The sequence below is a fragment of the Erithacus rubecula genome, assembly GCF_903797595.1.
Source record: "Erithacus rubecula genome assembly, chromosome: 2".
Taxonomy (NCBI): Eukaryota; Metazoa; Chordata; class Aves; order Passeriformes; family Muscicapidae; genus Erithacus; species Erithacus rubecula.
The window spans coordinates 53,263,849-53,327,731 of record NC_136685.1 but is presented as its reverse complement, the minus strand read 5'-3'; the positions used below and the strand labels follow the sequence as shown (position 1 = coordinate 53,327,731).

The 63,883-nt window shown below is 39.4% G+C and overlaps 1 protein-coding gene across 1 annotated transcript; it reads left to right on the top strand.

The window, feature by feature from the left end:
• Positions 1 to 15,344: 15,344 nt before the first annotated feature.
• Positions 15,345 to 62,757, top strand: MOXD1 (monooxygenase DBH like 1). Its single transcript, XM_079297576.1, has 12 exons — positions 15,345 to 15,711; positions 27,104 to 27,250; positions 28,660 to 28,827; positions 29,167 to 29,250; positions 45,202 to 45,381; positions 47,655 to 47,757; positions 50,266 to 50,432; positions 51,772 to 51,963; positions 54,583 to 54,642; positions 56,387 to 56,529; positions 58,978 to 59,146; positions 61,835 to 62,757. The coding sequence occupies exons 1-12, from the start codon at positions 15,421 to 15,423 to the stop codon at positions 61,997 to 61,999; spliced, it is 1,869 nt and encodes a 622-aa protein (XP_079153702.1). The 5' UTR covers positions 15,345 to 15,420; the 3' UTR covers positions 62,000 to 62,757.
• The last annotated feature ends 1,126 nt before the right edge of the window (positions 62,758 to 63,883 follow it).

Here is a 63,883-nt window from a genome sequence, read left to right as displayed (position 1 = left end):
GTACTTAAGTGGGAAGCATGTAGCTTTCCTTTTCAGTTTGCAATTAAGTCCAGAGTTGTTGTGGAGTGAGGACTAATTATCCTCTGATGAGGTGCCCACCTGCAGAGCCATTCTAGATACTATTGCAATAGAAGGGTTGCAAGAATAAATATCTGAAAGCAATCAGTTTCTACGCATTTTTTGCCTTTGTAGGGGTCTCTGACAGTGCCCCTGATGCTGCCGAGGTTTCTGTAGCTCAAGAATGCAGATAACAAAGCGTTTACTCAGCTTTGTGTATCCTGATACATTACATCCTTCTAGGGTAAAGGAAGTCATGTTTGCATAATACTAAAGAACTCCACAAACACAGGAATAACTAGAAAAGGTAGCAAAATCTTCATTTTTTGGAGGAAGAGAGTTACAAATGATGCTGTAACTTGTTTCTTAATGCAACTCATTCTCACCTTTTCCTGTTGGCTGTATTGAATGTCTAGTCTTGAACACAGCCACAGTGATTTGGTTTCTTTCTATCTTAAGTATCACTGTCTCAAGTATCAGAAAGGTACTCAGGGTAAGGGAATGCATCACACTTGTGGGTATGGTGCAGGTACAAAGGAGGGCCACAAAATGGCTGGGGCACCTCTTTTTTGAGGTCTGAGAGAGTTGAGTTTTTTCAGCCTAGAGCAGAGAACATTCCAGAGAGACTTAATTGTGGCCTTCCTGTACTTGAAGTACTCTTAAGAGAAATGGAGAGGGACTTTTTACAAGGATGTGTAGTGATAGGACAAGGGGGAATGGTTTTAAACTGAAAATGGGTAGGTTTAGATTAGATACAAGGAAGAAATTATTTACAATAAGGGTGGTGAAATGCTGGCATAGGTTGCCTAGAACAATGGTGGGTGACCCAGCCCTGGAAACATTCAACACCAGGCTGAACTGGGCTCTGAATAATCTGATCTAGTTGAAGATGTCACTGCACATTTCAGGAGGCCTGGACTAGGCAACTTTTAAAGAATCCTTCCAATCCAAGCTTTTCTATTATTTTGTATTTGCAAGAATATCCTAAGAAGAAACATTCAGAAGAAAAGTAAAAATAAACACAAAGAAAATTGGAAATCGCTGGCAGCACTGTTCACCCTTCCTTCCCCCTTCAAAATTCATTCTGGACTGAGTTGTAACTTTATTTAATGTTCAAGTAGAAAATGCTTGGTCTTTTGGCAGTTTGAAGTCTGAAGAGGCAATAAGGGTGGGACAGAGTAGGCACACTGCGTAATCCAGGCAGTATAAATTATAATCTACCTTCCCACCTTTACTCATAAAAGCTGCTGGAGCTCACTGTAGCTGCCAAGTTTGCATTTTAGAAGGAAGAGCTCTGAGACCCACAGGGAGTTCCTCAGCAGCAGCTTCAGCTGCGCCCAAGTCCTGCAGGCTGGATGGACCTTTATATAAAGAAGGTAAGCAGGGACAAGGAGACAATCTTTTCTCCTCTGAAGGAGAATATCAGCCAGCAACCTGGGGAGAGGATAAATAAGTATACTCCCTGCCATTTGCACTTCTTTTGCTCCCTTCCCACTCACCCCCTCTCCCCTTCTCAACCTCTCCTCTCACAGGCACAGATGTTCTCAATGCAGAGGAAACTGAAACCCCTCAATTGGGTCCTTCATATCTTGTCTTCAAGAACTTCTCTGCCACAGTATTACTGAAACAGGGACATGCCTCATTGTCTAATATGCTATGCTGTTCTCCAACAGCTTTTCTTCAACTAGATAAAGAGTAACTATTATCTTAGAGACCAGCCACGGTGTTGTCAGGGCGGACTAGGCTGAAGAAGTTTGGGGAATCAGAAATGCTTATTAAAAAGTAGGCTTATACTATTTTTGTAAGATGACAAAAACTAGTTGAGACTTTATCGTGTATCAGCCATAGTTTTGATGTCTTCAGCAAATCATTATTTAAAATAATCAAAGAACTTTAAACAGAGAAACAAAGTAAACCATTTGTCCCTGGTTTGTATTGTGTCTGTTAGTTTACAAACTAGCCTGTAAGTTCCCAAACAGGTACTGCAAGGCTTGAAACTCTGGGGGAGAGGAGATGTCTGCAGCAGTGAGCCTCTATCCTCCATCTACTGTAGCCCCTCAGTGTCATCCCTGGAAAAGGGCAATCTGGCACATGATCTCACCAGGCAGAGGCATCTCTTTAATAAGCGAAATAATCAGATCTTAACATTGTGTCAATTCAGCCAAATGGGAAGTTATTTCTTTTTAAAAGCTACACTTCATGACTTTTCCTGATCTTGCCTGTTGTGCTGGCAACTTTTCCACTGCTCCAGCTTTTGCCTGGCAGCCTATACAGCTCTGCTTTAAAGCTCTGCCTACCCCACTGTGCTGGCTTTCTTCCTGCAGGTAAGGTTAGTTAGGTTGGCTACATGATTGCTGTACAAGTCAGTAGTTTAGGCTGGGAACAAAGATTTTGTTCACTCACTGTTGAAGGCTTTCAGTGATGAAGCAATTTGGCATCATCAATTCAGAAACTTCCATTAACTTCTCAACCAGTTATAGCCCTGATCTTAGCATACTCTTCCCAGTAAAGAGAAAAATTCAGATTATTTATTCTGGCAGACACTGGAGTGACATTTTTTTGTTGTTTAATCCCTGCAGTTCTAACTTTATGATGGAACTGCACCTGAAAAAAGGCAAGTGCCTGGTGAGCCAAGCATTTCCTTGCAAGTCAACCCTCTTGTCATCTCCTCTCCCTGCCCCCAGTCCCAAATTTACTTCTGAACATTGCCAGGACTGTAGAAGTTTGACCTCAAGTTTCCTTCCACTCAGACATAAGATATCCATAAACACTTAAACTGCAACTCCTCTGCATTTTAGGTAGAAATTATTTCTCAAAACAAAAGAGTTAAAATTTTGAGGTTTATGATTCATCCAATTGCAAACACAGCCCTACAAAAAAAAAAAAAAAAAAAGAAAAAAAGAAAAAAAGACTAAAGGGATATTTTGTAAACCATGCACATAGACTAGAAGAGTTCTTAGAACCCAGAAATATTACAAAAAGACCACAAGACTAAATGAAAGTAAGAAAAATATTTGAGAGGAGAAGATGAGGTAGGAGAGACAGAAAAGGATCTTTCTATAGCTTGTGCAACAGAGAAGGGCAGAAACAAATGTTAACAACTGTAGGTCTGAGAAACTGGAGGTGACTGTGGAGGGATGTACTGAACAACACTGCAACATTGTTCTGGGCAATAAATGGTGGCTGTCACCCTGTACAGATGTCTCAAATTTTGGAAATTACTCTTCTATGAATAGCCTTCTGAAGCTGGCCTTCTCTACAACCAGAAAAACCATCTTTGCTGTGGTTGTTTTACAGCTTTGGGAGGGGAAAAACAGGAGCTGTTCTGCATGTTGTGTTTCATTTGATTCCTGAGCATTCGGTAGTTTGGTGGAGTCATTTTGGCTATGATTCTAGGGAAGTGGTCAATTCCCTGAATTTTTATTCGCTTGCCAGTTATTTTCTTGTTTTCTGGGAGGGCTGCATTTGGGGTAAAAATGCAAAAAGGGCTGAAGCAGAAGCAGGGATGCATTAGGAAGGTTTGCAAAAGGATTAAGAAGACCAAAGTAATGGCATGGTAGTAATATGAAGAAATTGAGATATGTTGCCATAATTCAGTTTGGCTGTGCATGAGTTGTTAGGAGACAAATGTATGTCAGTCTCAAAAACTTAAACACATAACAAGTCAAATATTTTATTAAATTGCATTCAAATATTCAAGAATATTTTTGCCTTGATTATATCCTTGAGGTTGCAAAATCAGAGGGTGTTGTATTTTAATTACTTTTTGTTCTTTATTACTTTTATGCCTCATCCCTGCCATTCTGCCAGGAAAGTGCTATGAAATATGAGGTGTTTGTTATGCAGGTTTTTCATTTGTGCTTTTCAACATGATTCCTTTGCATCAAAATCATATCTCCAATATTCCTGTTCCATTCTGTTGGGATGATTCTAAGAAGATCACTGCCCCAAGCTGTGTTCTCTGCTTGTATGCAGCAATTCCAATCCCAAAGGAATGTGAGGACATGACTCTTCAAGACTGATATAATTTGAAAGGTGTGTACAAAATACTATGGAAGAGGTAGTAAAATCTTATGTTAATCTGACTTGTAGCTCTTTGATGCTAATATTGAATATTTTCATCTAGCAGCTAAACTTTTTTTTTTTTTTTTTTTTTTTTTTTAAGCACAAATTTGGGCTGGCCTTCAGAAATTCTTTCTAGAGGGAAAAGAGAGGAGGTTCCTTAGCAAAGTGCTGTCTTTCCTTATTAGGTTTTGCCATGTAGGTCCACAGAGGATCTTTTAATGAAGTCTGAAACAAGTCTGACCAAAACCATTTAAGGAAGATAAAAAGTACATTTTCAAATGCTTTACCAGGAAACCACTTGTTTGATAAAATTTTCTTTATCTGACTGATAAAGAAAAACAGACATGTAAGTAAATAAATCAAAATAAGAAAAGAGAATGTGAATTGTTTAAAAAATCATTTAACCCACTTCTAACACAAGCTCTTTTTAGGAGTTGCTTGTTTTGTTTTTTCTACTTGTGCAGGGTTGCAAAATTTTCCATGGATACTCATTACAGAATACTTCCCACTGTGCTCAGTAGTGCCTAATGACTATTACTCATTATGGTGCTAATAGTACTGATTTGCTTCTAATGGGTGCCAAGGTAACTTGAGTGTTTATTCTGTGAAAGATGCTGAGGGCAAGGGGATGAAGAAGACTTAACAGGATGGCACAGGACTGGGACTAGTCTGGGCTGCTGCATGGGAATCATCTTGGATAAGAACAAGTATATGACAACTGCACCTCTGCTTCTGAGGTAGTGATGGAGAAATCATTTATTTAAAAATCCAACAAACCAAGAGTGTCTGCTTTAAACTCAGGCAGCAGCCTAGCAGTGGAGTCTGAAGCCTAAGATGCTGTGGCATCCCTGCTTAGGCTGTCTTCTCCATCAGAGGCTCAGAACAACCTGGACAAGCGCCACACCAATCACTCTATTGGCAGCTTTGTTTCTCACCAGATGTAAGAGCAAGGTATGTTGACAGAGCAAGATCTGCCCAAGATCTCCAGATGTTATCTGGAAAACCCTCAAAAACTTTTTTTTTAAGTATTAGTCCAGATGCAGGTTTTCTGGAAGAATAAACAGGTGACTGCAGATATCCCTTGAGCTGGCAACAATGTTCTTCGCAGAGAAAGCTCTGACAAGAGGCTGTGAGCAATAAACTAGTAATTTGCAGGGAAGTCTGGGTTTGGACTGCAACCTCACATCCTACCACAGATAACAAGAGTATGGTGCTAAAATAACACAGATGCTGCTGAAAATGCTGAGGAGTCAGACTCTAGTCTATACTTAGCACTGTGAAATTGCAATACAGCATCAACAAACTAAAATTCATCACATGTACTCCTATTTAATTGAAAACTGAGAGTTTGGCTATTGCAATGTCAGGCTTGTAAGAATACAGAGAGATGAATGATGCTAAACAACAAAAAAAAGTCATTATGATTTAAAGTCTGAAATGCCACTACTTTCTGAAAATGACACGTGTATCTAGGTTGGAAAGAAGAGGTCAACAACAGCATTGGTATCAAATGAGCCTTCTGAGGTTGTGACCACAAATGGATGTTACTGTCAAACCATCCAGCTTCCAGAGAGTCTGGGAAAGATACTGAATTCACTTTTTTCCGTGAGGAGCTCTGTTTCTAAAGCAGAACCATTATAGGTCCAGATATGTGACCTCCAGAGTGTTATGCTGCCAGAAGAAAATGTTGATCTCACTATGATGGTATTTTTTGCCTGCTGATTGAAGGAAAAGGGAAAAAAAGGAAAGGAAAAAAAGCTTATTTTCCTGATAGAGTAGTGTATGAAAACATCACTTGTCTTCAAAATGCTGTATCATAAATAAATAATGGGCTGGGGAAGAATTTTTTGTTTACAAGGTGCTTCACAGACTCCATTGTCACACAGCAATGACCAAGCTGCTTGAAATCTTGGCACTAGCACAGAGCATTTAAGGCAAAAATCCCCCAATCCTTTGCAAAATTGCAGTATGGGGATGCCTCTGACATCCCTGTGGAGGGACATTTGAGAAGGATGTTGGTGCACATGTATTCACATATCTGGGTTGCACAAAAGCCACTTCTCGTATTTTCACTGTTAATGGTTTGTATGTGAAATTGCTGCCAAAGTCTTCTCTGAATACACCAGAGCCACTGGCTTTGCCAAAGGAGTGCTCCTCTTAATTTACAGCTCGTAGACTAGATCTGACCCTACAATCCTACAGGAACAGGGGAGAGCTGTTTTTTCCTATCTTTAAGTTGGTTTTTTTTATCACAGAAATCTTTTCTCTTTGGCAGTGGGAAAAGACAATCCCTACTCTGGTGTTTCTGTAGAGGAGTATGAGTGGAACAGGGAGACTCCCTTTCTTTTTGTCAACCTCTCTGCTTTCCTCCACCCTAATCACAAGATAATCACACAATCTGAGCTGGAGTAAATTTAGGAATCAATTCATCAGTCTTGATCCTCATATTCAAAGTAAGTGTTTACATAAACAAAATTAACATTTAAGATATTTTGTGGGGGTTTTGCCAAATTTTCATATTAAAAAGCTGCAGCTAGTTCAAAGCAAATTTGGTTGCCTGAAGAGGGAGTTTCTTATTTCCACAGCCCATCAGTGTTTTGTCAAAATGGGATTATCTGTGTATTTTGTTGATATCATGACTTGTGGTTAGTACAAAAGGAATTAAAGCTTTGGTTAAAACAGGGAGATGCTTCTGCATGATGTTTGTTCTCCCCTCTTACCCATGCACTTTAGCACGGAGACATATGATGAGTTATAGAGCAAGCAAGGAACAAACTGGTATCACCTGCAGAAAGTGTTAACTACAGCTCCTTCCAGGAGTCCCCACAAATAGTCCAGAGTTCAGCTGGTTCAGTCACATGTCCAAAGGCTGCTTATATAAGTCTGAGTTTCAGTCTCATGGGTATATTAACCAACCTGTCATCACCAAAAATTGAAATAACATGCATTCATGTTTTGGATTGGTATTGTGTGCTCCAAGCAATGATTTGTTCAGTTATGTTTGGAATACCCCCACTTTGGTGAAGTGAACCCTAATTTGAAAAATTTTGTGCCTAGGAATGTTAGACAGCTGTAAGTCTGTATTGTAGTGCTCATGCAAGAAAATCAGACAACTGGTTTTCTCCTGAGGTTTAGAAGAAAAAATCTGCTGTAATCTGGAGTCCAACTTTCTCAAAAACTCTAGAAATCTGTCTATCATGCCTACTGTTTTTCTGCAGGACTTGCATAGTGTCTTTGAAAATATGTCAATGGTTTGTAAAATAATATGCATTGGTAACACTGTATCCTCAACATAGCTGTTTTATAAAAGAATAAGAACACAAATGTGTAAATAATCCTTTGAAAGTAATTTAAATACCCAAACTGAGCATCAAACTGCCTTTTCAGTGTGTGGATCCTGGCAGAGGGGACACAGTGCAGTAATATTTGTATTTTTCCCTGGTGGCAGAGCCAGTTCTGCTTTGTCTTGTTGCTTCACACTGGAAGTTCCTGCTCAGTAGATTTTTTACTAAGGGTTAATACCAAGGGTCAACCTCTTTCAGAATCACAGCTTTCAGGTTATTACTTTTTCTATTATATACCTGTGGCTTCATTTTTCTTTACACCTGATCTTGTAGTCCTGGATTTTTTTATTCCTTCAAGGCTGTTTTATCCCTGGGTATTATTGATCCATTGATGACAATATCAATAGGTGATTTCATTTGTTAATTTTAGGGATTTTAATTTCATTGCTTTTTGTCATATTCTTTTCATAGTAAAAGTGTTTGCCATTCTAGGCTGTAAACTTGACAAAAACATCGATGACCATGACAAGCAACCCAACAAATTTAGGAGAAAGGTCCAGACACTTTCATGACGGCCACATTGAACATCATCCCTTGGATATCTTACATTAAACTTACTTTCGAATCAGCAGGCAAGAATCTCATCCCTCAACCTGTGCACACTTTATAGGCACACACTTTATTTATGAACTCCATATTTCAACAGTTTTCTTTGCTTCAATACAAGTCATCTTGTGTAAGTGCCTGGGGGCAGGGATGGGAGTGTAATATATGCAGGAGCAAAATGTATTGAATCAGTTCAAGGTAAAAAAAATTCATTGAAATGCTTAAAAGTTTTAGGGATGGGCATTTTTTCCCCCTGAAAAATGTCTTCCTTCTCAAAAGAAAGGTTACTTCTGTTTGCATTAGGAATTTGCCAGTGACTTCAATTACAATAGGTTTGGGTTCAATATTTTGCTGTGTTGAAAAATTCTAGAGACATTTTCGTTAGATGGAATAACTGCAAGCTAATCTTAATTTGTGGAAAACACAAATGTTACTGTGGCTGTCTGGGGGAGGGAGAGATTTGGCACCCTTTTACTGCTGCATTTTTGTTTTTTGTGTGCATTTATAGCCTTGACTGGCTGTGCAGGCTCTTTGCACAGAGGTCAGGGCATGGGGATGCTCTCCTTTTCTGCAGAGCAACACATGCCCCCAAAGGCACCAAGTTCCTCCTTCTGCTCTCCTTCTGTTTTGTGTTTATTCTGCTAATTCTAGCATTATAAATAAGAGGGGGAGACTAAACCCAGAGATCAGTTATGCTCTCTGAATCCATCTGTCCAATCAGGAAAAAAAGTAGAGATTGATCATTGAGATTTAGAATACTGGATGCATATCGAGCTGATATTGATATATCTATTATGTAATGCCAAAAAACATTTAAACTGTCTATGTCCTGTATGACAGATAGATGGACAGACAGCTAGAATTGTAATCACTTAGCAAAGATACATATGAAGCATAAGCAACCATTTTAAAATGTTACTTATCCTTAAAAGTACATCTGTTAAAAGCTATTCCTCTTCATAGAACACCAGCACCAGAGCAGATACACTCAGATTTTACTGAAAAGTAAAAAAACTGAAACAGGTTAAATTCAAATAAAATGGAAGTAATTCTTCCCCACACCTGAGGAGACATGACTGTGTAGAAATGCCATTGCTGAGGTATCCCCTTGTGGGACTTCCTATGAACCAGTGCCCAGAACTACACTGCAGCTAAGTGCCTCCTTTTGCAGAGGTGCTCATAAAAGAGGGGAAAAGACAACAACCACAACCAAGGGAAACAAGAAACTCTCTGCTGTAAAGCCTTCTGGCTTTTCCAACTGGTCTAATAAAACTCTTGCCCTCCAGTTTTCTCTCCCAAGAAAAGTAAGAAGTTTTTGTGAACTTGAGTGCAGGTATTTGGAAATTTGGCAAGATCTACAGAAACCAGCCTGCTGATGAGGAAAAGAAAGCTAAATCATTCTGCTTTTGCCCTGAGCACAGGGCTGGATAAATATTCTTTTTCTAACAATGATTTTATTTTTTGTCTCCTCAGGCAAGTAATTTAAAACATCAACAGACATGAGTCCAAACTCATCATAAGAATAGCTGAAAGCATACTAGTCTTTATTTATATTAGTGTGGGATTAACAGAACTTTTGAAATGTAGATTATACATAGCACAGCAGAGCTGCAAAACTATCCTAACTTGAGCCAAAGTCAGGCTGAGTCAAGAAAGAAAGGTAGAAATGGTTTACCTCTGTACTCACTAGTCCCAAAATTTGCTTCCAGCTCTGGTGATTAATGTGTATTACTTCATAAGAAGAATTTACATCTCCTTAATATACCTATCTGAAAGCAAAACCAACCATGTCTTCTTCTCTACTTCTCCCTGAAAAAGAAAAGAAAAATTCAGTACAAGGATGTAAAATTCATGGAATGAGAATTAAAAATTTCTAAAAACCTTCACACAGTTACTCTGTTTACAGTGATCACTTAAATTGTAGACATTTTTTCCTTTGAAATGTAAAAAATATTCAAGTATTTGGGAAATGGAGTGGGGGAAGAAAGAGTGGAATAAAGCTTTAGAAACCAATACACAACTGCTACATTTATATGGCTATATTGCTATTCTCCCCAGTGTATCTTTAATCAACATTAATAAAATAAGCAGTGTTTTGTCCCCTTACCTTGGTTAAGGTGGTTAAGGCAAAAAACAAAATTTGAAGGTTTTTTCCTTTAGGATATGTACTTTAAAACATGTTTAAGAGCAACCAGGTTATCATGTGTGCCCAAGGAAATGTCTGATGCTTACAGAGGCATGGGTGGAATGTGTCCACCTTACTCTTCTTGAAGCAATGGACTCAGATCAAGACAGAAAAGTTTTCAAACTCCTTTTACTTGTGCTGACAGCAGAGTTCCCTAGGAACCCATCCTGCTGGCTTAGCATTCCAAAGACAACATCCAGTTCAACCCAAAACTTTTCCTGCTCTCAGTTCCTTATCCACATCGAGCACAAACTGGATTGTCAGTGAAGCTGGTTTTATTCTGCATAGGCATTACCCCACTCTAAAGGTTCCAGCTGGATCTGCAAGATTCTTCTCTAACCATTTTGCATTGCATTGATGTCAAAATCTGTATTTGTAGAGGTCATTTCAATGATAAAAATAATTACATTAAAAGGGTGAATAAAAGGTGATTAATTTACATTTCACAGGTGAGAGCAGAATTCTTGTTGCCCTCCTTTAGAAAGATGGTGTAGCTACTGGCTATCTACTTTACAAAAAGTTTATATAAGACTTTGCATTAATTATTAGCATAAAATCACTGTTCAGTATTCATTAATTTCCTGCATGGAAGCTAAATTGCATAAGAGAAAAGCCAGTAGGCAACCAACTCAAAGCATGACACAGAGTATAGGGTACATTAGAAACAGGCTGAAACCAGACCTCTGAGAAATCCTGCTGCCTGCAAATGGACAGGACATACAGCCCTTGCTGGGCTGCTCTCTAGCAAGAACACCTCAATGCCAGAATGCACCAGCAGGGATAAACCAGGTGTTAGGTCACTACCCATGATCAAGCCAAATCTTCATAATTAATTGACTCCTTAAGGAACAGTAGAGAAGCACACACTTGAAAAACAGGATGCCATCCAGAGGGACTTGGACTAGTTTAAGTGGGCTCAAGGGAATCTCATGTGGTTTAGCAATTCCAAGTGCAGGGTGCTGTATCTGGCTCGAGGCAGTACCAGATACCAACACAGTTTGGGGGATGAACAGACCTGCCCTGCTGAGAAGGACTTGGGGTGCTGGTGGATGAGAGGCTGGACACGACCCAGCAATGTGCACTTGGATCCCAGAGAGCCATTTGTATCCTGGGCTGTCTCAAAAGCAGCCTGGCCAGCAGGGCAAGGGAGGGGATTCTCCTCCCTGGTGATTCCCCACCTGCAGGGCTGCATCCAGCTCTGGGGGCCCAGGCACAGGAAGGACATGAACCTGCTGGAGTGAGTCCAGAGGAGGCCACCAAGATGATTCAAGGGATGGAGAACCTCTCCTCTGAGGAAAAAGCTGAGGGAATTGGGACTGTTCAGTCTGGAAAAGAGACAGCTTAAGGACCACCTAATTTTGGCCTTCCAGTACCTCAAGGGAACCCACAAGGAAGAAGAGAGATCTCTTACAAGGACACATAGTCACAAGAAAAGGGAGAATGGCTTAAATTTGAAATAGTAAGTTTAGATTAAGGAAAAAATTCTTCCCTGTGAAGGTGGTGAGGCACTAAAACAGCTTTCCCAGAGAAGCTGAGGATGCCCCATCTGTGATAGTGTTCCAGACCAGGCTGGATGGGGCTTTGAGCAACCTGATCCAGTGGAAGGTGTCACTGCCCTTGGCAGGGAAGTTGGAACTAGCCAATCTTTAACACAGACCATTCTATGACTCTACTGCTTTTTCTACATCAGAACTTCTGTATGTGAACCATGCAATGCAATGGTGTGAGGGAGCAGTGGACAAGCTGATATTTAGTAATGGTAGTAAGAGTTTTCTAAAAAAAAAACACTTGCTGATTTTCTCTGGTCTTGGTTAGGTGACTACCTTCCTCCAGAAGAGAAGTAGTGAAATTCTCTCAGTTCAGAGAGACTGTCTCCCTGTGCTCCTGCCAGCAGCATTACTTATAGGCCAAGATCAGATTTAGACTGATTTAGACTGTGTTTTCTTCATATATTTGGTCTCCTAATGATGCCAAAAAAAATCTGGTGAAGTTGTCAAAGTCTCTTAATGTGAGTTTTGGGAATTGTACAGTTCTGCCCACAAAGTGCCTCTTCTACTAGGAAAGTTTTATTGCATGAGTATTGTTCTTGGGATTATAAATAGCAGCTAGTTGAAAAAGGTTGGTTTTGTCACAGTATTTGTAGATCAAATGTGCAGCTCTGTAAAACTGTTTGGATGATTTATTTTAATGGAAAAATATTTGCTGGAAATTGGAAAGCAATAGGACTGCTATTCCTGCACTTCTAACATGGCCATCACAATGGAGTGAGCAGTGCTGCTGAGTGTGGTATATTGCTGGAAGAAAGGATAACATCACCTCCAGGTTTTGGCAGAAAGTCACAAGGATTTGGGATTACAGACTTCAGAGCTGCAGAGAAGCAACGGACTTGAGTTCTGCAAGACAAAATTATTTGATCCCATAGGAAATTTCAAGAATTCAACTATTGTTTTGATTTTACACTCAACCTCCAAAATGCCAATTTTCTCCTCATAGGCAAAGTAAAGCTCAGGAGCAATCTGCTGCTAGTTCCAGAGCCAAGGAATAGGGATGCCCTGGCCATGGGCTCTGCTGGCACAAGACTCCCATGCTGGGCTGGGGGGAACTGTCTCCCCTCCACAGCCACTGCAGCTCACCAGAAATAGCACAGCTGTTTCCCATGAGTGTAACCACTTCTACAACAAAACTCTGGCTGTCTTGCCTGAGATACTGCAGTGTGTCCAAGGCACTAGATAGTCCTGCTGCTTCAGCTTTTGGCTGAATGACTGGGAAGATCCCAGCCAACCACAAGTTTGTGTGTGTTGGAGTTTTCTTTCTGTGCCTGTTTGCAGTGAGAGAGCAGGGAGCTAGACATGCAGGAGTCAGGTTGTTGTATGGGTGGGTGTGCAGCTGCTCCTGAGAGCCTCTGTAGTGCACACCTGTCTCCAGCTTTGCCTCCCTCATGGCATCTGCATCCAGGCTACTTGGGAAACCCCACTTCTGTCTGCTGTGCTGTGCAGGATAGACCATTATCCCTCCCTTAACTACAAAACCCCATGTTGTGTACAGGCTCCTAAAATGTCATCAGCACCATCCTTAGCAAACTGAGACATGCTTCACTACCTCAACGTGAGTGTTTTGCACTCTTTTGCACAAATGCTTATACAATGCATGCTCTGGGAAGCATTAATTGGACTTCAGAGACTATGCTTGTGCTTTAAAAACAGCAATTTTGTACTAGATGTGTAATTCATGCTTTGAGGGGTTTGTCATCTCCATGTGATTGAAACTAAGGCTTTCTGTCATCTATGAATATAATGCACAGTCTTCCTTGAAAATCGGGAAAAAACATACATTTAAGAAACATTCTTCATTCCTTCATCACCCTTGCTCTCAGAAAAGCTAAATGTGCACTTTTGGAGCTGTTCTAAGGATCCCTCTTTTAGCACACAGTTTTACAGAGGCTGAGTGTCCCTAGTTAGGTGCTGAGGTCACACCTTTGGCCTTGACAGGGCCTATCACACACTTGCGATTTCTCCTTAAATTAATCCATATCCACTTGTAGGTGTTAACAATTTTGTAGAAGAGAATCTAAACACTCAGCATCTCACAATTTTCTGTTTTGCCAGTAATCTGAGTCTGTACCTTTGAAGTTACTGCTATAATAGGAAGAAAGGTCACACTAATCTATTCCCTCTAAAGATTGCTTTCATTTCACCAGTATCTAATTATTTTTTTCTCTCATTTCTTATGATGCCTTAGGTAAATGTAATTTTTGGTGCTTTCCTTTTATATGCATTTTCTTTTCCAGAAGTTGTTTTGTATTTTGATATGTCCCTCACATCACAGTGGGTGGTTGTGATCTGGAAACTCCAGTGACACTTGTGAAATATTGTCATGCAAAAGCCAAAAACAGAAAGCATTATTTTCCTTCATGTACTAGTTTGATTGGTTTTTACTGAATTAATATGCCATTTTGGTTGTGTAGCAGGTTATTTCTCTTTCATTTAAATGTGAAGAAAAACCATTTCCAACAGCATAACTTCTTTTTAAAACCAATTTCATACAGCTCAGAGCTTTCAAGGGTCAATATGACTTTTTGTGGGCCCTAACTTCCCCGTTTGGGGTGCCATGCTATTTTTTGTTTCCATCCAGGTTTGCAGAGGGCTGGGGAGCTTTCCTCCAGAAAGAGCATCCTTCTGCTCGTTGCTCTCGCCCCCACCATGGTGGTGCAGCTGCGAGCAGGGGAAGAGAAGGGAAGGGAAGGGAAGGGAAGGGAAGGGAAGGGAAGGGAAGGGAAGGGAAGGGAAGGGAAGGGAAGGGAAGGGAAGGGAAGGGAAGGGAAGGGAGGGGAAGGGAAGGGAAGGGAAGGGAAGGGAAGGGAAGGGAAGGGAAGGGAAGGGAAGGGAAGGGAAGGGAGGGGAAGGGAAGGGAAGGGAAGGGAAGGGAAGGGAAGGGAAGGGAAGGGAAGGGAAGGGAAGGGAAGGGAAGGGAAGGGAAGGGAAGGGAAGGGAAGGGAAGGGAAGGGAAGGCAGCTCCTGCTGCGGGAATGTCGGGCACCGCACGGTCGGGCACGGCTGCTGGGGTGGCAAGGGATGCCAGTACGGTTCTGAGATGCGCTTTTGTAGCCGTCTCAGTGAGAACCACTGGAGGGGTCCTCGTTTTCCGTTTATAAGGCAAAAGGAGCTCTCCCGACGGGGGATCTCCTGCTTAGCTCCGTCCGTCCGCCGCACCGTGCGCTCGCACTCAGTGTGGAGGCGGTGGAGAGTGGGAAGCGCTCCTGTGCCTCCGGGCTTCCTCCCGTGGAATTCTTCCACCGGAGTTAGAGTTGCCGGGGGTCCGGGCAGGTCTCCCGTCCACCGCTTTCCCTCCACTTGCCCGGTGAGGATGAGGAATTGGGGTCGCTAACGCGAGCTGCGCTCCGAGCATCTCGGCGAGCAGCCCCCGCGGCGAGGCACGGCAGGTGCTGCGGGCCCGGCCCGGCCCGGCGGGGGCTCGGGGGAGCCGGGGGAGCCGGGCCGGGGCGGCAGCGAACAAAGCGCTGCCGAGCGAGCGCTGCCCCGACGGGGCCGGCGCGGTGCCGCCCGCAGCGGGGGCGGGGTGACCGGGGCACCGGCCCCCCTTCCCCACACACACACACACACAGACACACACCCGCACAGACACACAGACACAGACACAGACACACATCCCCCGCACACGCACACCGCGCCCGGGCACACGCAGCAGCGGGTGCGCGGCGAGAGGATGCGGCTGCTGCGCCCCTGGGCGCTGGTGCTGGGCGGGCTCCTGTGTGCCTGTGCCGGTGCCGGTGCCGGTGCCGGTGCCGGTCCGGCGCTGCGGAGCTACCCGCACAGCGCGGTGCTGGACGGCGCGGGCGCGTTCCGCCTGCGCTGGGGCCGCCGCGGCAGCGCCCTCGCCCTGCGCCTGGAGGTGCGCACCGGCGGCTACGTGGGCTTCGGGCTCTCGGCCAGCGGCGGCATGGCCTCCGCCGACATCGTGGTGGGGGGCGTGGAGGGGGGCCAGCCCTACCTGCAGGTAAGCTGCCCTCATGCCTGTTCCTTCCCCTCGACCGCCGACACGGGTCCTCTTTGTCCGCCCACCTTTCCCTCGCTGTCCTCTCTCCGGACGCCCTTTCCCTGCCCCACGTTTCTTCTGCAGCCTTCTTGCCCTGCATCCCTGTACCTCTTCACTTCTTCCTTCCACCCTTCGGGTTACCCCTATTCTTCTGCGTTCCTATCCCCTGGAGGAGATACTTCTTTGCGATCCGCTCCCTGCCAACCTTCCCTCTAAACTTCTACATGGATTTCGTTAAAGGTGTCGGGTTTCTTCCCTCTATCCAGAAGATGGAACAGCCGTATTCTTTCTCCTTTGGGCACTCTCCTGCCTGCCCGCTGAGCCCAGACCCGCGGAGGAGAGGGGTGGGAGGGCACAGTCTCTCCCAGGGAGGTGTGGTACCTTTCCCCTCACCTTGCCAGCAGCTGGCGGAGCTTGGCCGTCCAGGTGCCGCCTGAACTTGCTCTTTCTAATCCCCCTGGCATGAGGGCAGCTTCCCACCGGCTTCCAAGCCCGCTGACATCCCCTTCCGCTGGCGCACAGCCGGCGCTGCTCCTGTTCTTGGTGTTCCTCTTCTCCCCACATAGAAGTGTTCTGACCCAGATGCTGGAAAAGGCTTGCAGAGTAACTGCTGGGAGGACTCCTGGTACATATCCTTGGTCTGGTAAAGCAACCAGAGGTGCCCAGCTCTATTGGCATAACTCTTTGGGGTGTTTCTGTAGTAGTCTAGATATTGTCAAGGCTACATCTGGGACAGGAGTGTGGAACAGAGTCCTTGCTGCTGCTTACAGCAAGGCTGTAAGCCTCCCAAGCCTGGCTGGTTGTTACAACCCCTCCAAGAGGCACTGGTGGTTGGAGGAGTAGGAGCCATGAGAGACGAAGGGACCCACACCTTTGGTCTCTTCTCAACCTGAGATCCAGCAAGCAGGAGTTGCTCTGGGGTCCGGGGAGCTGGGTCAGCTTGTCCCACTGAAAGGGGAATGACTGAAAGGGGAATCAGATCTGGAAAGACATGTTGTCACTCCCAGCTGCTTGAATAATAACTCAGATGCAGTTTAAGAGCAGAGGGGTTGTTAGAGTATGGTCTAGGAGAAGTCATCTGTCTTTCCTCCATCATGGTAGAGCTAGTTGATATTTGAAGTTGCTGCTTAAATTTTAAGAGGTTTTTCCTTAAGAATATGGATTTTCTATTAACAGTTCACCATAGGAAAAAAACCTTATCTCAAAGAGCAATTTGTCTAGGTTTTATAGAATCAAAACTTTTCCAGAAGAACCAAGTTTTTAGTATAAACATTTTCCTTTTTAAAATTTCTTTTACTTTTTCTTACCTCAGTTTGCTGTATGAAGTTCAGGCAAATACTTGTCTTCCTTAAGTTCAGACCAGTGATTTTCAGAATATTGCTTTCTCTATGTTTCAAAATGAAGATGACTTTGTTTGAAGCATAAATAAGAGATCAATAATAGCAAAACAACCCACTCTAGACTGCTCATTGAGCAGTGAGCTCTTCACTCCCAGAATGAAAGGTTTTCTGAAAGGCTTTGCAATTCAGGAGACACACCTGTTAACTATTCAAAGAAACCCAAGCTTTTTTCCTGGTAAGTTCATGGATCCTGCTAGGGTAAAGCAAGCCTTTGTAAAAGGCATCCAAACCTAGTGTAAAGGCATCCAGTGGTGGAGGATCCATCACTTTCCTCAATAGTTTGTGGCAATAACGAGTCTCTGCTGCTCCTGATTGCCAGGGTTAGTTTGTCTTGGTTTAGCTTTCAGCTATATATTTTCTCTACTTTATTAAAAACTCTACTCTCCCTGCATACCGCCTTCATAAAGTTATTTATATGCTGCAATCAAGGCAATCAAGTCACTCCTCAATGTTCTTTTTTTGTTAAATAAATAGATTGAGCTCTTTGGCATCACAGGACATTTCCCCCAGCACTCAAAGCACTTTTCTGGCTCTTTTCAGCACCCTTCACAGGTTTTCAACTTCCTTAAAAATGGCCCCATACTAACTCCATACTTTCCGAGGTTTTATCCACCACATTCTGCTACAAATAGAGAAGGACTGTAGCAAATGCATGCTGATACAAACCTACTGATATTTTTTTCCTGAACTTCTACTTTAGACATAAATTGTTATTCTAAGAGCTGTGAGTTATTTTGTTTCACTTTTGAGTAGGTAAGATACAGAAGAAATAGTTTTGTCCTACTTTCTTGCCACATGAGGCTTGCTCCATCCCTGTTCCTTTAGTTCTAGGTAGCATGGTTTCTTTCTAAACTGAACTGAGGTTTTTAAAGAGTTGCTCAGTTAAAATTTTTCCTTGCACCAACAAGGAATGGCCAGAAACAAAGATGATAAACAAAAATTTATCCAGAGGCTTTTTCTGGTCAGGCAGCAGGGATTGCTAGAAAATGAGCAAATTGTTCTAGGATGTTGTTTCAATAATATCCAATTTTTCCCTTTTCTGGCCAAACAAATACAGTTAATATTTTAAAAATACATTCTGTGTTAAGTATATATCAGCATAATTTAGATTATTTACTACTGAAAAAGATTTTTTCATAGATAGCACTCTTGAAAGTATGTGGTTTTATGCCTAGCTGCACTCCATGAAATATGTACACCCTACAATGAATGAACTTACTTTTCTTTCTGGTTTTAGAAATATGTTTTTATTCCATGACCATCAGTTGGAAAATGTGCATCGTGGTCTAAACTCTTAGAGGGGTCATTTTTTGGTTTCTTTGAAAGTTTTGAGATGCTTGTTAGTGGCCTGACATTCAGATGTTCTGAAACACCTTTATAGCCTTTCAAGTGGGCATTGAAATTGCTAGTCCCTTGGGTCAATTTTGCTATTCCCCCTCCCCCAAATTCTCTCTCCTCCTTTAAAAATAGAAAGTGTTCTCAGAGGTGAGAGTCCTCTTCTGGGAATTAACATGTAAATATAGTTGGACTACAGCTGCCAGTTGGGGTAAAAGCACACATACTTCTCCTGTCTGTGGAAGATCCATGTATTGGGGTAGAGGAAAATTGCCAGAGAGATTTCAAAGAAAAGAGAGAAAACGTTTTCTCTGGCATTTATTTCTCATCCTCTCAGAGCAAGTAAATGCTGTTCCCACCATCAGCAGGCAGCGTTTGCCTCGAAAAAAGCTGGTATCTCAAAGTCCTGGATATCTAGGGTTGGGTTTTACTTTTCCAGTTTTCAGTGTATCCTCAACTTGGATGGAATGAGCTGTTTGTTTTGGTTTGCTTTTCCGTATTTGAGCTGTATTTAATCTGAGTGTCTGACATAAGGAAAGGCTGAAACTATTTGGAAGTCTGTGGCTGAGTTTTGTCTAAATATATCAGGATGAAAAGTGTTATGATGTCATGAAAGAAGTGGTGTACTAGACTATCTTTTTGAAGAGCAATGGTATGATCAGGGAATTATGCATTTACTGTCCTAATATTTCAAAAGTTTGATGCCTGAAATGGGAACCAAAACATATTTTGGGAGGATGCAGAGGACATAGCATGGATGTGTGTATACATCCATGCATGACTTAGTATTTTGTCATGAAGGAGGCACCTCCACCGGGCAGAAGGAGAAAAAGGAGATCATTGAACACACATTACTGTGTGTCAGAGCAGCAGATTGTGTGGTGTTTGGCTGAGCATGTTTGAGAACAAGAAGATACCAATGGGGGTCGGTATTGGAAAGCTGGGAGCTGCCTTTGTCTCTATAGAGAGGAGTTGGACTTAGGAGAGTTTATTCTTAACAAAATGTTACCTTGAAATATTTCCATGGTCATTTGCAGCATATGTTACTCTTCATACAAGATCTTGGGGCAGCCTCAGATTTTTCATCTAGTTTTTTTTCATTATTTTCTGGTTGGTTTTTTTTTTTTTTCCTCTTCCCCCCCCCCCCCCCCTTTTTTTTTCTTTCTTTCCCCTAAAGCATCTCTTTTGTGCTTATGAATTGACACAGCATGCATTTTCTTGCTAGACCCATGCCTTTTCCTTGGTCTCCACCCCTGTCTGGAATTGTGCATCCCCACCCACAGCACGTAGCTGCTGAGAGCCCCATTTTGGGGAGAGTAATCCTCCTTGATGAATGCCTATTTTGTGCAAGTTATACAAGAGGGTTGCATTGTTAGAATCTTCTGTTGAACTTGCACAAAAATAGTCCCTACTCAGGGTGAATAGGGACTGTGTGTCACTAAAAAGTACTTTATTATTCATTAGAGCCTTGCTTGTTAACTGTCACCCAAACTAAAGAATATCTGTTATCAAATGTATCCCATAGAGTTAGCTTAATTGCTCACGGGGAAGTACTTGGAAGAGATTTTAAAGGACAGAAAACAGTGAGCATTTTCAGCACTTAACGACATGCCGCTTTTAAGTGCACTCATGCCAACAGCAACAAAAGAAGTGTTTAGAAAACAACTTGAAAGGCACCAAGAGAGAGATGCAAGCGAGTGCCACACTGACATATCTCAGTCGGTGTTTTGTCGGAGGTATTTCATGCCTTTGGGCACTGGGGCAGAATCTCCAGATGACTAATGTCTCCCTCTTGGCTTCAATGTGGGGCATAAAGAGACACTCCAGTGTACATCTCCACTGGCTGGGTGCTTTGTAGTTCCCTTTGAGAGGTACAATAGTTAACACAAGGAAGCAACAGTTGGTGAACAAAAGATGAGAAGAATTCTGAAGCTTGTAATTTGCAGGCCTTCAGGGGACTGTTTTCAAGAGTTTGGTTGCGATTGTTTTTCTTTTCGTTTTTTTGTTTTTTTTTTTTTTGTTTGTTTGTTTTTTTATCTTTGTCGTATTTTTTGTACTCCTTTGAATTTTGTAAACACCAAGAAAATGAAGTTTTCTCACATCTCCCAAAAATATGGAGTTTTAGACACTGTGAATGTTGCAAAGGCTTAAAATAATGGGGGGATGATTTAATTCCCAGTACAAACAAGTGTCACAGAAGGAGGAAAGAGAAGAAGGGAGATTTTCTAAGGCAGATCCAGAAATTTTGGGAACAAGTACGCCTAATTGTTGTGCTTGAAAATCCCCTCAGTGTTTTTAATCTCCCTCAAAATTGAAGTAATTAAAGTAATTAAACCCAGAAAACTTGTACTGGATAAATGTGGCTCCTATGTAAGGAATGTTCCTTGTGATAAAATGCAGCTCTAAGATCATATCATGCAGTATCTCCTCCTTACTGATCTTCTTTTCCTTAAAATACTTTGTTACATGTTTTGTCTAGTCTCCTTGTGTTAGGACAGCCTTTAATCTAGCTTTATATCTTCTGATATAACTGGAATATAAACTCTTAAATTAACATTTATTCTTGATGTAAGGACCTGTATAGAGCCTTGGGACTCCACCACAGTGCCATATTATCCATGTCAATATGCAATATGGTATTTCTAGCCAATAGTGCCTCTTACACCTTCTTGTGCTAAGTTTCTGTGCAGAGAAAGTGATATGTTTTACTTCTCAGGGATATCACAGAAACAAAGGGATGCCACTGCCAGCTGTAGGCCACCTGGTCAGCATTTAACTGGATATAAGAAATATCCAGAAGTGTACTCAAGTGACCCAGTCTGAATGAGAAAAAGCAAATTTCTAAGTAAATAATTGTGTTTAATATATAAAAAATAGAATCCCTCCTTTTGTGAAGAAAATACATGAACATATACACCCACATGTACAGGCATAATCTGTTTCTGTAAACACACAAATAGAAATGTGCATTTCTGTGTATATGTGTATGTCTGCATTTAAAGTACAGACACACACACACAATTATTTGTTTGAGACAAAAATTTTCTGTCCTTGTCAGAGTTAGTAGTGCACCTGAAGTAAATAATCCACACTCTAGTGTATGTCAGCCAGTTTGATTTGAGTTGTACCAGCTGTTGTGTCCAGATTCTCAAAACTGCCTGTGTGAGTGAGATCCAGGCTTCCTAGCAAGAACTGAAGCACTTCATGTTAATCTGATATGTAGGTAAAAAGGCAAAACAAAAAACTCTAGCCCCCTAACTCCCCCCCAAACCACCCATTTAAACAACCAGAAGCAAACAAAAAAAAAACCCCAGCAAAAAAACAATGCAACTTGTCCCCACCCTCCCTCAAATTAGTGAACTAATTATAAACAGACTGCTCATGGGACAGTGGCTGTGAACTTACTGATCCCAGTTACTTTAGGAACTTACTGCAACTTCTTGATTGCTGTTGCTGTACACTTGGTGTGGTTATTTTTTCATTTCAGCCAGTCTCAAGATTGGTTCAGTCAACTGGAATGCTCTCAAGGTGTTCTTATAGAGCACAGTGATGCTTTCAGGCTCCTGCTTCATGTTAGGGTGCTGTCAGTGGGCTCTGCTTTTCCCCAGCACAAGAGCAGAGTACGATCTTTGCCTGACACTCAAGCTGAAATCTATTTGAGGTTGCAGAAGAGTTTGGTTTGCTTATTTGTAAACTCATGCTCTGTTTGGTTCTTGCCAAATACAGTGTAAAACCAGCTTCTTTTAGGTGGTAACATCTAGTGTGTTCTGGAACCTTGAACAGCAGGATTCCATTTAAATTGAATGCAACAATAAAAAAAAAAGAGAAATGTTAACCACAGTTATTCTTTTGGAAACCCAGAAAAGCATAACTTGGTTATTATTTCAAACAAATGTTTTATTCAGTTCTATTCCTTACCGTAGCAGTTTATCCACCCTATTTATACTAAGATAAATCCTCTCCTGCACAAACTTTCATCTTTGTTACAGCTTCATGATCCTTTTTGCCAAGCTTCTCTTTGGTCCTGGTCATTGGCATCAGCTTGGTAATTTGGGGATTGTCCTGGGGTGACTTGATGATGCTTTTTTCTCCAGTTCTGTTCTGTTTATGCTGGATATTAAGTTCTGCACCTTTAAAACTAGATCTGAGAGTGAAGAGGGGAGAAGGAGAAGTGATGGATTGTCTAAGGTGGCTGTATTCAAAAACACATGGATAAGAGCTTCAGCATTCCTGCTCATGGACTGTGTTTTTTGCAGCATGGACAGCAGGAGAGAGCTCTCCTTTACTTTTAGTTAGTTTTTAGGCTAGCTGAGGCAGAGAAGTTCCTCAGACTGTGGCTTTTCTTTTTCTTGGAACTGTTCAGTCCTGCTCTGCTCTGGACTGAAAGCCCAGAAGAACACCAGGAGTTCCCACCTGCGTCCCACCAGGGCTGGGATGCAGCATTTCCCAGGGCAGGAGGGACTGAGAGAGACTGAGCAAGCTGAGCTGCACCCCATGACAGGCACTTTCTGAATTTGCCAGCTCTTTGGAACAGTGAGAAGTTTTATTTGTTAATATTATTCATTTTTTATGCTTGTGAATACTTTGCTTGTTAAACAGTTTTCTTTCACTTTTCTCCAAGGAAATATTTTCCTGAACCAGCTGGGGGAGGGGCCTCTTGAATCTGCTTTCTAGAGGGACCCCTTCAGAAGTTTCCTCCCAGATTTGCTCTAAACCAGGATGTTTCAAACCCCATGGGTTAGCTACATAGCATCAGTGAGGACAGGTTGAAACCCAGCTTGTTTTCCTGTAATTTCCCATTCCTGACTTGTCTCCTTTTCCACTTTTAAGTGTTAGACTGCTTCTGGAACAGCAGTGATGGCCCAGTTCAGGAGGGGCAGCACACATAAATTGGGGTGGCTGAGTTCCTCACAAACTGAGCCCACAAGGTGTTTGCTGGATAAGGCCACAATCTGAGAATTATTCCATGCTCCTTGAGGTGGAAAGGTGGTATATATATGATTTAGGACGGGAAATGGATATCATAAACAAAACAATCAAGATCTGGGGAGGGAGTGCCATAAACACCTGTTTCAGTCTGTGATGACAGCTGGAAGGGCTTTTGGGGTCAGGCTTCCCTCTGCAGCTGTGCTTGCATTCTCAAAGGAGAAACCAGCATCTTTCTACATCCTTAAGAAATTACTCTCCCTGACTGTTCGTGGAACAGAAATCAGAAACCATATATACCACAAAATATTTTTTTAAGAAGGAGAGAGGCTAATGGTATCTGAAAAACAGTATAACATGATCTGCCTCACATCTGGAAAAGAGTATAAAATGTCTTGTAATGTCAGGAAGATTTTTCATTTTCCATATGTTGTTTCAACTTTTAGGTAATGTGAGGAAGGAGATACTTAATTATTTGGTGGATTGCACAACTTAGTGCAGAGTTCAATATGCCTTTTTATGCAATATTATCAAAGGGAGTACAAAAAATTTAAATGTTTCACATGTAAACAATTCACATAAGTAAACCCTGAAATAGACATCTTTGTTACCATGTAGCATGACCAACACTGCTGAAGCTTTTTTAAACATTTAGTCTTTAAACAGCCAAATATATTCGTATTAGAAAAATGTAGTCACTTCACTCCTCTCTTCTACTAATTCTTATGTTTCTGTAAAGCTGGTGTGTAATTTGAAATATTACTCTTCATTAAACATATGATATTTATTTTTTGTGTGTATAAGAAACAGGAGAATGCAAGTACTCAATCATTACATAAATTCATATTGTGGATTTGTCCACACACACATGAGCATTTCAGAAATCCAGTTTTCAGGACTTGACCATTATTGTAGATCTGTTGAGACTCCATGAAATTCCAAAGACTTATATCAGTATAATCTACCCTACAAGAGACAGATTTGCTAGCTCTGTGGGGTAACAAAACCAGATCTGTGTAAAAAAAAAAGATTGTAGCATGTTACAGACTTTTCCTGCTTTTTGGGAAGAATAAAATGTTCCAGTACAAAGCCCATTTTAGAACTATCTTTGGTAGATATCAAAGCACTGTAATGCTGTGGATTAAAACATCCCACTCCTTTCTTCACAGAATTAAATAAGTGAAACTTGTGAATTTGGATGAGCTCTGTGTTATAGTAGTCTAGACCTGAGAGAGCTTCAAATTAAATTTATATTTCCTTTGTTTAGCTGAAGCCCAAATGCCCAATTTACCCTCTCTGGCCTCTGCAGATCCATACTCTGTACTGCTACTTTCCAAAGGCCTTCAGAAATATACAGCTTTCTCCTTTGACTAGACAAAAGAGTGGAGTGTAGGCAGTCCAAATGTGATGGTTTTGGTTACATTTGCACAAGGACTTTTGGCAGCAGGATTTTATTTTAATTTTCCTACTCCGAAAGGAAGCATAGAATATGCATAAAGGTACAGACATAAATCTACATAGATATATTTAACATTTTTTTTTACTTTTCCATACTGCAGATTTTTACAAATTGTGGCTGAAAAAGATGTAGCATCACAGATTGTCACTGTGTCAACATTTTTGAAAACCTTTCATTCTGTTTTGAACACTAGTACATCTTAAAATCTTTAAAGCTCTGATGAGTAAATTGAGCAAAGTCTACATAGTTTGACTTTAAATTTTCTGTGAGAACAGAGAGATTCATATGGTTCCTGGACAATATGGCATTTTTCTCTTTCAAAACTGGAAAACAAACCACTTTCATGTGAGAAGTTGAGCAATCGAATTTTGAGTTGTTCAAGTTTTTTTGGTTTTGCTGCTTTTTGTTGTTTTGTTTTGGGGTGGGTTTTTTGTGTGTTTTTTCATGTTACATGATTTGATTTTATTTTTAGAGCTGTGTCCTTTAGACTTGTGATGAAATGATGAAGTTCACAACAAAACATTTGCGTTTGCACACCTTTTCCTCACATTTCTCAGCTTCCCTTCACACTGGTTTCAGGCAGAGTCTTTGATGAGCAAAAACTGCTCTTGGATTTGTATTGTTCAGTATTTCAAAGTGTGGGTGCATTCACTAAGAATGTCTTCCTCCAATTTAAGGTGACATTAGAGTGAAGATATCACACTTCAATAAAAACTGATGCTCACAACATTTCATTTCTTGTCCAGACAAATGCTCACTAACTTAAAGATGGAAGCAGAGATTCCACAGAAGCATGTTTTTGGAGCAGGAATGGTATTATCTATAGGCAATGCACTGCCTCTTTCCAAGTTCTGATGCAGGGCTAAAGTGGAGTGTTTTGATCCCATAAAGCATCTATCTTCAAAGAACCATCACAAAACAAGTCTTATTATTTCTGTCTGGAAAACAGCAAATCCAAGTTATTTCTCTAAGCAAATAGAACTCATCAGTTCACTTTCTTTCAGGTCCCAGGCCTGTGTTTTGCTCTTTTTAGTAATTCTTTTTCCATCTGCCTATTCTCTCATGTATGTACTTAATCATTTGTATTTGTAAGAAGTGGTGACAGGAAAAGAACTCTCTGGTGTCTTGCCCACACACAGATTTCTAGAGTGGAATTAAATTTAAGATTACAGTTCTTAAAGGACCTTTTAGTGAGTTAATGAAATTTCAGTTATTTTTTTACTGGTATCAAAATACTTGGGCATAACTTTTTACTATTTTTCAGATTGGTTACCTCAACCTTAATGGAAGGTGAAAGTTAGAAATTTTTCCAAAAGTGAACAGAGGTCCAAACAGCTGCAAAAAAATATAAATGCCTGTTGGGACCAGACAGTGCTGCATTATTTTACAAAGACACCACACAATTATTGGTGTCTGCCAGTAGCCTGTTTGGCATGAGGAATACATTGGTTAGTTAAAAGACCCTTCCCCACCCCAAGCCTGGCAGAAACAGCCTAAAACTCAAGGGAGGGTGTGCAGAGGAGGTGCCTCTGAGGCAGTGGGCAGCCCTTCCTTGGTGGCCAGGGTGGGAGGGGAGGCAGGGAGGGGTCCCAGCTGCAGGGGGCTGCAGGAATCCGGGGTGAGGAGGTCACTGACCTGACATTGCTGCCGTGCTGCCCTTTGTGCTCTGCACAACGTGCATGGGAAGCATCTTTCTTACAAACAGCTCCCTCGCCTCTTCCAAAACCTCAACCTAATCCCAGCAGCTTTTGTATGAAATGAACACTTTTCCTGCTAGTTAAGCCATAGGGTTTCTGGTTCCAGTCAATTTTCATTCAAGAGGTTTGTTTTTTGTGGGAAAGAAAAAAATGTAGGAAAAGTTGTGGGAAAAAAAAAGGAGTGACACTATTGTTGAAGCAAATATTAAGTGAATTTCATTCTCTCTGTAATTTCTCCTGGAGTTCATGACATCCCAGCTATGATAAACAATGCTTCTTGGTTGCTGGGTCCAATCTTTATTTCTGCAGTTACACACAGGCAGCACATTGCTAAAATTACTTAAGGAATTCTTTAAGCTCTTTACCATGGAGAGTTGCTTTCTTGAAGATTTTGTATAAAAAATAGTTCAGTGTCACCTCAAATTTATTGTTTGATTTCAAACTGACGCTGCAGAATTCTATAAGCTCAGTACCTGACATAGAGTTTAATTTTTAATATTAGATTTTAATAATGGACCACCTTTCTTTTATAATAGGATTATTTTACAGATGAAAACAGAGTACTAAAAAAGGACCCTCAACAGGATTACCATCTGGAATATGCCATGGAAAACAGTACACATACAATACTGGCTTTCAGCAGAGAGCTGCACACTTGTGACACAAATGACAAGAGCATAACGGTAAGGGCCTCTGATGAAGTAATTAATACAGGATAAATGTATATGTGATTATTAAGCTGGTAATTAAAATATGTTTTAGCAAGAGGACAGAATTAAAGTCCAAAATATCTGTTTGCTCAAATTAACCATGTAAAATACTTGTGCTAGTTTTATTAAACCATTATTTCAATTTTCTTTGTTCTTCTACTTGAATACTTTATTTACTGTAGTTTCTAACAAGTGTACACAGGCTTGAAATAGACACCTCTGGGCCATCAAGTCCTATATGCCAGTCATAACCATTCAAGAGAGGCCAAATTGAGAAATACTTTTAAGATTCTGCACTAACTTGTAATTGATCTTAGAAACAGATTGTAAAAAAAATGGAGAAGATCTATTTAAAGGGTCTGTTTGTTTTATTTCTTTATTCAAAACTGAAAATGAAAAAAAATAACGGTAAAACTTTCCATGGTAAAATAATTTTCATGGTAAATACTTCTGTTGCCCTAGGGATTGCTGTGCTACTTTCTAAGGGTAATTTGAAATCACATGAAGCTGATGACTTCAGTATTGGAAATGACAGGTTAGAGAGATTTGCAAGGCTTTCTATGCTTTGGCTTGTTTACTACTTCTTTTGGAAGCACTGCTATAGGAGTAAAGCACTATATTAATTTTCTGTGTTTTTACAATATATGCAATTATAGCAACGTGAGAGGCTGAAAATGCAGGAAGCAAGCCCCACCTGTATAAACCACCAGTTTTTCAGGTAGTCAATGGATCTCTGGTTTGGACACCTGCTCCAAATTCTCAGTATAATTTAGCATTTTGAGACACTTCAGGATTTATTATAGCACTTTGTCTCAGGGGTCATTATTGTAATCTGAGAATGGTTTATAGAGAACTGATCTGTGCAGTGGTTGTAGATTGATTTTTAAGGCGTAAATCTGCTCTGTAATTGAATATTAAGTCTCCATAATATCTAAGGACAGCAATTCACTGAAGCTATTCACATCTCCACAGATATGAGCCTGGATTGTTTTTTTTTTTTTGTTTTGTTTTTTTTGTGGATGGTGGGGAGAACATTCTGATTGCTGATCAAATAAGTAACATTTCCAGAAAAATGTTTGTAATACATTTGGTTGGTTACTTCTTTATGAGTCTGTTCTGCCATTTGAAGATATCATTTCAGTTCACAACATTAGGGAAGGAATCTATTAGAAAACAACTTAATTTCTGCTTATTTCCAATTAACCCATTGAGTATAAAACATTTATTTCAAAGGCCAAATTGTGTAGGTAGATGGTTGCTCTTCTAGAATACATTGTCATAGTTTAAATACACCTATGTCACAGCTATTTTAGGAATTATAGGAGCTGTGTGAGGAAGATGTTGCTCCTATCCCTTGTGGACTATTTGCTTTGTTTTTTCAGGAGAGCACAGTGAGGGTAATATGGGCTTACCACCACAAAGATATGGGAGAAGCAGGCCAAAATTACCACGGATCTAATCGTGGCACAAAGAGCCTGCGTTTGCTGAACCCCGAGAGAGAGGAGCTCTCGTCTGCCTCTTCGCCTTACTTTGACCTGACAAACAAAGACGTAAGTTACTCCATGTTGTGGGTGTCTGTGGAGATGGGAATCAGGTGGTAGCCAAAGCCTTGGACTTACTTTTATGTGTAGATTGAATATAAGGAAGAAATTATTCCCTATGAGGTTGATGAGGGATTGGAAATGCTGCCCAGAGAAGCTGTGGATGCCTCATCCCTGGAAGTTTTCAAGGGATGGGGCTTTGACCAACCTGGTCTAGTGGAAGGTGTCCCTGCCCAAAGCAAGGGGGTTGGAACTGGGTCATCCCTAAGGTCCTTTCCAGACCAAACCATTCTGTGATTCTATGATAGTACTTCTATGACAGGGTTCTTGCCCTTTTTATTAAGACAGGTGCCTGTACCAGACAAAGACACAACGTATTGGTGCCAAATGTTCAAGATTCCTGTGCAACATGAAAAGCATCACGTGACAAAGGTGAGTGATTCACACTCAGAAAATTCAGAGGAATTTAGATAATAATTCCACTTCAAATCAGTCCTTGCACTTTTGAAGATTTTTCCACTGCTTCCTGGAAGGAACAAGCCCTCTTGTCCATATTCAGAAATATGGATCAAGTGTTTGCATATGTGTGCTCAGAACCTGGCTCAAGTGTGCCCTGATCACTGGCATGCATAGTGACAGAACCTGTTTCTCACAGTTCTTTTCTCCTTCATCCTCTCTCCCTTAAGAAAATGAGGTTGAAAGTTATTTCTGTCTGTAAATATTTCTGGCAAGGACGAAGTAAAATTGTCAAAAAGCATGTTGCATCAAGTTTCTACTTTTATATAAGAATTTAATGTTTTTCTTTTAACAGATAGTAATTTAAAATTTTAAAAAAATTAAATGGCAATGTTTGTTCAAATAAAGGGCCAGGTTCTTACTTGATTCCAGTCATCTTTCTTGTGACCAATGTCAAGCAAGGTTACATCACATAAGAATACACACCGGTATTATCAGCAGTTAAAACTTTAATATTATTATTTAAGAAAGAGATTAGCATTGTAGTTTACTTTAAAAATAATGAAAATGTGTGAATAAACATTCACACAAGGCTCAGCAGGATGTTAGGTGATTTGAAAACCCACATGCATAAACGTGTTTTCCTATAACACATTTTATAACTTTTCTTTCTGTTTTTAATTGAAAGCTTAAGCTGAGGGAAAGATGTTTCTCACATTTCTCCCCAAAAGCAATATACTGAAGACCCTATAAAACTACAAATTCTTAATTTTCTAATTTGCTGAAGATAGCACAGTGAGATAGTTCTGGCCCTCATCTTTATATTTCTTTCAACCCATAACTGCATTAAGTGTAGAATTCTATTTATTTTTCTTTTTTTTTCTTTTTTTTTTCTTTTTTTTTACTATTGGCAGTCATATTTCTTCAGTGCATTCAGTAAGACTGCAATTTTCGATTAATTCCAAGAGCTTTAATCTGTGATCTCAATGTCTGTATGATAAATACCTATAATTACTCTGAAATATTGTGTGTTTCTGCACTTTATCAGAATGAACAGAAATTGCTGCCTTCAGGTACTTGATCTTTAATCACATTTAAAATTTGTCACAGCTACTTTCAATATATGAAATGGAGAATTTGCTCGTGTTACAATATGCATGTCAAGATCCTTAGTTTTGTTAAATTTGGTGGAAGTTTTAGGTACTTGTTATTCTGCTAAAAAGTTCCCTAGAAGTATTCACTATGTTTAATTTCTGAAATTATTTTCCAAATGCTTTGCATGAATTCACATACAGTTGCTCAGTCTTTAAAAAATAGTATTTGGTTAAAGCTAAAACAAGACTTTAGCTCAGAAATACACTGGCTGATTTTTCAGAATAATTTTATATTCTTTATTTTTGCAATAATGTATAAAGAATATTAAAGTTTTAGAAATTGTATTTTCAAATCAGTGTATTTTTCATGAAGTTAAAATTAGAGAAGAATCCTAGGTGATTTTCCATGTTCAGAAAAGCAAGAAAATTTCATATTGCTGCTTAAAAAATTTTAAAGAGAGAAAAACGTAAGAAAGAGAGAAGATTTAAGTAGGAACACTCCTTTAGCCTTTCTTTTCATGGGCATGACTTACATTTTCCTGTAAATTTAGATGCCACATGGAAGGTTGTTGTGGAATTGTATCTATGTGCTCTTGTAAAGTGATTAAACATTTCCTAAAGCCTGCTGGTACACAAAGGATGGGGCTTATGGCTACTGGGGAAGATATTAGCTGTGCAAACAGAGCTTGAGTTTCACAAAGGGGAGGGCGGATGAGCTCCTTGGCCTGATCAAACTGTCTGGGTTAGCCAAATACTTACATAGATGTTGATTCTGGATTCTTTCTGTAGCACAAACACAAACCTACACATCTCATTTTCACAGACAGAATAAAAAAGGTGTAGACAGGGTACAAATTTGTCTGTGGCATAATGAAGGAAACTGAAAAAAATTAGACCTGTCATTAAAGGTAGACATCAAGACTTTTAATTTTCTATGGTTAACAAATGTCAGATTCTGAATTCAGATTCTGAATTTAAAATAATTTTTGACGTCTATTGAAGATGAATTATTTAAAAAATATTATGCTTTAACCCAGAGTATATTTAAGGTATTTACAAATATGTTTTGTATGGTGCCACAGCTGGGTAACTGATAACACTTGGGTCTTAGGGTTCACCTGCAGCAGGGTTTTAATTTCTTCTGTTTGCACAAGATGAAGAAATAACTAGTGCAAGTGATCTCCATATTAATGAAATTATGTAAGACCTTAGGTATTTTCTTTCTCTTTCCACAATACTCATGGTACTTTCCATGGGAAAATGGAAATGGGAAACAGCACAATTTCATTGATCAAGCTGCTCTACATGATACACAAATTGTGCAAGAGATAAGATTGTAATCTTGTGTTCATCTCATAGGTAGAATAAGGGCATGGATAGGTAATTTCCCCTTATGCTGATTTACTAATGAAGAACAGATCTCCACTGCAATAAGGGGGCACCCAGCCAGGTTTAGAACATCTCTGTTAAATCTCCTTTTGTTTCACATTTCTTGCAACATTCTCCTCAGGGAGGAGACTGTGCTTCCTACATGTCCCTACAATGCCTTCTGTTTCTCATGCCTCCAGGACCTTCTGGAGAGACAACTCATAATAACATGCCTGCTAAGAAATGAAACAGAACAAGACAGTTTCTCAATAGCAGAGCGTAATAGGGACAATAGTGATCCATAAAACATTTTCTATTAACAGAACCAGTTACAATTTTGAAAAGATAGGCAGAACAGATGAAAGGGATTGCTTGGAGGCATTCAAATCAGATATTTTCGGGGTGGTCCTGCAGTGGTCCCAGAGTGGTGGACCTTGGCTGCTCTTCACATGGGAGAGCACTTGGCTGCCTCTCTGCAAACTCCTCCTGCAGCTATGTGTGCATTGGGCTGTTCTGCTGCTCTGAGCTTCAGGCAGTGGTGTGTGCCTCAGGCTCACTACCCAAGGGATTTTCACTTTTCTCATATGCAGAAGTCAGCCAGGAGCTTTCTCAGAAGCAGGTTTCTTAGAAAAAAGTGTTCCACTTATTAGCCCAGACTTTCTGGTGATGGGTTTAAGACTATGTCTTGCTGGGATTATTTGCAGTTCTCTGCAAATGTCATTATTCTGATCGGTCCTGAATGTGTCTTTTAATCACAATCCTGAAGAAAATTCTCTGGTTTCACCAATTGCACCTCAGGAAGAAACTCCACTGCAGAGGGATCACTCAGAAGGAGGGAGAGCAGGATCCACTGGTAGAGCAGACACACAGGCAGGTCCACACACCTACCTCTGCATGAAAATATTTCTGTCTCCCTGCTAAAGCCATGCTGAGGGTAGGTTCCTGGATGTGGGAAGCTGCACAGGCAGAGGCACCACTGCACCAGGGCTGGGAGCAGGCTGACAGAAACAGAGATGATCATCCCAGGGAGCACACCCTGAAAACAGGTCTCTGCAGCATCCTCCCCCTTGGAAATTCCCTGGTTTGTTACTTTCTTTTGCTTATACAATTAAAAAAAAAAAATTCAGTGGCAGCCAACTGGATCTCTGGAAATCTTGTAATTTTTGTGCTGTTCAGGTGTCCAATTTTCATGATTGTCCCTGTGTGTTGATATGTGTGTGCTGACACGCATCTCTCTATTTTGTGAAGTTGTAAGACTATTTGCCGGTAGTTTTTTTCTGTTTATTTGCTGAATTTATTTTTTCCTTGCTGTGAGCAGGCATCATGAAGAATGTTTGCCAGCAGCGAGAAAGTGAAAATTTGTCTCACATTCACAAGAAATACTTCCCAGTGTCTCAGTAAATAAAGCTCTTGCTTTATATTCAAAACTTCTTCTTAACTGCTTTTTCTACTTGTTGTTCTATAGATGCAGCTCCTTTTTATTGCTATCTTTAGTTTTTGTTTCAATACTCCATGTCTCTGTCACTTCAATTTAACTGTAGTGCTTATTCAAATAACTGCATTTGCTATGGATTCATTACTCTGTCTTCACATTTACATCTGCACATCTTCCATGTGCTTGAATGTTTTTTCTGCTGCAATTAAAAGACCAAAAGATTCAGTGTTTCTTCTACTGCCTCTAGATTTTCTGAGAATCCTGTAGACCTATGGTCTCCCTCTCCACCTGATGAATTGTTTAATTCTGTGTGTAAACTGCAAATTTAGAGCATATACTTGTGAAATACTGGTATGTATATCCTACATGCCAGGCATGCCATAATCTATTTGTGTGAAGCTTTTCAGCATAGCATGCCTGTGCGAGTTCCAACACTGTAAATTTCCCCCCTATGTTTTCTTAATTGCTTTTAAAAACACTGTGTTTTTCTCAGGAGAAGTAGTTCCCCAGGCTTCATCAGTAATAATTCCCTAGTCAAAAAGTGCCAAATATTGAATTTTACGCAAAGAGTAGAAAAACATTTGATATAAAATAAACCCCCAGTTGGGTAGTACAGTCACTTAGCTGTATCTGCATGTCTTTTCTCTAAGGATAATTCTTTTTTCCTTAGTTCTAAACTTTTTATGTAATTTAAAAACTAGTATAGGCAGAGAAATACCAGAAGAAATGCTGTGATGTGGCTATGTCCAAGAGCATAAAGTATTTCTGATTCTAGACTAGAACTTTTAAAATAGGACATCCTGTTTTAGAGGGCATTTGGCATTGGAAAGAGGATAGTAGTTGCATTTTGTAAGCTCTTGTAAGTTTTTGTTCTTGTATAAAGCAGTCCTTCCACGTGAATTAGTTGAACCTGCTTATGAGAATGGTGTGAGCAGATTTAGCTCTGCTGAAATGGGGAAGAAGCTCCACACTGGGGGCTAAGCTGTGTTGTCAAAATTCAGTATCTCTTCAGTGTAACTCATGAGTACCCAGGCAGCATATTTTCAGTAAATTTTCAGCTATAGAGATGGTCTTCCTCTCATCCAACTTGACTTATATAGCTGCTTAATGGACCTTACAGTGGAAAAATTAGCTGTTTGTATCATCCTAGAGGACTTGTCAGAAAAGTATGAGCTCAAGGACTCCTTGTATAGTTCAATCTCTCTCTCACTGATGGATGAGAGAACCCAGAACACCAGCCTGTATTGGGTGAGTAACTCCCAGATTAATGAATCAGGGGAGAAATATCCCAGCTAGAAAGGTCAGGGGAGAGAAGAGACTGTGATAAAAGCAAAAATTGCAAAATAATACTTTAAAAAAAAATTTGCCTATGGGACAATGATCTTTTCTCAACCACAACCCTGTGTAATTTTTTGGCACTAAGCTTATGATGTGACTAGTGAAGCAGGCTAATCATATAACTAGAAAAAAACTTAGTTACTTAGTCTTAGCTGTGAAGTGTTACATTAGGCATATTTTTATATCAGCACTAAAGTTTTCCATTGCTGATATCCTTAGAGGAGGGAGCCTCTTTTCAGTTGAAGAAAGGCCTGTGTTAGAACACACCAGCAGCTGCCAGTTAATCTTCATGCTCTCTTTTGGGGCAAACTGATAAGGAAGTAAAAACTCCAAAACACTTGTTGCCAAGGGTAACTCTGCTTTTTGACAGTGGAATGTTTCAGTAATACCAAAGACCCCAGTGTGAAAATACAAAGGGACTCCAGTTTAAGAGACTGATTGATTGGAAGCCAGAAGGGCAGCTTGCAGCCTGCAGTACCTAAATGAGGGCACTGATTTCTAACTTGAGTGATACCAGACAGTAACTGCTTGTTACTCTCTGGCCTGAACTTTTTTATTTTGCTAAATGTGATAACTCTAGCAAATTGCATCATACAGCCTGACATAAAAAAAATGTTCTATATTTTCCCATGCATTACCCTACAATGCAATTTCAGCCCCAGCAAATTAGATTGGCAACCAAACAATCATCTTATGCTGCAGAGCTTGTAAGCTCTCTGCCCTTTGATCTGCAGGGCTGGCTCTTCCATGCAAGCCTGAATTGGCCCATTAGACTTTGCAGTGCTAAAGATTCATGTAACTGTACAGCTGGAAATTAAAAGTTTCCCAAGCACTGTCTGAGAAAATAACAGAAATACATTATTCTCTCATATTCTGCTAATTTTTTTCATATGCAAAATGGTTTAAGGTATTATTCCATTCTGTGATCACAGATTTTACTGTCCTACCAAACTTTATATTTCTTACATATTTTTATTTTGCAATAGTCTTCTTTCATTTCACTTGTGTATCTTAACCATAAGAGTTCTTAAATTAAGTTATTTCTAGATTATTTATTCATTCCATACTTGGTATGCAAAAGTAATTTACTTCATTTCTGTCATCAGCAACATTGAATGTCTAGTTAATTTAATCAATTTTCTTTGATTTTTGCTTTCTAAATAAAAACAACATTCATCCATCATGACAATGCATTGACCACACCAGCAGGTGGTAGGAAAATATGTGTGCTCTGTGATTTTTTGAGTTAAATAAAAGTCAGATGACAGCAGCCTTATTTTAAATATGACCAAAAATAAGCATGGAAAATCAGAAAGTGCAATTTTTTGAAGATATCTGGGTTTTACCTCCCAATTCTGAGAAGATTTGTGGGGTGATCTTCAGGAGATCATTGCTATTATTAACCCTGTTTTGTCTTGTGCAATGTCTTTACTTTTTTCTTCCTCATCCTTAGCTTTATAATAATTTTAAAGTAAACCTTTGACTAGGCGATGCACTGAAAAGATAGCAAAATTGTCTGCAGCCAAACATCCAGCACATCTTATCATAGCAGGCAACAAAACCCTTCAGGGGAGCATTGGGCCTTAGATGAGCTGTTCCAGAGCATCTTTTGTGCAGGTACCAGAACAGCAGGCTCATAGGTAGCAAAATCACACTTGATGGAGCTTGTGATAGATCACAGAACAAATCTAGCTTGGTCCTACTAGCATCTTGGCATTGTCTCTGAAGAGCAACCTTCTAATTCAGACAAATCACACTGTAGCAGCATCTTAAACAAATTTTCAGTAAGGCAAATTAAGTTGCTCCAATGGTGTTTAAATGGAGCAGAACTTTCTATTCCTATCTAATTCATGTATTTGTCTTCTGCACCAATCTTTTAATCTGCAACACCAGCTACTGGTGTTAGTTTTTAGAAAATGATATTATGACTCTCTCTGTCTTTGCTTTCACTTGCAATGTACAGTAGTCACACTATGAACAGAGCACAGATTCATAAACTCCACAGTAGTAACACTGGAAAAAGGGACAGACAATGGTCAGAAAAAGGCCTCTCCACCATGTCCACACATAGCAGACTCTATTGGGTTTGCATGGCCCTGTTTGGTGGAAGGGGGCTACAGGGTGGCTTCTGTGAGAAGCTGCCAGAAGCTTCCTCCATGTCCAGCAGAGGATGGACATGCCACTGGCCAAGGCTGGGCCCATCAGAAATGGTGGGAGCACCTCTGGGATAACAGATTTAAGAAGAAGAACAAAAGAGACTTATTGTGCAGATGTAATTGTGGCCAGTGAATAGCAGAGTGAGAACATGCAAGAGGAACAACTATTCAGACCCCAAGGTCAGTGCAGAAGGAGAGGCACGAACTGCTCCAGGTACTGGAGCTGAGATTCCTTTGTAGTTTGTGGTGCAGACCAGGGTGAGGCAGCTGAGCCCCTGCAGGATCACAGGGATGGGAGATCCACCTGGTGCCCCTGGAGGATCACAGGGATGGGGAGATCCACCTGCAGCCCCTGGAGGATCACAGGGATGGGGAGATCCACCTGCAGCCCCTGGAGGATCACAGGGATGTGGAGATCCTCCTGCAGTCCCTGGAGGAGCCCAGCTGGAGCAGTGGATGCCTGAGAGGAGGCTGTGAATCTGTGGGAAGGACCCTGGAGCAGGGTCCTGGCAGGGAGCTGCAGGCCCATGGAGAGAGGAGCCCATACTGGAGCAGGTTTCCTGGTTGGACTTGTCACCCTGTGGGGAGCCTACACTGGAGCAGGCTGTGCCTGCAAGACTGCATCCCAAGAACAGTGACCCACCTTGGAGCAGTTCATGGCAAGTGTTGCCCATTGGATGTACTCACACTGGGGAAGCTCATGGAGGACTGTCACCATGACAAGGACCCCACCCTGGAGCAGGGGAAAGACTCCTCTCCTTGAGCAGGGGGAGGCACAAGGTGTGATGAACTGACCACAACCCCCTTTCCCCATCTTCCTGCACTGCTGTGACCTCTCCATTATGGGCCTTAAGTTGCTGGGACTGAAACTGTGTCTTTCTGTTTTGTGAAGTGACAGCCACCATTTTGGTTTCTAGATAATTGCTATGGCATAATTGAATAAATATGAAGTCTTTATTGCCTACCCATTTCGGCCTTAGACCTGAAACATATTGGGTTACATACTACTTTATTATGATACTGTTTTCATAAGGAAGTAACTGTGTTAGTGATTAATTGCCAATTAATTCAACTTTCAGTCAGCTGTGCTGAGATTTTGGCCATCCTGAGGACTGCAGCCACTGCCAGTGGCTGTGCTGCTCAGGAGTACAATGAGTGTACTGCCAGGATGCATCACCCAATGAAACATGTTCTTGCTTGACCTGAGCTTTTTGTGAGATTGCTCCTCAGGGTTATAGTTTTTAACTATTACTAAATGCATTATCTTAAATCTTCAGGCATACGTCAGGCAGAAGCAATGTTTTATTGGTATTTCTTTGAGGTATACTTCTTTTGGATTTAGTCTAAATTACTGTGACTCTTTAAAGTCTGAGACTCCTTATGAGTGTCAGAGTTCTAGGTAATTATTTAGGAATAAGAATTTAAGAATGGCCTGAAAGGCAGAGAGGACAAGTTCTAAACTCATCTCACATTTTCAAATGTTTTGGCTATTGTTTATCATGTTTTTTGATTCCACTTTCTCAATTAAAATATTTAAGTTATTCAGCAGAGTGACCTGCAAAAATTCTGGATTTTTGTGATTACAATGTATGGAGATAGAAGGATTTATGTCAATTTAGATATATAGCCTTCTCTCCAAGCTAAAAGCACAGCAACAGATAAATTTTACCTGAAAGTACATATTCTTTTCCAATAAAAAAATCTAAAGCTTGCAACAGAGGTATGGTAATTACTTCTTAATGCAGTATATTAATAAAGCCTAAATAAGAGCCTTAGTTGAACAACATGGTCACAGAATAAACAAATCCTTTTTTTACACCCAGAATAGGAAATATCTGTGCTTTGAATAAGATTTTCCTTTCACTTGGTGAGGACCTTTCCTCCTCAGTGATGTTAGAATTTTTGTTCTATGTTTAAAAGAATATCCAAAACCACTTAAGCCCAAATGCCAACAAGACAGTTTAAATTAATCAATCAATCCATCAATCAATCAATCAATCAGAGAACATTGTTATTTCAAATAAAAAGTATTTTTGGCATTTGAATATCACTTTGGGGTAAAAGAAAACCTCCACACGTATTAAGTACAAATCACACACGTTTCAATGTCTAAAATTGCATGGAAGTTTCAGCCTGGAAAATTCCTATCCTCCAAGGAAACCTTACCTAGTCACATTATGAGATTAGGGCTGGGCATGGTTTCTGTTGCCTGGGCATTTTTCTTGTCTACATCTCCTTTTTCATTTAAATACAAAAATCAAGAGCTGTCACCAAATGCTCAGGTTATATTTTTCTCCAGCTGGAAGGTATGAAAAATGTCCATGAGAATAATTTGGGTTAACATTTTTGCCTTAGAAGGACAATTCAAGTTAAGCAGTAATGCTCCCGTTGTACCTCAGATGTAATCATCCCTGATGACCATGAGGGACCCAGAAGCAGTGGCTTTGCCCTGCTTCCTGAAGTTAACTCACCAAAATAGACATCTTTCCAAGTAGCACAATATAAACTCAGAAGAATTTGGAATAAAGAATGATTTAAAGGAATTTGTTAGAGGTGATGACTGAATTTAGGATCTGGGTTGTGAGGAAAACAGAAATGAGCACTAAGCTGTGCAAGTGCAAATGATCTCAGGAAAGATTACAGCAGCTATTAGAGTCCATGCTGGACTACAGCCAGCAGACCACTGGAAGTGCCTCCTCCAGCTCTAACTACTGTGTGTCATTAATTTAATGCTTTCTGACAGGCAGGGCAGGGTGGGAGCATGGGGAGGGTGGTCCCTGCCTGACCCCAGAGTGCCTTAACTCTGGGCTGGAAGTCGGCAGCAGACTCGTGTCCCAGATGTGACACTGGTGCAGGCAGGCTCTCCTAGTAACATGAGATGGCTGTTTGTTATCAGTGTTAAAGTTCTGGTCTGCCCTGGAGCCATGGACTTCAGCATCTACCCCAGCTCAGGGTGTGTTTCCCGCTCTTCTTTTAGCTCAGCACACCTCTGGGGTTTGTGCAAGCAGCAGTTCTAGGCAGCAAATGTCTGGTGTTTTCTTTCAGAATATAGGAAAATAAAACCATACTACTGAGAGTTTTTTTCTGGAATATATAGGTTTTTTTCTGAAAAAGACCCAACTTTAAAAAGGCAAATATTTTAAGTATTTGCTTTCCTGAAGAAAAATCGAAAACCCTAAAAGTGATGTTTTCGATAAATATTTGATCATTTCACAATTGCATTTTGAAAAACTCAGAAAAAATCTTGATGAATTTTAATGAGAAGAAATCATGTTACCCTTTGAAAAAGCTTCCTATGTCAGATAGTTCTTTTTAATATATGTGCTTGATACACATTTTCAGAAGTACAAAGACCAAAGTCTCTAAGTTAGAGATATGGCAAGTTCATATCAATGAATTAATCAACCACAGACTAGAAACCCTCCTAGATATAGCAGTGCTAGTATAAAAATCAAGTTTTTACTCTCTGTTTTGAGACTAAAGAACTACATTTTCTTCCCTGTGTCACCACTGTCTACCTACATGAGGTGTTGTGTAAGGCTGCAGCCTTATTCAGAATAATTTATATTGTAGTATACTGTACCATCATGTCTTTAAAATGTAAGATTGTTCAAGCCAGAAAAAAGAAAATAATTATTTTCTTTGATACATTATTGTAGAAACATTGTTGCAAACAGATCAGGATCCTGTTGCTATTTCCATATGCAAAAATAAAGTCAGTTTTTTGTTTTCTGACACTTAGTGGGCCATATTTTCTAAATAGGGACACTATGGTGAGACTATGGATGTATTTGAATAGCTTCTGTCATTTGCAACAGCAGGCATAAAGAACAAACCATCTTTATTACCATCAAAGAAATCAGAACAACTAAAAAGGTAGAAAAACAGGAATGAGCAAGAAAGACTTTCATGTTTCTGGGGATCCTTTTTAACTAAGGAAACCCAACTTCTTGGACCACTTGAGATGTATGCATTTGCCTCTTACTTAATACACACATTAGTATCTTGACCCTGCTTATCATCAGCTTGAAATGCAACACATTGTAATGTTAAAATTTTGGCTTCTTTTATAAGGGAAAAAATCCCCAAAACATATGACAATGTTCAGATTGTGTAATAGATAAAGTGATAATAAGAAACAGAGAGGAGAGGAAGAAAAATTGATGATGAGTAAGCCAGTCCTGGCAGATACAAACATTTTCTTTGTTCATGTGATGTCAGCCTGTTGCCTAAAATAGGGCTTCTGTTAAAGTGAGAAGTGAACAGCACATATATCATTTGGTTTAACATTATGATGACCAGGAAATTTTAAACTTTTTTTTTTTTTTGGAAAATCAGCATTTTCACAAGTCCTAAAAGGTTCAGTACCATGAAGGGAGCTCTGTAAAACCTCTCAGCCTGCCTAATGAGTACAAACCAAGCACCATGACCATAACCCATCCTTTTGATTGAAGGTAGTGCCTTCACTTACATTTGAATGTGATGTATTTAAAATACCTCCTTCCTTGGGAACCCTGATTTGAAATGCTGAGGGTTTATGGTACAGCTATTATTTTTTACCTCTGTTAGTGGGAGTCAGGTTCATGCATGTCAGTGTGCTCAGTTTGAAGGACTTTTTGGCCAAGCTTTCAAGAAGGATGGAGAGGAAGAAGCATAGAGCAAATAATCATGAATAATAAACCGTGATCTTCTTCCTGCAGGTTTCATGAAAAACAGGAGAGATTGTGCCTTGTTGCATGCACTTATGTTTTGCAATCCCAAACACTTTGGGCATTTTGATGTAGAGTGGATGTAGGGCTTTTGTTCTCCATGCCTCTGGCAGTTAGGAAATGTCAAGCAGAAAATGTTCTTTGCCTGCAGGGGAAGAAGTCACCGAGGTGCCCGGTGGTGCAGTAACTCTGCAGGCTTATTCACAACACAGCAAAGAGATGAACCCTGACAGCTGGGTCTTCCTTGCATGCCAGCAACAGTGGAAATTCCACAGATGAGCCTCAAAGAATGAAGTAAAATGGGGAAGATAGGTAGTCATATGCAAATTCCTTTTTAGTCTCCTTTAAGTTTCTTTCTTTACTTCTTTGGCCAACAAGAGGTTGGTAGGAAGTGGTGAGGACAGAGGAAGGAAATACAGCTCAAAGTCACAGGTTTCTTCATAATTAATGAAAATGAAAGGTGGATTCCCACTTTCACTACAACCCATCTAAATTACTCAATTATTGCTTATCTGGCTCAAAGTGTCATTTTAGAGTCCCCTTGTAGTAAGAGACCAGAGCAAACAAGGCTGTGTATAAATAAGAATCCAAATAAAATTTACTGTTCACTTAAATCTGCTTATAGTTTATATATTATTATTATTATAGTTTAATGACTATTATGTACTATGCCTGCTTTTACCACCTCTTTTGGGGTCTATTTCACTTTTTTGCCTTAGTATGCCACTTCAAATTATTTTCTTTCCATAAGTATCCTAAAAGTTGCACAAATTAACAGAATGGTCTTGGCAACTCTTCAGAGCTGGTCCTCTATCATTATGGCAGGAAAAGTAGAGCTCTGAAAATTATGTTATCTTTCATTGAGGTACAAGTACTCTGGTTTACAGGCCAGCCTGATCTAGATACTTAAATATAGATACCTGCTTTAGAAGCTAATTTTACACCTAGGACTACTTATGTGCACTTTTAAATGCATTAATCATTTCCTGAATTTGAGGAATTTAGCCTTATTTGAAAAACTCATTTGTTGTTCATCATTACTTGTAAGGTTGGCCAGAAAACACGATTTTGTTTATTTGAGGGGGAAAAAATGAGGTTTGGGAGTTTCTTTTTGGCTTGGAGCAAAGTGATCTGTACAGATGTTCTTTGTGGAAAGTCAGAGAGGAAGTGTGAGTCAGCTTAAATAACCAATTTATTCTATAAACTGAAATGACCAATAGCTGAGTAAATAGGGCAGCACTCACCTGGGATGTAGAAGGGAACATTTAAACCCCTGCTCCAGCTAAACACTACAATAGAGTATGAGACTGTATTTTTGTTAATTTTCTTTTTTGCCAATGTTATTCTAGCAAGTAAATACAGTTAGCTATTCTTCAGATCAGAGAAGTGTCTAAGGGCTCTGGTCCTCTTCCTTCTCTTGTTTCATTTAAAAAAAAAATGCTGTGAGCCTTAGGGAGCTAGCCATTAAAATATTTTTATACATTTTGGAACAATGCAGGATTAATGAGATTTTCCTAAGATTTTTTTTTTGTTAGAATTTTGACCACTCTAATATTTTATTTCTTTCTTTCTTATTTATATGCTGTTTAAAAGTGGAAGGAGAAATTTCTCTTTAACCTAGTTGTAGTATAAATGTGTGAAAAGCATAACTTCACTGCTACTCTTCATTATTTGTGTAAGGATTTGTTCTAGTTTTTTTTTCTTTTCTTCACTTAACAAAGCTGAACAAAGCTGCTTTTTGAAGTGCTGTAATTATTTAGGTAGCTGACACTAAAAACCAAAGACAGGATGTGAGTTTCTAATTTTGGTGATGTCCCATTGTCTTGAGGGAAGCTGATTTTGAAGTAGTGGTTGCAAGCACAGCAGGTGCTGGAATCTCATAGCAGGAGGCAGAAATATCTCATGTTGGGACAAAAGTTCTCTTTTTTCTTGGTAGATATAGGGATAATATTCCCATAACCATTTCCTTGACTAGCATACACAGTATGCAGGGTTTCAAAATTCTTGTATGTATGTATACATTCTGGTATTTAATGTATAAGCTGCCATGTTATGACTGTGTTTGGTCTCTGCAGTACTTGGATAAATATAATGGTGTATGATGGAGCAGAGGAAGAAGCAACATCAAGCTGGAATGGATTTCTGAATCTTTGTCATTCAGTCTGATATATTTAGGAATACATTCTTATTTCACAGAAAAACTGGCTCTTCTTCGAAAATACCTTTTACTTCTATAGTGCAGTAATTTACAATGATGGTAATGCTAACTGCAACTGGGATTACTGAGATCAGTACAGATGATCTCTTATGGAGTATTTCAGTCTTGCCTCCAGAATAAAACCTTGGTGCATCTGAATCCATTGGCATCCTTCCACTGATTTCTAAGTGCAGTGAGGTGGGTTGTGCTCTTCTTGGGTGGACATGCTGGGTACTCAGCAGCATCTGAACTCCCCAAGAGCCCAGCTTCAATGTACTTTAAAGCTTCATGTCAGCAAGTGTGGCCTTCATGCACACAGGCTGTGGCTGCTTCCTCCTACCCTTCCTCTTTTGTAATTAATCTAGAAGTTTGAACAAAATGCAGAGAGAGAAATTGTGTTTGCAATATTTTAATAATGTAATAAACTGCTCCTGCTTACCCTGTTCTTGTCCTCCAGTAGCACATGAATATGCTTGCAAAATGAAATGGATGCAAATTTAGGATGCATATATATTCTTTTTCTGGTTAAAGTAACCTTCTCTTTCCTATTACTGAAAGTCAATACTACATGGCACCCTGCATCTTAAGAGCAGCATTGTCAAAGCTTTACTTTTCTTGTGAAAATATTAATCTTTATCTTATTGAACTTGAAGTTAGACATGCTAGAATAGCATGAAATCTTTGAAAGCAAAAGCAAGGGAAAAACACCTTTCATTTTAATAGTGTCTTCTGTATGCTGACATTTTGTGGAACATGATTGTTCTGTAATGCAAAATAACTCTTTTCAAAAGTATTCATATTTGCCCCAGGGACATAATCTCTGACAGAGATGATTTAACATCACCCATCCAAACAGAGAGTGAACACTTACATGGAAATTAAATAATTTTAGTCTACATGGAAGTTCTGTGGTCTAATTATACTGGGGGCACTGGAGCACCACTGTGAGCCCTCCAGCTCATCACTGCCACAAACAGGAGCACCCAACCTCTCAAGAATGACTTCATGTTGGTAAAGTCATTACAACTGAGCAGAATTAAAAAATAATAATTCTAATTTCTTGTAGCTGTCAAAAAAAATTTGAAAGTCTATTTTGAGCTGCTGATGAATGTGGGGTATACCTCCAGGCTCACCCTAGATATCCAGCATTTATGTGAAGCTGTAATTTGAAATAGTACAAAAGAGGCAGAAACAGGGATGAAAACCTCTGAATAGTTCAGACACCAAGCTGGTTCAGCAGAACACACTTGCAGCTGGTTTGTATCCCCCTTTCTGCTGGAATGTGGCTAAACAAGATTGGGCAGGGAGAAAGAAAAGTGACAGTGCAAGGCTAGAATGGGAGAAGAGAGAACAAGCAAGATTGTAGTAGAGGTTTTGTCCAGATTTGGAATGTCTTTCCTGCCCCTCATTGATGTACTAGGGCAAAATGAAAACTTTGGAAACTTCATTCCTTGACTTTGTAGAGTGCTGGGGTTACATCTCATGCTAAGTATGACCTAACATAGGGTCTCCTCTTTTGAAATAAAAGTGCCATAGAATTTTTAGTCCTGTCTTCATACCTGCATTGAAATAGTCACACTGAGATATGTTTTCTTTTTTTCCCCCTTCCTTTTTATTTTACCACTGATAGGTTGAGCCATTGATCCAGAAAGGCCACGAGAACCTGGTGCACCACATCCTGCTCTACCAGTGCAGCAGCAATTTGAATGACAGTGTTCTGGACTATGGGCATGAGTGTTACCATCCCAACATGCCAGACTCTTTTCTTACATGTGAGACAGTCATTTTTGCTTGGGCCATTGGAGGAGAGGTAGGATGAATGTCTGTCTAGCATGGTTCATCTATGGGACTTTGTGAGGGCGTGTGTCATCATGAAATGTCTTCCTAGCATATTAGTGATTACTTAATCTGTCTGTTTATGTGGGTACAGGATCTCAATCCCTAAATGCCTCCCCAGTAAGTCCTCGACCTCCTCTTGGCTTTTCAAGTTTGTAAAGTAGTGGTCATCCTGAGTGACAGCCCAAAAGTAATGAAAATATTATAGAGGGAGCTGATGCCTTAGGGGAGAAAGATAGCTTTGGAGCATGGAAAACTTGTCCCATCTGATGTGGAAATACAGTGCCTCCAGCAAGGACCACTATCTGCTACCTGTGGATAACGACAGAAAGAAAAGCAGCATCTGTAGGTGGCTTCATAAAAGACACAGAGACACAACTCTCCAAATGAAGTTACACATAAATTTGATTAATTTTGTGCCTCACCAGGACCTGGTTTCACTATTGCCCCATTCAGGTATATCATTCTGAAGTTTCCTAGCTGTCCAAAGCAACATCATTTCTATGCAGGAGAGATCCTGTGCTGGTGCAGAGCCAGCATAAGGACCACTTTGCTAATGGCAGTGGGGCTAATCTACAGAAAATACAGGCTGTGGTGCCATTACTACCCCAGGCTGTGTTTGCAATTTATTTCATGTTAATTTAGGCTGCAGTTAATGCTTTCAGCTGACATAACACAGCATGACTGCCAAAAGAAAGCCAGCTCTTTATGCCCTTGATTCACTGTGTGCCCACCCAAACAGTGGTTTGAGCACAGAGAGGGACTGGGGTGATGATACTTTCTGGAACCTCCTTTTGGCAGCCTGCAGTCCCAAATCATCTGCAAATGCTGCAGTGTGAGGAAGCAAGAGTTGTTAAATGGGCCCATCAAAAGAAGTTTAATCCACTACAAGCATTGTCCCTGGTGTATGCTTTGTGCATTTTTGCCACCAGCTATGCTCTGACCTAGTATTTGTACTTTCAGCTGTCTTAATCTAAGTGAAATTAAGAATTCATATAAATAAGTTATTTGACATGCTCTATGGAGGTTTTTGCAAAGATGATCCTGTTGTTAAATACCTGTAGAGAGGCATCTGACAGATCTGGGTTACATTTGGGTTTGCCCAAGTACCCATTTCACTAACTTTAGCTTACCCTTATGCAGAATGAAGGTGATAATAATTTTTACTATATACTACAATTAATTCATCAATGTCCATCAAGCATCAGAAAGTTGGAATCTCAAACTGCACATTTCAGAAAGTTAGAATATCAAATTGACTATTAAAATATTCACTATATACTATAAAATTATGCAGATTAATTCCAATTAAACTGAATTTGGTGAATTAGTTCACTTACTGGTATTTTGGTTTGAACGGGGAGTAAGCTTTTGAAGTAAATCTCCCAGTTATCCCCACTTACAAGATTTGTTTATCATCATGAGTGGTTTGAGAATTTGCACAAGCCTCTCTGGTATGAAGTTACAATAAACATGCAGGGGTGAGCCCAGCACCTTTGGCAACAGATGGGGTTCAGTACATGGGACCTGACCAGAGCTTGTCCAGAGGAGCATCATTCCAGGGCAGTGGGTCCAGCACAAAGAGTTTCACATGCAGAGATACTTCTTTCACTATTGGCTTGCCATAAAATAGCCATAAAAATCACCTTTATTGTTCAAACAATTTTATTTAGAATACAGTTACTTGTGCACAAAAAAGCAAGTTAATTATATGCAACCTCAGTATTCCCTGGAAACTACTCCTTTTAGAAACTGGGAACATTTAAAATGTTGATTTGCTTCTTCACAAGGGTTTTATTGTCCGACTAAGTGCTTGACGATGCAATGTTTGTAAGTTTAAAATGGAATTTTCCTTTTTTGCTCAAACAATAAATACAGAATAAATAATCATAAGATCATAGGATAATGCAAGTTGGAAAGAACCTCAGGAAGTCTCCAATCCAGCCTCCTACTTAAAGCAGGGTCAGAGGTGAGATAAGACTAGTTTGCTCAGAGCCTTCTCCTCTGGGAAGCATGGGATCTATTATTTTACATTCACATATTAATTTTATTGAGTACATGATAGGAATTTTTATCTCAATGCTATGTTCAGAAAGCTGTAAAAGAAGTTATATTTGTAAATGTTATCATTTATATGATCGTATCATTTCAAGAAGGAGTCAATGTAGTTACAAAGAGAAATTAACTCTTAACCATGACAAAAAGCATTTCAACTCTGTATTCCCTTCTGTGTGTATTGATTTCCAGGGCTTCACCTACCCCCCTCATGTTGGGTTATCCATTGGCACAGCAGCTGACCCTCTGTTTGTCCTTATGGAGGTGCACTATGACAATCCATCTTTCACAGAAGGTTTGTAGCCTCACATGCATTAAAACATGCCAGACTGGAAAATGTACTGCACACAACTGCTCATACCTGCACTGCATGGCAAACAGAGCAAATAAAAAGCTGAGGGTAGTGTTTTCCTGATCAATAGCTCTTGGTTCACAGTGTTTTTCCCACTGTCCTTGAATTATTTTTGTAATATTTTTTTAGATAAACATCTAAACTGAACTGCTGGGAGTTTCTGAAGTAGAAGTATAGACTCAGGTTTCTAGACCATTCACTGGGTAAAATCAGTTTATCTTAAAAGATAAGCTTTTAATTTATAATGGTGGTTTAATATTGTTCTTCTTGAATTTAATTTATATTTAAAAGAAGTAAAAGGAAGAAATTAAGGATCCCAGGAAAATCAGGGGAACTTTGAAGATACCTTAGGGACAGATACTTTTTTGTTCTGAAGCAGAAGTTTATTAACCTACTGTAACTGAGAATATTGTGGTGGTTATTACATATTAACTAAGTAAAATCCAATGCAGGATAGTATATTGGCCCTTCTTTACACCCCTAAGTTAAAATAAAATTTTCCATGTGGGCTATGGCTTTCTACCTTACTGTTGCTTCCCATCTTCATCTTTTAAATTAATTATCCTAATTTTTTAAAAAATTTAGTGACAGACTCGGCTTTCAGTATGTGGGATACAATAAACTTCATTTGCATCCTCGATATTGTGTACTTTCTCATCAAATGTTGTATGACAGCCCAAGAAGTCACATGCTGAGAAACTGTGTCTGATGTGGTTGTGTGCCTAAATCCATAATTTTGTTTTAATTGACTGTGCTGTACGATAGTGTTGGTTTATCTGAAGTAACACATATGAATATATAAAAAACTGGAAATCAGTAATGTTTTGTTTCTTTTTAAGCAATAAGAACAATTCTGCCTGGCTGGCAGAGTCTCAAAAGAGCTGAGAAAATTCAGGCAGCGTAGGCAGAGCAGGGTGTTTGTAATCCAGGTCATGCTTCACCCTCTCCCTGGCAAAATACACAGTGTGAGATTGTGCCAGGAGTGCAGGAGAGCAGACCTGAGTGCTCCATGTGCTTCAGGCTGAGTTCTCCTGACACAACAGCAAACATGCCACTGGGTCACCTTCCTTTGTGTGTTTTGGCACCTGCATTTGCCCAGTTTGGGTCTTGTGGTGAAAAGCTGCACTGTTTGCCTCACAGTGTGACCTGGGGTAATGTTTTCCTATGTGACTCAGATTGGTAGTGACTTTTGGCTCCCAGTTAGGAGGACTTGAAACATTTTTTAGTTTAACATGAATGTGTTTTACTGTTTCTGGTTTTGTAGTCCTTAACATTCACTTCAAGTTGATGTGGTTGTACAAATATCTACAAGGAGGGAGTGAGTATGGGTTTCCAAATGCTAAAGTTGGGATGTTATGGGACACAATATATCACCTTAAATGTGATTCATATGTTGCAGGAGGTCTCATGGATGATTTCCATTCTTAATTGGCTATGCACAGTTAATATCCTTTATTCATTAATAATTATATGCACTACTCCATCTTAAGTATCTTAGTGGGTAACAGTCCCTGCTCTGTCCCTCTGCCATTTGCTTATCTTAAAATAGACTGCTGATATCATCTTGATGTAAAAATTGACTTCAGGCACTGCTAAGTCTGTTTTGCTTTTCAGAAGACTAATATAGGTCAGTAGGAAGCATCTTACCTTCTCTGAGATATTTGTTATGTTTCCTGCATTTTTCATTTTCAAAATTGAAATTATTTCAGTTACTATCCAAAAATACAAAGAAATGAAGAGATGAACTAAGAGAATATAGTTCCTGTGTAAACACAAATTAATCCTTTTTTGTGTATATCTTGACTAATAAAAATGACTAATAGAACACAAGTATTCTAAGAATTTAAATGTTAAAGGCAACATAAATTAGTATTAGATGCGCTGACAAATACATATGGCTAAATATATGTGGGTGAACAAAATAGATTTGTATTATTCTGACTTAAAAACACAGTCTTCAAACTGCAGGCTTTGGTTCTTTAAACTAATTTTTGAAATCAAGATAAGTCTTTGAGTCAGGGCAATATTAAAGTACTCTGTAATTCTCTTGTCTGCTTCACTCGAGGTGTGGGTCTACAAGTCTGGGATTTAATAAGGAAATTTTCATGTTTAGTTGATGCTCTCTTGATTGGAGAGATTGTAAAAGGGATGTATTTTTCATCTCAGGCTGTAATGTAACAGGCAATTCAACGGAAAAATGTAATTAATTGTAGGACCCAAGATGAAGAAACAGACAAAATTCTCAACTAGAAAACAACATATGGCAAGAAAATTTTAAAGAGAAAAACCACACATGGTTTCACTAACTTCCATGTTATAGAGATGGATTCCTTGATTTTCATGTAGAAAACTTGTGACATATCATGAAAAACATGGAGTGATTCAGTTTGGTTTTTTTCTTCTTTAAAAAACTGATTTTTAGCCATGGCTAACTGTGTTCTTTTGTTGCAGGCTTGATAGATAACTCTGGTTTGAGGCTAATTTATACTCCAGTCTTAAGGAAATACGATGCTGGGGTTATTGAAGCCGGTCTTTGGGTCAGCCTCTTCCACAATATCCCACCAGGCATGCCTGAATTTGTGTCAGAGGGTCACTGCACACTGGAATGTCTGGAAGAGGTATGTCCCTTGCCTGAATCCACTGGTTTTCATTCATGGAAATAATTGGAAGAGTCACTTGGGAACTTGAGAACCTCTTGGGAAGATTGACAGTTAAAAGATATAAGCAAAGGTATCTGGTGGTACATGTCCTCCAAAATGTCTTCTTTTTGAACTGGATACTTGGCATGCTCACTTCTCAGGCTGCTTTACTTGAGTAATAATGGATGATATAGAGCTTGCAATGTTTTAATTTTGTGTTCAATATGTAAGCATACTCTGCTTTCCGTGACAAAGCTGTTAAATAACTCAGAATAGCTAGCCCAGAAAAAAAATGTTGAGACTAATTCAGACCTGGGCATGGGCAAAAGGCTTCTATTGATGAAGTGAAAGCCTGAAAAGTATCCTTACACCAGCCACAGAAACTGAAGACTTGAACAGGTTTTACATTTATTAAGTATTTGGTGACATTAAGATAATTTAAATATCTCTGCAGGTAATAGAAGCATTGCCTAAAATCTGTAGAGACTGTATAATGGGAGATTCTCATATAGTTTGTCATTTATAGAGAAAGGTTGAGCTAATATTATGGTTTAAATGAAGGCCAAATTACAAAATTTAGAATTGTTGGTGGTGGTGTTAAATGTTGTGTATTGTCTTGACATTTTTCCACCCTAAAACTCTTGAGTAATCCATTATCATGATTTCTGACCCTAGGGCTGTTATTGAAAGGTATTGTGATTACAGATTATTTCTACTTTGAGCTCTGAACAAGAATTAAAGTTGAGCATACTCAAAGCAAAATTTAGCTCAATAGATGTCAGCTATAATGGGAGTAATGTCAGATTTGTGTAAATTTGGAAAAGTTAATTTGCAAATTTTTTGACCTGGAAAAAGGTTTTAGGTGTAAATATACCAGTTCACTTAAAGATGGAAAGCAGAGGTTGTTACAACTACAACCTCTCAATTTAAAGTGAATCTCTTGGCATCATTCATAACTGCATAGAAATTGCTTTCCACAATAAACATCCACATTCATTGGTATCAGCCATTATCACCAAAATAATGTGCAGGTTTTAGTATTATTCCCTTGAAAGTCTTAAAACTATTGAAAATTATTTGCAGTCCCGTTGGTTTTAATTTTAAAAATATGTGTATTAGGAGTAGAAACGTATTTTTGTTATAAAAAATAATCACAGAAAAAACCCTGAATTGCACTTACAGTTTTGGTTTTGCTCCAGACTGCATTTTTCAGTAAACTGAGTGAATTCAAAACGCATTAGCAAATGCATTTTCACTCTGTTTGTAGATGGCATTACACTCCATTACTTTGGGTTTGGTGTTGGTTTCTCTTGGCCAGGCTCTAGGTGCTGAGAGACCTGCAGGGATTCAAGTATTTGCTGTTCTTCTCCACGCTCACCTTGCTGGCAGAGCCATCAGGATGCGCCACTTCCACCACGGCGAGGAGCAGGAGCTGCTTGCTTATGATGATGAGTTTGACTTCAACTTCCAGGAGTTTCAGTACCTGAAAGAGGAAAGAACCATCTTGCCAGTACGACACTCTTAATTCCTCTCGTGAAAGTGTTTAAGAGATTATGTGCCTTACATTTTCTCACCTTTAGGATTAAACTTGCTACAGAATTTCTAAGCATAAGATCATAGAATTCTTGAATGTTCTGTAACTTTTCCACTTATCACAGGGTCACTAACGGATTAAATTTTCAGTCTCAGGAGTCACCACAGATCTGGCTTGGTTCACCAAACTGAGCTATTCTTGGCATATGTTTGATATCCATAATAACTTAATTTGCACTTTACTATCACAAATATCTGAACAAAGCTGATTAGCAAATCCCTTGTGTGCCTGACTATACCATCTTCATGCATCCAGAAAGATGAATAATGGAAATTTCATCCCTATGGCTTTACAGAGCTGTGGGTCCAAGTAACATATTTTCAGTATTTGCACACAGCAAGTATCCAACCTTCAAAACATGTTTAAAAATCAGTCAAATCTTCTGTTTGTTTCACACTTTTTCTTTTTGGGAGCAAAACTCCACGCTCATGTTTCACATGATGTTTCACTAGTAAAGAAAATCTTTTGAAAGAACAAATCATACAACACTCTACTGTATTCCTGAAAATAATGCAGCATAACTTGCAGAAATATTCCAACTACAAATATGAAGCAGTAACTATGCATAGGTGTTGCATGAAAAAGTGGGTCACTCATTTAAAAATAATTTACTCTTCTTTTTTTTTCCACCCAGTATCTTTTTAAAATTTTGGCATGATGACAGAAATTTTAGTCTGCAAAGTCTGGGTGCTCCAAGCCTGCCCAGCAAAGCAGCTTGTCCTGGTGCACATGAACAAGCATGTTATTAAATTGCCAGATGCAAAATGTCAGAAAATGGAATTTGTTTACGACTGGAACCACCAAGGGAGACAGATCTGAAAAGACAATTGAAATGACAGAACTATTATGATCAGGAGCCCCATAATTTAAACTTTAGGGGCTTCCCTTCAAGCATCTTTCTTATGTCTCTTCTCCCACACTGTGAAACTTTGATATTTTTACTTTAAAGACAAAAAGCAAAAATGCTAACTTTATAGTTTAATTTCTACAGCAAAACTTGGATGTTCAAGTGCAGCATTTACTCTTTGAAGTCAAATTGCTTGTAGTCTAGGGGCTTCAAAGACATACCTGTGTTACCCCCCCTTCAGGAAAGAAGGTTGAAGGTTTTAGGAAGAGGGCTGGCAGAAGATGACAGGTTTGCAGAGAAAGCCTGTAATATTTTTAGGAAAAAACATGCAATTATAGCAAAAGGCCTCTTAAAATTCATGAACATAAAGGAATAGACAACAGAAAAACTATAAAGGGTATTTAATAGTAACAGCAGCTTGACAAAAAAGCCAGGTCAAGTAGAAGATGGAATTATTTCTCTGAAGAGAACCATTTTTTATTCCTTTTATTGATTTCATCTTATGCAAAACTACCAGTACAGCTTTACATACATCATCTGTGTAATTCAGAGAACAGTTTAATAATTAATAGTGTGATTTTGTAAGTTCTTGTTATTCTCTCTTTCTATAAGCTCTCCCAAGACTATCCTTCTTTCAGCTTGTGGAGTCGAGGTTATTTTTTTACTGCACATAGTAGCACTTTCTTCTCCATTTGGAAGCAGCAGATCAAGTCTCACAGAAGGAACAATTTTAGTGAATGTTATCCAGTATGTAAGATAGGAGAGCCAGAGATCTCACTGGCAGGAATAGAGTATTCCCACTGGAAGCAGTGATACTGTGCCAGCTCACGCTACTTGAGAAACTTCTGTCTCCATGTTGCTGACATGAGGCTGACACACCTTCTTCCAGCAGTCTGGAGCACAGATTGTGCTAGCCTTGATCTGGAGAAACAGCCTGTAGGAAAGGAGACATTCTCAGCCTTTGAAGGGTGATCTGGTTTTTTTTTTAGGGAAGTATAATTGTTGATAAGGGAAGATGATGATGATACAAAAAAAATCCACTTGATTATCATGGAGATTTTTTGATTTGTACTTGATTAGGTACAGTGGGGGGAAAGTATTACCAAACAGTAGATCAGTTTGTCAAGACACCAAAAAGCTATTTGTATGTGCTTGAGAAGGTAAGTATTCATTCTTTCCCATACATATCTGTCAATGTAGTGAAGTCTTTGCCTGCCACTCCTCTACTCCCAGGCTTGGCAGAGATATAGTTGTTTTTGTGATGTGGAAAGCCTTATTTTCCTCATTTGCCAAATATTTCTATTGAAGTTGGCAGTGTAAATTAGCCTGGTAAAGTAGCGCTGGATGAGTTTTGGAGCAAGAATCATTTGCATACATTGTCTACTATATAATTTTCCAGAAAACTGGATGATAACTGGGTACCTTCACTGCTACTTTAAAAGAAATCCAGACAACACTCTTAATAAGACTCTGTTTAAAGCCATGGGGGATCCCTGAGGATCTGGGATAATATATATGTTAAGTGCCAAGGCCTTAACATATGGCAATTACCTAATCCTTCACTCCTTCAAAAAGTCATATCCACTGCTCCAATATTTATTTCTTAAATGCTTGCTGTCATCTGTGGTTACCTGAAGTTGGTGTTGATAAACTTCAGAACTGTGAACTTCCTAAATTTCACATTTCAGGGGGATAATTTAGTCACAGAATGCCACTACAACACTGTGGACCGAATTCGCATGACATGGGTAAGCAATATTTTGGTGGATCAAAGTAAGTACACAGATAATATTGGAGACTCAAACTTTTTGATAAAACACTATTTTAAAAAGTGAATATATTTGCTAATGCATGTGTACACATAATTATTTATTGTCTTTCTTTTCATAGATTCCTAGGTTTTAAAGTCATCTTAACTACTGTGATTTAGTCTGATCACTTGCATGAGGCATTCATGTGACTAGTTTATAAAAATAAGCAGGTCAGCTCATAAAAAATCCTTAGAAGTCAAAATTTTCTAGCATAAGGAGTGCTTTCCTCACAACACGTATTAATGCACAAATTCTGCATCCTCCAATGAGTTATTTTTATGAACTTGTTATACATTTTTCCCTGAAGTTGTAATTGCCAGTTCTTATGTATTGATTTTAGATAAGCTGTGCCCAGGATGTTTCTCAATTCTCTAGTTTTGTGCCTAACATAGAATCCAGGCAGAATGAAGGTCCTTTGGGCTGGAAGAAGTGTTGAGAAGCCACCCCTCCCTAGGGAGGGTGTCCAGCTCTGGTTTGGCACAGGCAGTGCACAGTCTCCCAGAAGCAGATTGACAGGTTAACAGAGGCCAGGCACTACCCATTGCAATGCAGTCACTGGGTTTTGGACATGAAGTAAATTTGGTTGCTTGGACATGAACTGGACTGTGCCAGTTGGCTGGGACAACACTGAGTGATGCCAAACCCATCATGTCCATGGGAGGGATAGAGCTGCCTGTGCCAGGATCTGATTGCACCTCCTGGGGAGCAGCTGGATCCAGAGCTCTGGGAAGTGAGACCTGAGCAAGTCGGTTTTGCAGGGAAGAACTGTTCCTGGCATCCAGAGAGGAAAGGGATACTTCTCTCTGAGTAATGGCCTGCATGTAGGCACATGCAGCAGTTATTTAATGAAAAGAAAAAGAGCAAGAATGAGGGCTTTTGAGATTTTGTCCTGTTTTCCTGTATGGTGACCACACTAACTCTTGGCTCATGCGTTTTGTTTTCCCCATTCCTATTCCTGTGGTTCTGTGAGACTTGTGGAACTGTTCCCACCCAGGACTTAGGAACATGCAGTTTATAATCTTGTTCATGTTTACCAAGATTAATTTTAAGTTAGTTGTTTGCCTCATGGTTCTCAATGGAAGTCTGTTTGAGAGTGTGTTTCTTCTGTTAGCTAGAAATGTTATTCTAATTATTGATTTTATAATGCATGCTCATTTTTTCTTGAGTCAACATTATCTGTTAACATAAATAATTATTTTCCTTCTTGCTCTTTATTGGCATATGTACTTACAACCTGAGTTCATATAGATTCATATTCCATCCCAGCCTCCATTTCACTAGGCAAAGCTCATTTAATTTCTTATTAAACAGATTAGTTCTCCTAAAAGATTTTTTTCTTCATCTGTTTTACTTTTCTGAAACATGGTAAATCTAAGTACCTCAGGGGAAATTGGAAGCAAACCTGAACTTTTAGATAGTACACTTCAATATAATATGAGCCTTATTTTATTCACAGTTTTTCTTTCTGATACCTTTTAAATTAGAAGCTATTGCCTGGGCTTCCAGAGTATTTTGTAATTAATTATGTAATAACCTCTTGCTACTTGATAACCTCATGTACAAGATAAACTTGTCGAATTGGGCCTCCTGATACACATTTCATTAGCATACAAATAGTAATCAGTGATTTAATCTGTGGGATTCCAGTGTTACTCTGATGAAAGAAAAATCCCATTTTCAGGGTGGTCTGAGCACCAGGAATGAAATGTGCCTGTCATATCTGCTCTACTACCCGAGAATCAACCTCACCCGCTGTGCGAGTATTCCAGATATAATGGAGCAGCTCCAGTTCATTGGTGTTAAGGAAATCTATAGACCAGTCAGGTATGTAAAATGTTTATTTTACATGTTTATCTGCTTCTGGCTGTGGGATTCTTGGATCATTTTTATACAGCTTTCCTTTCTTTCTGGTGAAAAGAAAAGAAACGTGGTCACTCACGCCTTTTTTTGGTCAATATACTGTGCTGCTATTTCTCCTGTCAAATTATTTTGCATCTACTTCCCTTCTAATAGAAAAGAAATTTCCTCTTTTAAGAAAATAATACTGTTCACATTGTTTTGTTTGTTTCGTTTTTCTTTTAACCATACACATCTGTAAAAAGATTATACATCAATATATTAAATCTATCAATTAATTAAAATATGTCAGTGTTTCATATATAGAGAAATAAATTTGAAAAGAGTTTTTGAGCATGGTTGTTGAATTTCCCTGCATAGATTTTTGACAGGAATTCTGAGAACAAAAATGTGTTCCTTATAGTACTTTAAATTGAATCATCTCAACAGCAGATTTTAAATAGTGAGAAAAGTCAAGCAGAAAGTTCCCAAATGAATGAAATGCAGAAAAAAAATCAAACTATAAAAAGTTGAATAGACATTTCATGGTGAAAGGTGGATTACATCTATTTTGTTAGTTGCACTAATCTGAGGTACTTATAAGATTTTAAAATCAAATTGATAGACAAATAGTGTGTCATCAAAAATTATGAAGTTGTCTTTGCTTATACAGTTTATCTTAACAAACCATATAAAGCTATTATTTCAAAATATTTGACATACAGGCTTAGTGGTCTGCATTCTGAAACTTACATTCAAGGAAGAAGAGTTTGAAGAAGTTACAGTGCAATCAATGTCACATAATTTTCCACACTATTTCCATTTACAACCTCTTTCAATACAGGCAGAACAGAGTCTCTAAATTAGTCCTATCTAAAAGAGTCTTTCTGAGCTTAGGAAGAAAATATTCTAACAAATGTATGCTCTCTTGAGTGTTCATTCATGATAACAGTACTTAAGGAAAAAATGCACATTTGGCCTAGGGAAATAAAGATGTTCTGAATAGAGTAAGTATGCAGACTGTCTGCCACAAATGGAACAGTAATTAGAAGAGGAGATTATTAATGCCTCTAGTATTTATGACCTAATCCACAATTCTTGTTTCATTAAACTCTGTCAGCCTGAGGATATGTGACCTGATCCTCATCTCTCTTGTGTCAGTCTAACACTAGAATTGCTTCACTGAGTCTTCCAAAGTCTCTTTTGACTTACTAGGGGTAGGATCAAGGCATTGTGCCTCACTTTAAAACATGTTTTCCTCTCTCTGGTGGCAAAGACAATGGTTTAAATCATGAGGAGCAGAGATGAAAGTGATCGAGCCACAGTAGTTGCCCAAGCACCAAAACACTTGGTTAAAATTACAGCCCCTATGCCTAAATGTTGAGCAGAGCAGAACTCTGGCATAGGCAATTTCCCCAAAGCTAGTGGGAGGCAGCCTACTGCAGGATAACACAGATCTGTCTAAAGTGTTCTGGAAAGACTGCTCATGCTCCAATCACAGTATTAATTAGGTTACTTGATAAAATTTTAGATACTTTTGTTCTTCTGCTAGCTGTATCGACTTTGTGCTTGTAAAAGTTTGATTCCTTCATTATGTTGTTTCCATTCAGCAAAGCCAAACAAGGAGAAAGCAGGAACAATGGAAAAGGTTTGGGTTTTTTTGTTTTTGTTTTTGTTTTATTTTTCTTTGTGACTTTTTTTTTTTTTTTAGTTTTTTACTAAATGAAAGTCATGAAATCTCATTCTTTCGCTTTCCATGTTTTTGGCTGGTGGGAAATGAAATTGTCCCCATTTGTTCACAGGAAGGATTCCCACAGTTGGGCAGATACATCTTCCAGAGCAGTGAACCAGGTCTCTAAGTTACCTCTGGCCAAAAGAGCCCTTGCAGCTAGCTTGTAGGAATATGCCTAAGGGAATGTCCACAACACCAGTTATTATCTGGTCCCAGCCTGTGCATCACAGAGCAACTCCTGTGCTAGGCTCATTTTGACCTGAGCATGGCAGAACCATCTGGAAGCAGCTTTCTAATGGCAAAGATTTCTTGGCAAACTGGCCTGCTAAACCTAGGAGAGGGTGTGGCTTTCTTTTGTTTCTGTTATTTTGAGAAGTTACAGCAGAAGATCTGCTTTGTATTGCTTGTGTGTTCAGTTTGTAGATCAGAGAAGAGCAACGTGATTCTTGAAGTCCTTAATTTCTAAAAGCATCTGGCAGCAAGTACTAACCTGCTGACAGCCTTTCATAAGTCTGTCAAAATCAAGGAAACTGCATCAGTTTTCAGTAGAAAAGAACTTGGTTGAGAATGTGAGCTAGGCATAGTATACATAGTAGTATTACGTTTATTTTTCTGACAATATTATCCAAAAGTTTTCCTCATTCATTTCAGCTTGATAGTTTTTACCTATGTTTTAAAATCTAATTGTTTATTTTTTTCTTTAGGACTTGGCCTTTCATTATCAAGAGTCCTAAGCAATATAAAAACCTGTCTTTTATGGATGCAATGAACAAATTCAAATGGTCCAGATCAGAAGGTCTCTCCTATAATCAACTTGTGCTTAAACTACCTGTGAACGTGAGATGTTCAAAAACAGATAATGCAGAATGGTCGGTAAGTCTGTGTGTTGTAAAGGGGGTAAGGATGCCATGAAACAGATTTGATTTTCTGTGTTTCAATCCATATGAATAAATATCTGATTATATGTCTTCAGGATGTTTACACAGCTATATTTTATTTGCATACAATAACAAATGATGGGAATGCTTTACCAGTGCTTTCACCTAATTTGAGTTCTAGAAGCATTTAAAAAGAATAGAAAAGTTGGAGACTCAATCAGCACTTGGGATCAGCAACAGGAGGATGGAGTCTTTAAGTGGGTCTTGGACAGATCAGAGAACAACCACGTGTGTCCAGGTTAAGTGACCAGGCAGGCAAGCTGTTCTACCTTGACTGCCTCCATGGTCAGAGATTTATGCTAGGGTCTTGCAACAGATGATTCAAAATCCCTGAATCAGATCTCCACTCTGAGACACCTTCTAGGGAAAGCTTATTGACTCCATAATGAAGCCTCAAGAATCTACCTTCTTAACTTGGGCTTCCAGACACACTGAAGTTGTATGAATACTCTTCCATTAAGTCTTGATTTTTAATGGTGCTGGAATTATCTATAGTACTGGGCCAGAAAAATAAAGTTGGATAGTCTGCTCCCTTTGTGCAACTTAGTAAGATTTTATCTTCCATGGTTTTACTTTCCCTATTGTCTTGATGAAAAAACTTGCAAGATAAAAATATAATTCCCCAATAAATTATCATTTATTCTAGATATCTGTTGGTATTTTACCAGAATATTGCTGAGAAAAGTTGTCATCTTTAATGTTGATATGAGTTTATAAAGAATGGCTAGTGCATATCATATCATGCCTGAAATGGATGCTTAAAAATATGTATTTGTCTTTGAACTCCTTTACAGACTCCAAATTCAAGGCTCTTACTTTTTTAAGATTCTCTGCTCAGAATGAGAGGCAGACCATTGTACTGGCTTATTTCCAATTGTAATTTCAGTCCACTGTAGCAGAGCTGCTGTGAGATACTACTGATGAAGAACTTCCTAGGAAAGGAAGTTCTGCCTCTTTCTCCTCCCCCAAGAAAATAGCCCATGCTTCCTCATAGTGTCACACAGTTCTTTCAGGTGGTGAAGAAATTGCCCCTCCTGCAGCAGCGTTCTTGGGCTTTTCAAACATTGGTCAGACTGTTCTGCCCATTGGATGCCAAAGGAATACTGTGTGCTATAAGTAACTGAAGAGATTCTGGTTTTTTCTAGTGTTATTTCTTCCATTGTAGACCTCTTGTCAGGAGTAGTGGTAATCAGACAGTATATGTGACTGTTCACCAGTTTTGGCTAAACTTCTTGACGTTTACAGCTGCTGGCTAGTAGCAGTTGCATAGACACCCACACACTGATTATTTGTCAGAGGACAAGTTAAGGTGATGAAAAGCACGGAAATTTTGTCAAGAGAGGATTGGCTGCAGTTTTTTTTAATGGTATACTTTCTGGAAAATGCTGTTCCTCCTTGTCTTACAGGATGAAGGAACAATACATACAACTTAAAGAATGTAGTCAAAGAATGAGCTCACTGGAACTGGGAATTCTTAGCTCTTCCTTAAACATAGTTTCCTTTTTCAAATGACATGGGCATATTCTTCAAAGCTAAGATTAGGCCTTTTTTTCCTTTCCCTTCCCTTATTAGTGATATTACACTTGAATGATCACCCTCATCCAAATCAGGAACAGATTTAACCTGAATGGACAAACAATCCCTGAATTGTTACAAGACAAAAAAATTGAAGCAGAGGAACAGAGTTGAAAATACCTCCATCCTTCTATAGAGTTGGCCCCTACTTCACTTTTAGTTTTGTGCTGTGTTTGCTCGGATTAAGCCAATAGTTAGTTGAGATTTCTTTCTACAGTACAGAATAATGGCAACATAGATGAAATCCCCAAAGCAAGCATATGATGTACAGGTGGGCATTCAAACTTTCAAAACTGTGCCCAAGAGCATACTTTCTGAAGAGCTTATTTTCTTTAACATGTAGGGAGTAAATTTAGGAAAAGCAAGCTGAGCAGTGTACACAAATATCTCTAATTTCACGTCAAAACTGTAACAAACATGTAGTTACATCAAATACCAGAGTTCTATGGGAAGAGTGAAAAATGGTCAGTATATAGCAATATGACATTGCTGTATGTGACCTTGCTTGAACAGGGACATGGGACCAGATGATCTCCAGGGATCCCTTCCAACCACAACCATTCTGTGTCTCCATGGAACAACGTGTACACAGCTTTAGCTGTTTTGTACGTGCAAGTGTGAGCCCTGCACACAGAAATTAATGTATTCAAATATCATCCTCTATCCCCACAGCAGAGTGGCACTGCCAACTTTCATTATTATTTGACAGAAAGACACAAAAACAACCAAACCTGCCAAACAACCCCACAAAGCAAAATAAGGTTATTCAAATCAACCAACCAAGGTCTAGCCATGCTTTACTGGAGAGGATGCCAGTGTGTACTGCTGCTCTCGAGCTGGGAATGTTGGATATGTACACTGGCTGATCATTTGGCATGCAGTATCCTCATATTTTTACTGAGCTTGATGTTTCCATAGTGGGAGTCACAGCCCAAGTACAGAACTATCAATAGATTATCAGGCAAGCTGCCAATTATCTTAAGAGCAAAAAGAGTTTTATAATCTTATGTGACAAAATGCTGATAATTTTTTGTTATTTTAATTTCAGATCCAAGGCATGACAGCTTTGCCTCCTGAAATAGAGCGACCATACAAGACAGAGCCAGTAATATGCAGTTCATCTTCCTGTTTAAATTGCTGTTCATTGCTTTTCCTGTTGTGTATTGTGTACATCACAGCCAGTACCATAGGAAACACTGCACCCTTTGTATAATAATTTTTATTCATCTGTGTTCTGTATGCCATGCAAGTTCTGATGTGTTTGCACTGTTGCTATTGTAGATTTATTTTTTTACTTATTAATAAACTAAATTTGCCCAATCAAAACAAATGTGTACATCCTCTGGCAACTGTGGGGTTTTTGGTTTTCAATGTAAAATATGTATGAAACACAGTAGGTGCACTGACACATTGCATATTGAGATCTTCTCCTGTATGGTTTTCTTATACTTTGTCCTGCCTCTTTCACGTGGTGCTGATGCCTTAAGTTGTAGCTTTCATATTTTCCAGATTCTGTACTGCATTAGTATGTAACTCTGAACTTCATATAAAGTGCTAGCAAGTTCTCTTCACAGTTTAGTAAGACAAAACAATCCTTTTTCAGCCTGAGAACCGAGGACACCATTGCAACTTTGAACCAGAAAGCATAAACAACAGTGAATTGAGGAGAACAAACTGGGAGGATGGGACTTCATCACCTGAAGCTGTAATTGGACAATTAACCCCAATAAGTAAATGGACCAAAACTTATAAAAGTGTGAAAACTCATGACACATCGTCCATCTTGGGTGTAGCCACAGCCAGGCTCTTGTACTGCCCCAGGTGTATAATTTGAAGACCTTTTAGTAAATACCTACTTTATTCCTTTAACTCTGTCAAGCCTCTGTTCGAGGCAATCAAGGCATCAGTGCTTTCAAAGTCATCTATGTATATGGGAAAAATTAATAAACTAAAAGCAACTTAGTTAACCACATTCAGCCTGGTCTGTGTTGCATTATTGGTTCTAGATATCTGCAGGTAATGAAGTTACTGCTATATGGACAGGTCTTTCAAACATGTATTTGGGCATGTCTGGCTGATGTGTGCCATAAAGCTATGGGAAGGATTCATTCAGTGGGGACATTTCTGGGAGCAGCACACTGCAAAACCATCTCAGCTTCTGAGACATGGGAGCTGTGGGTGTTAAAGGGATGAAAATACAGGCAGAACCACAAATCTCCCCATAGTGAAGAGTACAAGTCCTCTGGTTTAGTTGGCATTTCTTTTTCCCTATCCTAGGTAGTTCAGAGTGCTCCTTCTGTCTGAAGATATCTGCACAGTGCATAAATCTTTGGTGAGAAGTAGGTACTCCTTTTCTAGATTTGATCTGGACAGCAGGAACAATATGTATCTAAAATTTAGGCTCTGGCATGCACAGGGAACTGAGCCTGCCAGGAGCTATTGTTAGCACATGCTGAGCATTGCAATAGGCCAAGCTGCTGATTAAGATTGTTTTTCTGTCTAGTATGTACAATGTTTTATTTCTATTGGAAATCGGCAACTTTTCAACTCAGATGGTGTTGGGTAGGGAAGATTCCTGAAAGAGACACAATTTCTTGCTCCCCAGTGAAATTCTTCTCACAGTAGAAAAGGACTTTGAATATTTAAAAAAAAAAACATTTTTGTAGCCACACTGCAGTTACAGTAAGCTATAATTTTTTCAGTGTTGCATAAACATTTCTGGAGTGTGGCTGTAAAAATAAGTTAGTCTGGATGCTGAGAGTTCTTCCCTGATCTCTGCAACACCAGCTCTACCACTAACCTGTGTAGACTTAGTTACATGCAGGCTTTGTTATGTGCTTTTATGCCATTGAGCACTTCTGTGCAGTGTGGTGGGTCCAGAGAAGATCAAGAACCTGAGCAGAGATAAAATGGTTTTCTGCCCATTTTTGTTCATTCACTGGTAATGACTGATACCAGCTCTCTGTGCAGTGCCTCTTAAGGAGGGCAGGCTGTTTTATGCAAAGAAATATCACATAAGGATTCTGTCTTCTCTGAATTTGAGAAGTGAAAAGGAAAGCATCAGAGGTGTAGGACTCCTCTGCATGTAGCCAAAATT

Bases quoted from the DNA above. Each gene is read 5' to 3' on its own strand.
- MOXD1 (XM_079297576.1), top strand. From the start codon at position 15,421: ATGCGGCTGCTGCGCCCCTGGGCGCTGGTGCTGGGCGGGCTCCTGTGT. The intron at 45,382-47,654 runs GTAGGATGAATG...ATTGATTTCCAG, and splicing joins CTTGGGCCATTGGAGGAGAG to GGCTTCACCTACCCCCCTCA. The intron at 50,433-51,771 runs GTATGTCCCTTG...TCTCTTGGCCAG, and splicing joins CACTGGAATGTCTGGAAGAG to GCTCTAGGTGCTGAGAGACC.